The sequence below is a fragment of the Eublepharis macularius genome, chromosome 2 (genome assembly GCF_028583425.1).
Source record: "Eublepharis macularius isolate TG4126 chromosome 2, MPM_Emac_v1.0, whole genome shotgun sequence".
Lineage (NCBI taxonomy): Eukaryota > Metazoa > Chordata > Lepidosauria > Squamata > Eublepharidae > Eublepharis > Eublepharis macularius.
The window spans coordinates 144,317,979-144,390,067 of record NC_072791.1 but is presented as its reverse complement, the minus strand read 5'-3'; the positions used below and the strand labels follow the sequence as shown (position 1 = coordinate 144,390,067).

The following is a 72,089-nucleotide window of genomic DNA, read 5'->3' as shown; positions in this document are numbered from 1 at the left end:
TGTGTTGATTTCCTATGCAGGCAAAGTGATGCTCAAAATTCTACAGCAAAGACTCTTACCATTTATGGGACAAGAAATGCCAGATGTTCAAGCTGGATTCAGAAAAGGAAGAGGCACCTTGCAAATGTACGATGGCTAATGGAACATAACAGAATTTCAAAAGAAAATCAGGCTATGTTTTATAGATTACAGCAAAGCGTTTGACTTTATGGATCATGAAAAGCTATGGAGAGTCTTAAAAGAAATAGGGGTACCGCAACATCTGATTGTTTTGATGCACAACCTGTACTCTGGACAAGAGGATACTGTCAGGACAGAATATGGAGAAACAGAATGGTTTCCAGTTAGCAAAGGTGTCAGACTAGGATCATATTACCTCCCTATCTGGGCCGATTCCAGACGGCCCTCCCCATCCCGAAACGTCGCGCGTCGTCGCATGGAAAACGCGAAATATCATGTTTTCTCGCGCGAGTTTTGTGCAACGTCGCGCAAAACTCGCGCGAGAAAACGCGATATTTCGCATTTTCCGCGTGACGACGCGCGATGTTTCGGGATGGGGAGGGCCGTCTGGAATCGGCCCTGTTCATCCTCTATGCAGAATATATCGTAAAAAAGCTGAATTAAATCTAGAAGAAGGTGGAGTGAAAATTGGTGGAAGGAACATTAACAATCTGAGATATGCAGATGACACCATGCTACTGGCAAAAGTGAAGATTTGAAAAAGACTACTGATGAAGATTAAAGGAGAAAGCACCAAAGCAGGATTACAGCTGAACATCAAGAAGACAAAAGTAATGACTACTGAGGAATTACATAATTTTAAAGTTGACAACGAGGACATTGAAATTGTTCTAGATTTTCTATTCTTTGGCTCAATCATCAACCAAAAGGGAGACTGCAATAAAGAAATCAGAAGAAGATTAAGACTTGGAAGAGCAGCTGTGATGGAGCTAGAGAAGATACTTAAAGATAAAGATGTCTCTCTGGGAACCAAGGTCTAGATAATCTAAACTATGGTATTCCCCATAACTATATATAGATGTGAAAGTTGGACAGTGAAGAAAGCTGACAGGAAGAAAATTGATTCATTTGAAATGTGGCGCTGTAAGAGAGTTTTGTGTATACCATGGATGGCCAAAAAGACACATAAGTGAGTACTAGACCAAATCAAGCCTGAATTCTCCCTAGAAGCTAAAATGACAAAACTGAAGCTATCATACTTTGGCCACATCATGAGATTCCCTGGAAAAGTCAATAATGCTAGGAAAAGTGGAAGGCAGTAGGAAAAGAGGAAGACCTAAAATGTGATGGCTTGACTCAATAAAAGAAGTCACATCTAGAGATGGGCATGATCTCCATTACGATAAAAAAAAAACCACGATAATGGCAGTCTCCCAATCGTGACCTGGTGGATCGTTGTCTTCCATGGCAAACGATCCAGCAGTCGGGAGGGGGCTGGACTGGGGCGATTGTGATAGGACCGGGAGGCTAGACAATCAGGCGCCAACAATCTATTCCCCTGGCAACGGAGGCAGGGGAATGCCTGAGCTCTCTTTGAAACTTGATAATATTTCCCCTAGCGAGGAAAAGTGAGTGAAAAGGTGGCTTCCTGAGAAAAATATAAGCAAAGTGATTGGGAGAGGAATGGGTTAAGAGAGAGAGAAAACTTTGAGTGCAGCTATCAGCAGAAGCTGTTTTGCGCTTCATTCAGTGCGTTGAAAGAGTTAAGAAGAGATCTCTTCTCAGTGTTAACTCTCAAAAACCCCTTGCTTTGAGAGCAGCTATCAAGCTGTTTTGCTCTCCTCTCTTGACTGAGTTCATTCAGTGCGTTGAAAGAGTTAACTGAAAAGAGATATCTCTCTCCTCCTGGCTTCAAAGCCCAGTGACTGCTTTTTGCAAGAAGTTGGTATGTGATTTGATGTTTCATTTGTGTTTTTCCTATTTAAAAAACCATAGGATCCGCGAGGATCCTGGTTTTACTTCCTGTTTAAAATATGCTTTTGGAAGACTGGCTGCTTGCTTTTAAAATCAGGTGGGATGGAGGATTCTATCCCTGCTTTTTTTTAAAAGTGGGCTGAAACTTGTTGACGGAGTGTGTGTGTCTCTCTCTCTCTATTTGGAGAGGCAGGGACAGGTTAAAAACTTTTTCCCCCTCTGCTCTAAGTGCGTGTGTGCGTGCGTGCGTGTGTGTGTGAGAGAGAGAAAACGTCCCCTCCCTGAGGGGAGGCGGCTCGTCGCTGGGTTAAAAACTCCCCCCCCTCTACTCTAAGTGTGTGTGTGTGGGGTGTGTGTGTGTGTGTGGCTGTGAAAACATCCCCTCCCTGAGTGGAGGCAGCTCGTCGCCGGGTTAAAAACTATTTTCCCCATCTGCTCTAAGTGTGTTGGGGGGGGGGCACCGATCCCAGATCGGAAACGGGACTTGATCGGAGTGAATCAGTGATCTGGGGTCGTCACTAGGGATGTGCGTTTCGGCATTCAGAATGCCGAAAGAATGCCGAAACAAAAGTGTTTCGGCTTCTTTCGGGGAATGCCGAAACGTTTCGGGGAATGCCGAAACGTTTCGGGTAGCCGAAAGAAAAAAGCCGAAACGTTTCGGGATTCTTTCGGCTTTCTTTCAGCTTTTCTATGGGAAAATGCCTCCGTCTTCCAGGACGCCTGGAGGAGGCATTTTCCCACCGAATAAGCCCAAAATTGGTGGGGACCTTCCTCTAACCCTTCTCTAAGAACCACCCAAGTTTCAGACAGATTGGACTTTGGGGGGCCATAACAAAGCAGGTCCCCCCATCCTCCCATAAGAAAGCGAAGAAGCAGCATATTGTTAGCATGCTGCTGCTGATCTTTCTTCATTATTTCCTATGGGGAAAAAATGAAGAGGCAGGCTTCCTTTGCCAGGGGTGGCATTTTGCATGCAAAATGCCCCCCAGCCCTCAGGGGCCCTTCTCCCACCCCTCCTCCCACCCCCCACCAAGGCTCAGCCTGCTCCCACTTGGGGGGGCCATTTCATGGCCTCCCCAAGTAGGTGCTCTAATCTCTACCACTGACAGCTGGGGGAGGCTTGTGTTGCCAGGGGTGGCATTTTGCATGCAAAATGCCCCCCAACCCTCTGGGGCCCTTCTCCCACCCCTCCTCCCACCCCCCACCAAGGCTCAGCCTGCTCCCACTTGGGGGGGCATTTCATGGCCTCCCCAAGTAGGTGCTCTGCTCTCATCTCTACCACTGACAGCTGGGGGAGGCTTGTGTTGCCAGGGGTGGCATTTTGCATGCAAAATGCCCCCCAGCCCTCTGGGGCCCTTCTCCCACCCTTCCTCCCACCCCCCACCAAGGCTCAGACTGCTCCCACTTGGGGGGGCCATTTCATGGCATCCCCAAGTAGGTCCTCTCAGCCCCTAAAGTCCACCCCTTACAGCCCCACACAAACCCAATTCCCCCCCAGCTGCCACACACAGACCCAAATCCCCACATTAGCCCCTCACAGACCCAAATCCACCCCCACCTGCCCCACACCCATAACCCCAGGAACAGGCTGGCAAAGGCCAGCCCTCTCCCTTTGTTCCCTATGCTGGGAACTTCTAAACTCTCTTTCCCTAGGCAATTCTGCACAGCCCAGGGGTGCCACAATGGTGGGCACACTTCTGAGTGCCAGCTGGTCCCTGTGAAAGAGCACCTGAACCACAGACACCCTCCCTCAAATTCCCCCACCACCTACAGAGATGGCTGGCCAGCCAGCCCCATTGTTCCCTATGATGGGAACCAACTGCACAACAAAGAATAAAACAAGAACAACACAAAATAAAGTTTTAATTTTTTTTTCTCCCTTCCAAAGTACAAGTAGGCAAAGCATTATGACACATTACACCAGCAGTCCCCCACACAGAAAAATAACACAACTCACTTAACATCAGAGAATCACAAAGCATGATACCTGTCAAAAACACTTTATTTCTTGAACAGCTTTAGGTTACACAGCAGGGGGGAACACCAAAGGGCATGGCAGCACTATCTTACACAAAAATAACACAACTCACTTAACATCAGAGAATCACAAAGCATGATTCCTGTCAAAAACACTTTATTTCTTGAACAGCTTTAGGTTACACAGCAGGGGGGAACACCAAAGGGCATGGCAGCACTATCTTACACAAAAATAACACAACTCACTTAACATCAGAGAATCACAAAAGCACAATTCCTGTCAAAAACACTTTATTTCTTGAACAGCTTTAGGCTACACAGCAGGGGGGGGGGACACCAAAGGGCATGGAAGCAGTATCTTACACAAAAATAACACAACTCACTTCACATTAAAGAATCACCCCAAAAATAGCTGTCAAAAGCACTTTATTTCTGTAACTGTTTTAGGTTACACAGTAGGAAGGCACCGCAGAGCAGGAAAGCAGTGTACTACGCAAAAATAACACAACTCACTTCACATCAGAGAATCACACAAACACAATTGCTGTCAAAAACGGTGAAGTGGGTTGTATTATTTTTTGTAGTACATTGCTATCATGCCCTGTTGTGCCCTCCTACTGTGTAACCTAAAGCTGTTCAAGAAATAAAGTGTTTTTGCCAGGAATTGTGTTTTTGTGATTCTCTGATGTTAAGTGAGTTGTGTTATTTTTGTGTAAGATAGTGCTGCCATGCCCTTTGGTGTTCCCCCCTGCTGTGTAACCTAAAGCTGTTCAAGAAATAAAGTGTTTTTGACAGGAATTGTGTTTTGTGATTCTCTGATGTTAAGTGAGTTGTGTTATTTTTGTGTAAGATAGTGCTGCCATGCCCTTTGGTGTTCCCCCCTGCTGTGTAACCTAAAGCTGTTCAAGAAATAAAGTGTTTTTGACAGGAATCATGCTTTGTGATTCTCTGATGTTAAGTGAGTTGTGTTATTTTTGTGTAAGATAGTGCTGCCATGCCCTTTGGTGTTCCCCCCTGCTGTATAACCTAAAGCTGTTCAAGAAATAAAGTGTTTTTGACAGGAATCATGCTTTGTGATTCTCTGATGTTAAGTGAGTTTTGTTTTAATTTTTCTGTGTGGGGGACTGCTGGTGTAATGTGTCATAATGCTTTGCCTACTTGTACTTTGGAAGGGAGAAAATAATTTTTTTAAAACTTTATTTTGTGTTGTTCTTGTTTTATTCTTTGTTGTGCAGTTGGTTCCCATCATAGGGAACAATGGGGCTGGCTGGCCAGCCATCTCTGTAGGTGGTGGGGGAATTTGAGGGAGGGTGTCTGTGGTTCAGGTGCTCTTTCACAGGGACCAGCTGGCACTCAGAAGTGTGCCCACCATTGTGGCACCCCTGGGCTGTGCAGAATTGCCTAGGGAAAGAGAGTTTAGAAGTTCCCAGCATAGGGAACAAAGGGAGAGGGCTGGCCTTTGCCAGCCTGTTCCTGGGGTTATGGGTGTGGGGCAGGTGGGGGTGGATTTGGGTCTGTGAGGGGCTAATGTGGGGATTTGGGTCTGTGTGTGGCAGCTGGGGGGGAATTGGGTTTGTGTGGGGCTGTAAGGGGTGGACTTTAGGGGCTGAGAGGACCTACTTGGGGATGCCATGAAATGGCCCCCCCAAGTGGGAGCAGTCTGAGCCTTGGTGGGGGGTGGGAGGAAGGGTGGGAGAAGGGCCCCAGAGGGCTGGGGGGCATTTTGCATGCAAAATGCCACCCCTGGCAACACAAGCCTCCCCCAGCTGTCAGTGGTAGAGATGAGAGCAGAGCACCTACTTGGGGAGGCCATGAAATGCCCCCCCAAGTGGGAGCAGGCTGAGCCTTGGTGGGGGGTGGGAGGAGGGGGTGGGAGAAGGGCCCCAGAGGGTTGGGGGGCATTTTGCATGCAAAATGCCACCCCTGGCAACACAAGCCTCCCCCAGCTGTCAGTGGTAGAGATTAGAGCACCTACTTGGGGAGGCCATGAAATGGCCCCCCCAAGTGGGAGCAGGCTGAGCCTTGGTGGGGGGTGGGAGGAGGGGTGGGAGAAGGGCCCCTGAGGGCTGGGGGGCATTTTGCATGCAAAATGCCACCCCTGGCAAAGGAAGCCTGCCTCTTCATTTTTTCCCCATAGGAAATAATGAAGAAAGATCAGCAGCAGCATGCTAACAATATGCTGCTCCTTCGCTTTCTTATGGGAGGATGGGGGGACCTGCTTTGGGGGGCCATAACATGGCCCCCCAAAGTCCAGTCTGTCTGAAACTTGGGTGGTTGTTAGAGAAGGGTTAGAGGAAGGTCCCCACCAATTTTGGGCTTATTTGGTGGGAAAATGCCTCCTCCAGGCGTCCTGGAAGACGGAGGCATTTTCCCATAGAAAAAAGCCGAAAGAATGCCGAAATAATGCCGAAAGAATCCCGAAAGTCGAAAGCCGAAAGAGATTCTTGTTTCGGCTTTCGGCTTTAACGGTAGAGAATCTTCTTTCGGCTTTCTACTTTTGGCTATAGCCGAAAATTTTTGGCTTGCACACCCCTAGTCGTCACCAGAGCAGATCCATGAACAGCTTGATCGGTATTTTTTGGGGGATCGTGCCCATGTCTAGTCACGTCCTCCAATTTGCAGGATTTGAGCAAGTCTGTTAATGATAGGATGTTTTGGAGGTCTTTCATTGATAAGGTCATCATAGGTTGGAGGTGACTTGATGGCACATAGCACACACACATGAATCACACTGGCAGAGGCCCAATAAATAATTATATGAATTAAGTTGTAATCACTAGTTCTGAAACAGATATGATTTAAAGTAAAAAGTATTTGTGTAATTTTAGTGGATGCATGCATAATCTTGCATGGATGATCTTGTACATTGTTCCAAAACTTTGAGATAAGATTGCCTTATCAGGTAGAACACTTAGCTATTGTTAGGGGAAACTTTGAAAACTTTAAAAATGGGTGTCTGAACTGACTTAGAGATGAAGCTCCTTATCTTGTGATCCTGCTTTCTTTGGGGTAAGATAATATACTTGAGAATCAGACTGTCTCAAATAAATCAACTAAATCTGTGGGATGTATTGTCCCATCTCTGACCTCCTTGCATTTAGCTGAGCCTATACACATAGTTTACACATATACAACTTGAAAAATCCAGGATCCAGATTACTCCATTTACATTCCCGTTCTGAAAAGGAGATGCCAAAGATTTCAACACCTATCAGACTATTGCATTAATTTCCCATGCAAACAAAATGATGCTCAACATTTTACAGCCAAGACTCTTATCAAATATGGAACAAGAAATACCAGATGTTCAAGCTGGATTCAGAAAAGAAAGAGGCAGTAGAAATTATATTGCAAATCTGTGATGGTTAATGGAGCAAGTCAGAGAATTTCAGAAGAAAATCAGCCTTTTATAGATTACAGCAAAGCTTTTGACTGTGTTGATCATGAAAAACCATAGATGACATTAAAAGAAATTGATGTGCCATGATATCTGATTGTGATGGTGAGCTACCTGTACTCTGGACAAGGGGCTACTGTTAGGAATATGGGGAAACATAATGGTTTTCATTTGGCAAAGGTGTCAGGCAAGGATGCATATTATCTCCTTATCTCTTTCAGCCTATATGCAGAACATATCACAAGGAAAGATGGATTAGATTTAGATGAAGGCGGAGTGAAAATTGGTGGAAAGAAGGTTAACCATTTAAGATATGCAGATAACACCAAATTATTGACAGAAAACAATGAACACCTGAAATGACTACTGATGACCTGGTATGCGTGACCGAAACCTGAGTGAGGGAGGGTGACACAGTTGCCCTGGGAGAACTGACCCCCCCCCCAGGATATTCGGTCCTCCACCAGTCCCGAATAGAAGGTCAGGGGAGGAGTGGCAATCCTTGCCCAAGAGTCTTTCAGGCCACTCCCCACCCCTGAGATCTCTGGCATTGAATGTGTCGGCCTGGTGTGGGGTGCTGAGGAGAGTTTGGCTATCTGTCTGGTGTACCGACCGCCTAGTGCACCAGCAGATACCCTGTCACGCCTGCTAGAGGTGATAGTGGGGTGGGCCTTGAAGTACTCCAGACTGATGGTGCTGGGGGACTTCAACATCCATGTCGATGATGCCTCCTCTGTGCAGGCTGCGGACCTGGTGTCTTCCATGGCAGCACTGGGACTCTCCCAATTTGTGTCGACCCCCTACACATCAAACAGGCCACACGCTAGATTTGATCTTTGGGATGGGGTTAAATGTAGATCTGGAAGTGGTAGAACCGGTGCCATGGTCAGACCACTCGGTCCTGAAGGCTCAGCTAGGGATATCACCGCCACCACCCCTCGCAAGGGCGGTGAGCTGATTTATGCTTGCCCGCGGAGACTTATGGACCCGATTGAGTTCCAGAATGCTTTGTGAGATCCAATGCTCCACGGTGGTTCGTTAGATGAGCTGGTGGAGGACTGGTAGTGCCAGCTCTCTGAAGCCATTGATGAAATCGCCCCCCGTCGCCCATTTTGCCCCCGTGCAAGACAGGCTCCCTGGTATACAGAGGAGCTCCGACAGAAGAAGCGGGAGCTAAGACAGCTTGAGCGAGTGTGGCGACTATCTCAGGACGAAGAGGCAAGATCATCTTATAGGACGTTTATGAAAGCCTATGAAGTGGCAGTGAAGGCTGTGAAGAAAAAGTTTTATGCAGCCTCCATCACGTCAGCTAGCTCATGCCCAGCAAAATTGTTTAATGTGGTTCAGTCATTGGTCTCCTTGCCAGAGGGAGGCCGTCAAATTTTGAATTCGGGTATTAGCTGTGAGACTTTTGGGAGCTTTTTTGCTGATAAAATCTTGTCTCTCCGCTGCGACTTGCCAGCCACAGTTGATTCAGTGAATGAGCTAGAGACCCCTTGGCCGTCTTTGGGGCTGATATTTGATCATTTCAGCCCACTCTCTGGGGAGGAAATTGACAGGACCCTGCGATTAGTTAGGCCCACCACATGTCCCTTGGACCCATGCCCTTCATGGCTGGTAAAGGCCAGTGCCGAGGGGCTGCAGTCCTCGCTGGAGGCCATTGTTAACCTATCCTTAGGCTCTGGGGTTTTTCCTGGGCCATTAAAGGAAGCTGTGGTGACGCCTCTTTTAAAGAAACCATCGCTGGACCCCACTGACCTGGTCAATTACTGCCCAGTTTTGAACCTCCCATTTCTGGGAAAGGTGATTGAGCAGGCGGTGGTGGAACAGCTGTAGGGCTTCCTGAAGGAGGTCTCAGCCCTAGACCCCTTTCAGTCCCGGTTCCGTCCGGGACATGGGACGGAGACGTTGCTGGTTGCCCTCTCAGACAATCTTCGTAGACATCTGGATCGAGGCGGCTCAGCGCTGCTCATATTATTGGATCTGTTGGCAGCGTTTGATACAGTCGATTATGATCTTCTGACTCACCCCCTCAGCAATGTGGGGATACGAGGGACTGCCTTACAGTGGCTTGTCTCTTTTCTCCATGGTTGGGGACAGAGGGTGGCGCTTGGGGAAAAATTGTCATCATGCCACCCTTTGGTGTGCGGGGTCCCACAGGGAGCAATACTCTCCCCTTTTTATTGTTTAACATCTATATGAGCCCTCTTGCCCAGTTGGTGCCAAGTTTTGGACTTGGGAGTCATCAGTATGCAGATGACACCCAGTTGTATCTGATGATGGACGGACGGCCCGGCTCAGCCCCAGATGTCCTGGAACATGCCTTTGCAGCCGTGACTGGTTGGTTGAAGCAGAGTCGGCTGAAACTGAACCTGACGAAGACTGAGGTCCTGTACTTGAGCCACAGGGGATTAGGTTCAGGACTCCAGCTCCCGGCCCTCGATGGGGCACCATTAGTGCCAGTTCTGAGGGGTTTTTTTTCCAAAATTTTTATTAGGTGAGTATAGTTTACATTTATTGATTACATTCCCATCTTATCTAATTTTATCTAACCCCCACCCTTTCCCCCCTCCTTATTGACTTCCAACAGCTTTCCAACCCTAAACCCCTCTTATTACTTAACAAACTTTATCTTATATATTTTACCATAAAAATCTATATCTAACCATTCTTACTCTAAGCAAATTTAAAATTCCATTATGTATACTATATATACTATATTAAATTTTCTATATATATACTGTATTAAATTTACTAACAACTCACTCTTACTTTCCATTAATTAACTATATATTCTACATAACATATACTTAACTATAATTTTAGCTTAGTGTCAAATACTTAAAATTATTCTTAACGGTAAAGTCGCTTCTCTCTTCCACATAAAATGCTTCAATTTAGTAAGTCCCAAACTGCCACAATTCTCCTTTCACATCCCACTTTTTTTCCAAGAATTGTTTTAGTTTCCCCCAATCTGCAATAAATTGTCCTGGATCAAGATCTTTGAGTTTTCTTGTCAGTTTATCCATCTCTGCCATGTACAGCAATTTGTAAATCCAGTCTTCTACAGTTGGCACTTCTTGTACTTCCCATTTCTGCGAGTGCCAGTTCTGAGGGTTAAGAGCCTGGGGGTGATCTTGAATGCCTCCCTGAAAATGGAGGCACAGGTCACAGCAGTTGTCAGGTCCTCTTTTTTCCATCTGTGGCAGACCAGGCAACTTGTCCCTTTCCTGTCACCCCGTGACTTAACTACAGTAATCCAAGCAAAGGTCATCTCTAGGCTAGATTACTGTAACTCGCTCTACGTGGGGCTGCCCTTGAGCCTGACCCAGAGATTACAGCTGGTACAAAATGCAGCAGCACGTGTTATTATGAGAGTGCCAAATAGGGCACATATAACACCATTCTTACGCGAGTTGCATTGGTTGCCAGTGGAGTACCGGATCAGATTCAAGGCCCTGTGCAGACTGGGACCAGCGTATCTACAGGACCGTCTCTCCCCATATATTCCCCAGAGGACACTCCGATCAGGGGACAAACAGCTGTTGGTGGTCCCTGGCCCCAGGAGGCCCGCCTAGCCTCAACTATGTCAGACTGTGGCTAAATAAGGCACTCACTACAGGGTTCCCTTTAGAAGCAAACACAAGTCCATTGTTTGGAAAAGGAAACTTTACTGCAGAAAAGGTCCATTATAGTCCACTGTCCTGAATAGGAGAATCAGGATGGTACATGATCATTGTTACCAATGAAGAGCAAGCATAAAATACAGAGTAACAATACCCATCTGGATCAGCCTCCCCCCATAGTTCTCAAAACAACATCTCTCAGTCCTGGGAAGCTGCTCTCCTTCAAGGCCAATGCTTGGTGGAACAGTGTTAGACAAAACAGTTTCCTCCGGTGGGAATGCTGCCTGGGAACTGGTGCACCTGGGAAGGAAACACTCAAACACTAGAAGCATTAGAAAATGGAGTCAGTACAGTTTAGATATACACTGGACCTGACATTCTGCCCCCCTTAAAACAGATCCCCCCCCTGGCTTATATGGGTAGCGAGTATGAAAAGCTTTGGTTAATCTAGGAGCATGAACATGTGCAGAGTTCACCCATTCATCGTAACCAGAATCAAAGTCCTTCCATCTAATGAGGTAAAAAAGCTGATTTCGTTTGAGTTTAGAGTCCAAGATTTGTTGTACCTCATAGTGTATTTGGTCGTCAATCAAAGTTGGAATGGGTGGAGCTTTGACGTGCCATTTGTTGTCGATGGGAGCTCTCTTTAGAAGACTGACATGGAACGTATCATGCACATGGCGCAGGTTCTTGGGCAAAGTTACAGCAACAGTCACTTTATTTATTATCTTGCGCACAGGAAAAGGTCCTAGGAATTTCAGAGCGAGTTTGCGGCTTGTCTGAGCGAGTTTTAGATTTTTTGTGGAAATATACACATGATCTCCGGGTTGTAATTCCCATTCGGCCACACGATGGCGGTCTGCGTATTTTTTGTAATCCAGTTTGGCTTTTTCAAGGTGTTTCTTAATAAGAGTCCATTGCTGCGCCGCCTCCCCCCACCACGAAGATACATCTGGCAATTTAGAGGAATGGAGAGGGGGTGCATCCAACGGGAAGGGATTGAAGTGAGTTCCGTAGACAATTTTGAAGGGGGCCTCCCCCGTCGAAGCGTGTACACTGTTGTTGTATGAGAACTCGGCCAGAGGGAGAAGGTCCACCCAATTATCTTGTTGAAAATTGATGTAGCAACGAAGAAACTGTTCTAATATTTGGTTTGTTTTTTCGGATTGCCCGTCGGTTTGTGGGTGGTGGCTTGAACTGATGCCTTGTTCAATATTCAACATTTTCAAAAGCTCCCGCCAGAAGTTGGCAACGAACTGTCCGCCGCGATCCGAAATCACCTTGGACGGAAAAGAATGTAATTTTACGATGTGTTTTAGAAACAAATCTGCTAGTTTTCGAGCGGAGGGTATAGTAGTACAGGGGATAAAATGAGCTTGTTTGGAGAACAGATCTACCACAACTAAAATACAATTATGTCCTTTTGAGATAGGTAGATCAGTGATAAAGTCCATGGATATTACTTCCCAGGGTCTGTTTGGCGTTTCCAATGGTTGCAGGAGACCCGGAGGCTTCCCTTTCCTGGTTTTGGCGCTGAGGCAAACAGGACAGGAACTAACGTATTGGGAAATGTCTTTGCGCATGCCCGGCCACCAGAATTGTCTTTGGATTAGGTGCAAAGTTTTCAGATACCCATAGTGTCCAGCAGTGGGAGCATCGTGACAGCGCTGCAAAACTTCCAGTCTGAGGCTGTCTGGGACATAAAACTTGCTCCCGGCTAACCAATCCCCTTGTGGGGATTGGGTTAGTTTGCTTCGCGGAGCCCTATCCCCCTCCTTCTCCACTTCAGTTTTAAGTTTCGATTTCCACTCTTGGTTGGCCGGGAGGGGCTGCTTGGCACGGCTGCGAGTAGTCACCACGCCCCCAAGTTGCGTAGGCGAGAAGACAGTGTCGACAGTCTCCTCCCGTTTGCTCTTATGTTGGGGCATGCGCGATAGGGCGTCTGCCAAAAAGTTAGTTTTGCCCGGGAGATAATTTAGAGTGAAGTTGAATTTGGAAAAGAATTCCGCCCATCGCAATTGCTTGGCATTCAGTCTGCGTGGGCTTCGGAGGGCCTCCAGATTTTTATGATCCGTCCAGACCTCGAAAGGGTATCGCGCCCCCTCCAGCCAATGTCTCCAGTTAGTAAGGGCCGCTTTTACTGCAAAGGCCTCCTTCTCCCACACATTCCAATTCCTTTCCGCCTCCGAAAATTTTCTAGACAAGAAAGCACAAGGCCGCAGCCTACCATCCTCCCCCTTCTGCAGTAAAACCCCCCCTATCGCCGTATCGCTGGCGTCGACCTGTACTATGAAAGGGGATTGTTCGTTGGGGTGGGAGAGGATGGGTTCTGTTACAAATTGCTTTTTTAGACAATCGAAGGCCGTTTGGCAATCGGGGGTCCATTGCAGTTTGGCAGAGGGTTTTTTAGCTTGGTCCCCTTTATCTTTGGTTTTCAGCAAGTCTGTTAAAGGGAGCGTGATTTGGGCGAAATTTGCTATGAAGTCTCTATAGAAGTTGGCAAAACCCAGGAAGGATTGTAGTTCTTTACGGGTGGTGGGTGTCTGCCAGTCCTGGATCGCCTGTATTTTGGCTGGATCCATTTTCAGACCTTCTTGGGAGATACAATACCCGAGGTAAGTGAGTTCGGTTTTATGGAATTCACATTTGGACAGTTTGATGGGTAGCTTATTCTTCATTAGGGTGGCTAAGACTTTTCGTACCGTTTGAATATGTTCTTCCTCGGTGTCCGAGTAAATTAACACATCATCAAGGTACACCACCACCCCTTTGTACAGAAATTCGTGTAGAACTTCGTTTATCATGGACATGAATACAGACGGGGCTCCCGTCAAACCAAAAGGCATAACTAAGTATTCATATTGTCCGAGGGGCGTATTGAAAGCGGTTTTCCACTCATCCCCTGCCTTGATACGAACGTGGAAGTAAGCATCTTTTAGATCTAATTTTGTAAAGATCTTACCTTGGGCCACGACGTTGAGAAGGTCTCGGATGAGCGGTATAGGATAGGCGTTGTTGGTGGACACTGCATTCAAGCCTCGGAAATCTGTGCATAGTCGAAGTCCCCCGTCCTTCTTTTTCACGAAGAGGACTGGAGCGGCGTGGGGGCTAGCGGCTGGGCGGATGAACCCTCGTTGGAGGTTGGTGTCAATGAATTTCCGGAGCTCTTCGCGTTCATGGAGACTCATGGGATAAAGTCGTCCTTTGGGCAGTGAGGCTCCGGGTAAAATTTCTACCGCACAGTCCGTTCGTCGGTGCGGGGGTAGAGTATCTGCTTCCTCTTCAGAGAAAGCATTTAGAAAAGGCCAGTATGGTTCGGGTATTTGGTTGACTTCTTCTTGGGTGAGAAGGGCCTTTTCTTTATGAGTTGGATCTTCGCCCCAGTTTTGATTCCAACGGTGATTTTTGCAGTTGGTATGACTGAAGGTAATACATCCTTGTGCCCAGTCTATGTAGGGATTGTGATCACATAGCCATTTGCTGCCTAGAATTAACGGGTACTTGGCAGTAGAGCTGATGACAAAGGACCTCTTTTCCCAATGTTGTCCCATGCCTGTGATCACTGGGATGGTTTCAGTTGTTACAGGATTCATGTTGGTACCATCCATTTGTTCAAAGATTACTGGATTTTGTAGATCCCGAGTTGGTAGAACTAGTCCATTGACTAGAGCAGGGGCGATGATGTCTCTTGAGCAGCCCGAGTCAATGAGAGCTTGCACCCGAATGTGCATCTTCCTCTCTGGGTTGATTAGAGTCACTGGCATGAATAAGATGGACCCAGGCGGCCGGTTCCGTGCAGGGACGGGCTTAGGGTGGATCTGTCGTTTGGGTCCTTTCACGACAGATCCATTTCGTTTCCCGACTGGGGACTTTCTGGATTGGCTTCTGCGGTTGGGGAAGCGGGATCGTATTCCATGACTTCTTCCGCTTCCAGCCCTCTCTCCGAGGCTGGCCTTTGGGAAGCGCCGCGGCCTCTATTTGCTCGTGGTGCTGGAGTCGGGCGTTGGAGCGTAGGAAACGGAGCAAGGGTTGGACGCCGTAATTGGAGCGGAGGTCTTTGCACAGGCCGGTAAGGGCATTGTGCTGCAAAGTGACCAGCCTGTCCGCATTGCAAACACAGCCCTTGTTGCCATCTAGCATCTCTCGCTCCACGGGTGGCGTAGCTAGCTCCCCGTGTTCCCCTCTGTAAGGTCAATGGTCTTCTTTGTCCCGTTTGTTGTTGTTGTTCAACCAAACGGACTTCCAAAATGCGATTCTCTACTTCGCAAACAAGTTGGATCCACCCTAACAACGTGGGGGGATTGTCTTGCATGAGAGCTCTGTCCAAAAGTCTCGGGTTAAGGCCTTGTTTGAACAGAATAATCTTGGTGGACTCCTCACACCTAGGGCACTTGGCTGCTAATTGCCGGAATTTTGTGACATAGTCTCTTGCTGACATGCTGCCTTGTTTGATGGCTTGCAATTCTGTTCGGGCCCGGGTTTCTTCTAAGGGGTCTTCATATTGCGCTCGGATAGCATCCACTAACCCCTGGAGAGTATCGAGTTCTGGGGCCCCGACATTGTATAGTCCTACATACCAGTCTGCTGCTTTGCCCTGTAAACGAGATCCAAGATGTTCGATTTGACTGGCCTCACTGCCGAAGAGGTGCCCCCACCGGTTGAAAAACTGTACCACTTGGACTAAGAAAAATCCCAATTTGGATGGATCCCCATCGAAGGTGGTTTCCAGCTTCACCCAGCCCATCGGGAGTTCTTGTCTCGGAGCAGGCGCTGGGTAAAAGTCCATCGGCAGTCTTAGTTGCGCCTGAGGCACAGGAGGAGGTAACTGGAGTCTCGGTCGGGGCAACGGTGCCGGCTGTACGGGTGGCGGTTGAACCGGCGGTGCCGGCTGGGGTTGGGCTGGCTGTGCGGGCGGAGGTTGCCGTGGTTGCGGTGTCGGGGTTGGTCTTGGTTGGGCCGGAGGCTGCAGTGGCAGGCGAGCAGGAGGCGGCAGTCTCGGTCTGGCCGGTAACACGGGAGGCGTTGGTGGTAGCTGTCGAGGTGGAGGAGGTTGGTGTGGTTGAGTGGAGATCGGCCGCTGAGGAGGGGGTTGGAGGTGTCGTAGTGGTGCAGGCCGTCCCAGTTGGTTCGGGGGTGGTAAAACGGGCTGGTCCTGGGGCTGCTGCAACGGTATGAGCTGCGGTCGAGGTGAGAGGAGCCGCAGCGGCGAGGGTTGAACAGGTGGAAGGCCGCGCGGGCTTGCCCCTCCGGGTGTTGTTAATCTGGGAAGCAGCGGCTGGCCTCTTGGCGCTGTTAGACCGTCCCCCGTAGGTTGCCCGACGGGGACAATGTCTCGCGGTTGACGAGGGGCTCCCTCCTCGGATGGAGCCGCGTGTGCTCCCGCTTGGTCCGGCCGGACCGTTATAGGAGAAGTAAGAGGGGGTCTCACCGGTGTATCACTTGGCTTTTCTTCCCCTTCCGTAGGCCTCTCAACGGGAGTCTCGTCTGGCGGCGCATCCCCTGCCTGGGTAGGAGGTTCGGTGGGGGTCTCTCCGGGTGGCTCAACCGGGTCATCCCTTCTCGGTGGAATTTCCTGCTGTGCGGGAAGTTCCTTGGGTTGCTCTCCCGCTTCGCCCGGATAGGTGTCCCCTTCGCCGGTAGGCGACGGCCGCTGCTGGACATCCTCCACCGGATAGGAGATAACACTTTGAAGGGTAGCTATCTGTATCGCCATCTCTTCAGGGGACAGTCTTTCCCCTGCTCCCATTGCCGAAATTAAATGGATGGCATGAGCCAAACTTTCTTCCATATCCATCAGTTTAGCTTCTAACTGTTGCATTCGACTTGCCCCCGGTTGCTCGCTTATGGAAGCTTCATTCGTTACACTCACCGGGGACAAGGGGCCCCAAGGAGGAGGGTCCCCTTGGACGACTCTCGATCTCGCGGCTAGAATTCCCTTGGCCATACCCGTCACGGCCGAGATGCTGGTATCCACCGCATAGGTGCGACCTTGTATCTGCTCCCAACTTTGTTCAGGGACCTCCGTTGGCTCTTTCCACGGAACAAGTTCGGAGTAATCCCAACTCAGGGCGCCGCGGCGAGACGTATCCCCCTCCGTCTGCTCGGACGTCCTGTTCCAGTATCGCCATGGTTGGCTGCTGTCTAGCTCCGGGACGGTTCCTAGGCTTCGGCGCCCTTCCATCGAAACTCGTGGATGGAGTCCACCTGCCCGACGCTCTCTGGTTTCTCGGGGTCTGGCTCCCCACTCCGACGGGGTGGGTACCGAAATCAAAGGGAGAGCGGTCGCTTTCGGCCTTGCCCCGAGGTCGGCTTCGGTCTCGTCCCGAGTACTGAGTTCGATGAGAGGCGGGGTGGAAGTGGAGGCTCCGGTTCCGTTCCCGGCTGCTCCCAGCTCCTGGGAGTCTTGGGCTTGCACGGGTTGCACAGGTTGATTGTCGGGAGACGCATACGGATCAAACAAAGGATCCCTGTCCGGGACAGCATTGGATTCCGCTGGGCCCGACTCAGACATGATTGGTAACAAAATGTCAGACTGTGGCTAAATAAGGCACTCACTACAGGGTTCCCGTTAGAAGCAAACACAAGTCCATTGTTTGGAAAAGGAAACTTTACTGCAGAAAAGGTCCATTATAGTCCACTGTCCTGAATAGGAGAATCAGGATGGTACATGATCATTGTTACCAATGAAGAGCAAGCATAAAATACAGAGTAACAATACCCATCTGGATCAGCCTCCCCCCATAGTTCTCAAAACAACATCTCTCAGTCCTGGGAAGCTGCTCTCCTTCAAGGCCAATGCTTGGTGGAACGGTGTTAGACAAAACAGTTTCCTCCGGTGGGAATGCTGCCTGGGAACTGGTGCACCTGGGAAGGAAACACTCAAACACTAGAAGCATTAGAAAATGGAGTCAGTACAGTTTAGATATACACTGGACCTGACAAACTAGAGCCAGGGCCTTTTCGGTCCTGGCTCCCACCTGGTAGAATGCTCTGTCTGCTGAAATCAGGGCCTGGCAGGACCTACTATCTTTTTGCCGGGTCTGTAAGACAGAGTTGTTCTGCCAGGCATATGGTTGAGGCTGGACCTCCGCCGGCCTGGAAAAAAGGGGTGTATAAAACCCTCCCTGTGAAGGCTGTCCACCATCCTGTTTTAAATGTGTTGTTTTTAATTAACATGAATTATTAATTGTATTTTAATTGTATTTTTAATATGTTGTTATCCGCCCTGAGCCCACTTGTGGGGAGGGTGGAATACAAATTTGAAATAAATAAATAAATAAATAAATAAATAAATAAATAAATAAATAAATAAATAAATAAATAAATAAATAAATAAATAAATAAATAAAGGAGAAAGTGACAAAGCAGGATTACAGCTGAACATCAAGAAGACAAAAGTAACAAGTACCAAGGAAACATGCAATTTTAAGGTTGACAATGAAGAAACTGAAGTTGTTAAAAGATTTTTCTGTTCCTTGGCTCAATCATCTCCCAATAGGGAGACTGCAACCAAGAAATCAGAAGAAGATTGAGACTCAGAAGAGCAGCCAGAAGGGGACTAGAAAAGATTCTTAAAGATAAGGATGTGTTGCTGGGGATCAAGATCAAGATAATCCACACTATGGTATTCCCATTCCTATGTATGGATGTGAGAGTTAGACACTGAAGAAAGCTGACAGGAAGTTGATTCATTTGAAATGTGGTGCTGGAGGACAGTGGCCAAAAGGACAAATAAGTAGCTCCTAGATCAAATCAAGCCTGAATTCTCCCTAGAAGCTACAATGATTAGATTGAGGCTATCATCAGGCTATCATGACTCCAGACTCACTAGAAAAGACAGTAATGCTAGGAAAAGTTAAAGGTAGTAGGAAAAGAGGAAGACCCAAAATGAGATGGCTTGACTCAATAAAGACAGCCATATACTCCAGTTTGCAAGGAGGTTGTTAATGCATAGAGTCACCATGATTCAGAAATGACTTAACAGCATATAACAGAGAAAGAGAGATTGCATGGGCCCAGCCTGAGTGCATGCCCTGCAGTTCACATGTATATATGCTCTTCACAGTTCATTCATCTGAATGCATGGAGGTCTGGGGCTCAGCCAACAGGCAGTCCCATTTCTCCCTTCATTGAATTGGTTGATTGCGCTTTCTGAGTAGGGTTAGAGATTAACCAAAATCCAACATGGATTTAATCATGCCTATAATCTATTATATTCTTTACTGAAATGATATTAGATAGAAAACAGCATGGAAAAGTGATTTATACAGATTATCTTTAGATCTGTGAAATCAATCTACTGCAAAGATATTAATCATTATTTTGTAGTCATGTTAAAGGAATGTTTTTTTTATTTCTATTACCTAATTCTTTCAGAAGTATTTAACTCTGAGCTACTGAAGACAAAAAATATCTTATTTGGCACTGTAAATAAAAGAACAGCTTACATCAATTTCTGCTAGCACTGTTTCAAAAGTAATCTGCATTTGGGGCTCTCAATTTATATCTTAGAACTGGCCTGAAATGAGAGTTCTAGGTCTCCCATGACAGAAAGTGAAATTGGTCTCAGTCATGAAGATGGAGGGGGGTGGAGAAAGTCCAGCAAAATGGAGACTTGGCGGCAACACCCTCCCCTCCGACTGCAGTCCTGCTCAGAACCATGACTCCTCCGTGTACCTAGTTTTAGAGAAAACAGCCTGAGCTCCACGCATGAAACTTCCAGTGTCACATCTAGTTTGACTCTTAATCTCAAAAAAGAGAATAATTGTGCTTAGAGACAATGCATTACTTTGACACATTGTTTCTAAGTCTAATTCCCTACCTGCAATAATTGCTTGGATGTGAATGAAAGGCTTGAATCAATAATTGGAGGGAGGGAAGGGAGTATAGGGCCTTCTGTAGTGCCACCTTGCACATGGGCAAAATCAACAGCTGCCTGTACACGTGCATTCTCTGCGGTGGCCCCCACTTTATGGAATGGCCTACCTGAAGAGGTTAGGAAAGCTCCCACTCTCCTGGCTTTCCCCAAACTATACAAAACTGAATTATTCAAGAGGGCGTTTTGCTTAGATAGGAGGACTGTATAATAAGGAAGCAGCTTCAAAGTGTTACATTGGCAAATGGATAGGGAGTGACTATAGGCTTTACTACCATTGCTGTAAGTATAATCCTACAGGGTAGTTCTTACGTTATTAAATATAGCAGTTGTAGAATTACTTATGCTCGGTCTCAGCATTTCTTGAACTCTGTATTGGATTTTGGCTGGTTTAAATCTTTGCAAATTTCTATGTATATATCCTATTACATGTTTATTGAAATGTCTCTGGAATTGACTGCACTGACCCACGCTGTATAATCCCTCTTGAATCTCAGTGAGAAAGGTGGACTGTAAATAAGGTAAATAAATAAATAAATACAAGGTGGACTATAAAGAAGGTAAATAAATAAATAAACACAAGAAGAAAGTATAAAAGGGATTCTGTACATCCTAATAAGCATGATACCTAGCCAGGGCTGCCAAGGACAGGGACTTGGGGACAAAATTCCAGGGTCTGTGAAGCTGGAATCATCCTGCATTCAGCCAATGCATTTCACTTTTAGCAGTTTTTACATTTATAGTGCAATCCTAACCCCCCAGGCAGCGCCGTCGCTCATGCGCTGGTGTAAATTGGGGCGGCGCTGGATGGCACCCTATGGACTTTTGCAGAATAGTCCTGCTGGCACCCGAGCATGGCAAGGTGAGATGCAGCAGCCCCTGGGAGGGCCCTCTGACAACCCCGCTCACACCAGACAATGGCCACACCCGTCCCCTGGCATTCAGGTGAGGGGCAACCAGCAGCGCAGCCAATGGGGAGGGCCAGGCTGGTGGCTGCAGCTTGGTGCACCTGCACATACCCGCTGCCGCTGCCACCACCAAAAGAAAAAGGTTCCTCCTCCCTGAAAAGTAGGGCCAGACAGTAGGGAGCTGATCTCTGTTGCCTGGAGATCAGTTGTAATTCTGGGAGATCTCCAGCTACCACCTGGAGACTGGCAACCCTAATTAGTCCCCAGGTTCTGGAGAAGCGGGGTGGGGGAGGTGGGGCCGGCAATGAGTGACAGGAAAGCCTATTGGGAACCACGTGGGAGGCCGGGAGGCCGTTTGGAAATGAGGGGAATGAAAAGCACGCTCAGACTTGCTGCCACGCAACTTGAACACATCACTGCATCTCTACAAAGCGAGAGCGGGAGCCGGACCTTGACAGCCATGTCCCAGTACTGGGGAGATGCCCCCCCCCCCGAGTGAACTGACAGACCCTCCCCGTGCCAAGCCCATCCCTGCTTCCACAAACACATCCCCCACCCCCTGACAGCAGCTTTCCACCTGCAGCAACCATCTTCCTGGCTTATCAGATGCCAGCAGCTCAGCCTATCAGAGAATGAAAGTCCTCAGTGCCTCCCCCCTCCCCACAGACATGCATGGGCCACAGTTCAATTCCCTCCCCTCTGCCTCACGTTACATTGGGGGGAGGAAGGGAGCAGGGAGGCTGAACGGGGTCTGCTTGATACATTTGTGGGGATGTGTGAGTGGAAATGTGTGACAGTGTTGAGGGAGGGGCTAATGACAATGTCAGTCAGGCATGCAAACACAGAAGTTTGTTGTTTTTCAACTTGTTTTATTAAACTGGAAAAGGTGCCATTGTTTCTAGGCTGGAAAGGGAGCCAAGGCATTTCGCGCAGCCCTCCTTCTAGCTCCCAGGGGTGAGGCTGAGATGCGGACTGCTGTGAGATACTGCTTCCTGGGCTGGATCCGAACATCACTCGCAGACAGGGCCAGATCTAAAGGGGGGGCAGGGGGGTAGTCTGCCCCCGGCGCCGCCAGGGAGGGGGCGCCGGAAGCAGCTCCCAGAGCGTGCAGGCAGCAGCATGGGCAGCCGCGCTGCCTTTTGCTTGCCCCGCGGGACAGGGGGCGGCTGGCTTGCTGCGCACCCCCTGTCCTGCAGGGCAGGAAAAGGGCAGCACGGCCGCCCACGCCATTCACTTGCCCTGCAGGAGAGGGGGCAGCCGGCTGCCCCCTGTCCCGTGGGGCAGGTGCATGGCGCGGGCAGCCTCACAGGCTCCCGCACTGCCTTTTGCTTGCCCCGCGGGACAGGGGGTGGCTGGCTTGCAGTGCACCCCCTGTCCTGCAGGGCAGGCAAAGGGCAGCGCGGCCGCCCACGCCACTCGCTTGCCCCGCAGGAGAGGGGGCAGCCAGCCACCCCGTTCCATGGGGCAGGTGCATGGCGCTGGCAGCCTCGCAGCCCCCTGCACTGCCTTTTGCTTGCTCCGCAGGACAGAGGGTGCATGGCAAGCCGGTCGCCCCCTGTTCCACGGGGCAGGCGAAAGACAGCGTGGGGGGCTGCAAAGCCAACCACACCATTCGCTTCTGAAGTGAATGGCGCAGGCAGATTCTCAGCCCCCCGCGCTGCCTCCGGCGCACAGCATGATGATGTCATCAAAATGACATCATCACGCCGCGTCAGAAGCGTGCGCGTGCTGTGCACGCGCGCGAGGGCCAGCAAGCGTTGCCCCTGGCACTGGGAGCGCTAGATCCGGCCCTGCTCGCAGAGGATTACCGGGGCGGGGGGAGAAGCAGACATGCTCAGGATGTGCCTGCAAGAGAAAGACACACACGTGGGCTTTGCCTCGGTTGACGATCGAGGCAAAGCCCACACTCCAACATCTGAGAAGATGTACATAATAGAGAGCAGCAGCGACAGCAGCAATGACCAGCTGATGCAAGACCATCTGGCAAGGATGCGCTCTCCCTTGGGGTGCTTTTACCTTTAAGGGAGAAAACGAGCAGGTAGTTACAAACACCTGGTCAAGAGTAGTTTTCTGGGCAACTGCCTCTGGGGCAGGCAGGGGCTGCCGCCACTGTCCTCTCCCCCACCACAGCTAGCAGTCAGGCAAGTTCAGGTGATGGGGCAGCCAGCACAAATCAGCCAGCCGGCTTAGCCACCACCCCAGCTCCTTCTTACCAGTAAGTGCTACCTCGCCCCTTACTGAGATGGAACTTCAGAGTCAGATAACCTGCAAGGAAACATGAGTGGCTATTGTTAGTTAGCCAGACATTCTGGACTTTGCCCTTCTTCCCTTCAGCAAGTGCACAGTTCTCCCACTTTCCTCGCAAAGTCCCCAAAGTGCACTCAGTGCCTGCCACTGTGAGTACCCTCTCTCCCGCTTCATGTTCAAAGTGTCCATGGCACACAGCAAATGGCAGAGCTTTCAGCCATGTGCTCACTTACCTGAGGGCGCGGGCAATGCGGCCAGATGTTTTGTAGGGTGCGTCTGCATGTGATTGGGTCCAAGGAGGGCTCGTCCACGCTAGAAGCGCACGTAGACTGGCCCCTATGATAGTTCCCATCCTATTCTCCTTCAGGCCATGGGGGTGGGGCTGGGAGCTTGGAGAGGGGGCCGAGTTTTCCCCGTTCAATGGGCGCCTATTGTGTGCAGATTCCCCCAGGTGAAAGAACCAATTGTGTGCAGAATCCCCCAGGTGAAAGAACCCGGAGACTGGTGAGTCTCAAACTGTCCGGGGGGTCACCAACCTCCTTCCTGCCATTTCAAGTGCTGATTACAGCCACTCAAACCCCTAGCAGGCCTCCTGGGAGGATAGCTTACCCCGTCTGTTTGAGACTCACTAGTCTCCGAGTTCTTTCACCTGGGGGATTCTGCACACAATTGGTCAGACACTCAAAGACACAAGACTTATATACAAATGATGTTTATTAACTTAGAAGAGTGCATGCAGGCAGGGGCGGCACAAGGGTTTACCTCGCTCGCGGCCGGCCGGCCGGGTGCCCCCACGCATGCACGAGCGCGCGCGCGTGTGCACCAGCCTGTGTGATGACATCACGTGTGACGTTATCACGGGAGTGCAAGCACCGCCGGCCCAATTGCTGCGGTGGGTGGCCTCCGAGCTCTCCTGCTCGGTTGCCTGCGCCGCCACAGATGCCTGCTTGCGGTGGCTGCGCCTGGCCGGGGGCTTGTGCTGGCGGCGGCAGTGGTGCGGGGTGGGAGGGATAGGAGGCTGGTGCTTTGTGGCGTGCGCTCCCGCCCGCCGCGCCTCCTCCAGTGCTCCCTCCGGCACCCCGCGCCTGCGGCCACCGCCTACCTGGCCTCAATAGGCCTGCCGGCCCTGTATGCAGGTAGCAGGAACCACTCTATTAAGGCTCGAGCAAATGGCATTAAAACAAGAAATAACTTGCCTATTCTTTACTGTTGCTAACTGACTTAAGACATAAGCTTGCCAACTTGCATTTTTCTGAAAAAGTTTGAGGCTCATACTCACAAACATAGTCCATAAACCATGCCAGGCAGATCTGGTCATCTCAGGCCTGGCATGGAGCAAAGTCTCTCACATGCTAACGAAAAAAGATAGCATTTGAAGATTTCAACTTGTACCAACATTAAAGAGAATGTATACAAAATGATGTATAGGTGGTATTTAATGCCTAAGAAGATTGCGCATGGAAATGCAAATATGTCAGATAAATGCTGGAAATGTAAAAAGCATGAAGGATCATTTTATCATATGTGGTGGACTTGTGAGGTAGCTAAACAATACTGGGGAGATATAATAGAAATAATTAATGAGGTTTTGCAAACCCAAATAAGAACCCAGAGTTGTTGCTACTGAACTTGGGAATGGAAGAAGTTCCAAGACAGTACAGAACATTGCTATTTTACATGACTACAGCAGCAAGACTTTTGTATGCGCAGAAATGGAAAGTGCAAGAAATACCAACTATAGAAGATTGGATTTACAAATTGCTGTACATGGCTGAGATGGACAAAATGACAAGAAAACTTAAAGATCTTGATCCAGGAGAATATATTGCAGACTGGGAGAAATTGAAACAATATTTAGAAAAAAAATGGGATGTGAAAGGAGGATTGTGACAGTTTGAGAATTATTAATATGTGACTTTATAAAGGGGAGAGAGAAGTAACTTTACCATTAATGGGGAAACTTGGCTATTAATTAATCTAAGCTAATATTAGTAATAAGGAGATTGTATTAAAAAATAGATAGTTTAAACAGTGAAATGTAGATTGATATATTAGAAAATTGGAGATATAGAAGAATTTGAACATGCTTAGAATAAGTGATATAACATATACAGGATTTAGAAAAATTATGGTTAAGAGTAATTTGAGTAATAAGAGGGGTTTGGGGTTGGAAAGCTGTTGCAAGTCAGTAAGGAGCGGGGGGAAGGGGGGCTGATATAATTTAGATAAGACGGGGAATTTGTGTATTGAATAACATTGTATGTACTCACCAATAAAAAAAAATTTTTTTTTAAAGGAAAAAGATAGCATGGAATGATCCAACGAAGTCTCAGTGCGAGTGTGTAGAGTGATTCTGAGAGCAGAGAGGAGCCATCTTTTCTATGATTGTTAGCCACTCAAAGGTACACTTGCAATCAGCATTACTAGCCTGAGAACTGAGAAGGAGTACATGCAGAGCCAAGACTCCCTTGTCTCTCAAGGACGCCTTCCCTAGGCAACAGCTCACAGGTGCAATTAATTAACTGAGCTGCACATTCCACTCCCAGGGTGTCAGGCCAGAACTGGGCCTGTGGAAACTTAGAAGCCTGAACCAATGTAGGCAATGGACTTAACGTAGCTCTGCTAGACAGGGCTATGCCCTTTTTTTGGTGGTGTAGCTCTTTTGTGCCACTGTGGGCATTCCTACTTCTGAAAGGGCTTAGAGAGCGAACTAACTCCAGCCCCGCCCCCTGCCCCCTCCTGCGCTGACGCGGGGCCCTACACCGCTTCTCCACCTCCACCCGGCCGCCTCTCGTTCCTGGTGGCGGCCCGGCAGTGGTGGTACGTCTCGTGCCACCACCGAAGGAAGGGCATTTATGCCCATGTAGGAGCCAGTTCCACCGGCGCGAGCCTTAGTTTGGTTCCTACTCACTCCCCCCCCCCAAAGGATTGCACTGCCCATGAAGTTCTGCAGGGTAGCCTCTACAGGCAGAGCACGACAAAAAAACAGAACCTCTGACTTTCTGATATGGTTTGCCATCCTTTTTTAGCACCAACTATTTTTTAGCAAGCTCTTCATGGCTGCAATTTTTTTTTAACTACAAGGCTGAGGCAAACATTTGCCTACTGTGAGATGTTAGTAAGCTTATCAACCAACCCGGTATGCCTCCATTTCTTCCTCCTCCCGCTTTCTAATTCTTGTGTTTGCCCCCGTTCCAGCCTCCTTCCTTCTCATCCCTATCATGGCTGGGGAATTAAAACATACTTGATCTCCTAAGGATTTGTACCTTCAACCTGACCAGAAATATGGATTGGGACACTGAAAATTATTTCCAGGATAATTTTGATTGTCCAGTCTGTGGCTGCCCCTGCTCTCCGGGATTTCCTTTTTCCTCTTTAAGGAGGCAGCAGCAAGATTTCCCTCTCTCCATTAAGCATCCTTCTGTTGTGTATTTGCTCTCCCCTCCCCCGCTCCCTGCCCACCAAGTTAGAAATATTTTAAAAATATTTTTCAGTTTATTACTTCTTGAGAGAGACTCTCACTTAATTCAGTGGTGCTTATTCCCAAGTAATGTGTGTCTCACCTACAGGTCCTAGCTAGGCCTCTTGGCTGGGGAGTCAGGTTTTGCCTTGTTTGGCACTGTATCTCATTGCAATGTGCACTGTGTAAATAATAAGTAAAATCTGTTCTTTTGTAATCCTGTCCTTTTTTCCTTTCATGTTTCCCAGTGAATGATTACTATTCTCTTTACAGTCAGAGAGCTATGTGATCTGTTTTGTTATGATATTTGCTTTGGATCAGGGTCATGGGAGAGCATGCAGAATTTTTGTCTGGGGCCCATGGTGGCTCTCAGCAACCCTGCACTTAGCATGAGCTGGAAGATGAGGTTGTGTGCTCCAAGGTTCAGCAGCTTTAATGATACAGAAGCTAATGAGAAAACAAATACCCAGTTGTGAATACATATTGATTCTCTGGCCTCCAACAAGCACACCTGTGGTAACTGAGTATTAATAAAGTAGTTTAGGGATAGACTTGATAGCAGCAAAAATAACAAAGACCTGATGCAAATGTTGCAGTAAGGAGGAGTGGTTTGTTATTTATTAGATCTTCCGCCCTGTACTGAGGAGAGGGACAGTTGAGGAGTTCAACAAGCTGACAACCAATGTCTTATGTTTCATCTCAGGCAACAAGACACCATGGTCTTAACCACACTGTGGTAACTGATACTCATGCACTGCTTATCCCAGAAGCCTCCTAATTTATGTCATTCAAAAGAATACAAAAAAGTGTCGCTAAAGCTAAAGGAGACCAAAGTCCATATAGCTCAGCATCTTTGGCCATTTGTCAGTCAAGGTAATCTGCTGTCATTGTGGGTGGGTATCCTATTACATATTTTAGGTATCACCAGAGGGCGTTTGGGCAGACAGGACTGGGGATGGTGCAACCTGTTCATATTAATAAGACACTTTCACTGGTGAAAGATGATCACTAGAGGAGAAATGCTCACTCAGGTGCTGCTTAATGATCTGCAAATGAGGGGTGTAATGTTGCCTCAGAGAATGACCCGAGAGACTAGCAAATTGCTGTACAAAAAGAGCTGAAAGATGAATATGAGCAAACAGGTCTTCATACCTTACCCAGATATTATTAGGGATGGTTTTGCTTTCTCAGGCTGAATCTTCCTCCTCTTTCTGTGGTTTCAATAGACAACTCACACCTGCCAGCCTTTTTGTTAAGTAGTGGGAAAGCTACTGGTTAAAAAAGGGCAATTGAAGGCTGAACATTTCAAACCACCAATATAATAAAACCCCAGTGCATTTTCTTCTAGTCAAAACAGCTAAGTGAAGGAGCTCTGCAATGGAAAAGCAAAGGGGGGCTTTAATTTTGGCACCACCAGCTGTGGAGTTCCATGTTAATTTCCCCCCTTGACACCTTCAGAGAATAAGAAGCTTGGGGGTGGGGAGACTTGCAGACAAAAAGTAGTGGGTAAAGGAAAAACTAAACACTAACTCCCCTTCCTCAGCGACTTCTCCACTGTAGGTCACCCTTCCCACAGCTGCTTTGTCTAGAAAAAGCCATCAAGATTTTATTACATGCATTTACATGCCTGCCCAGAGATTATTCTGTGGGGAGGGCAGACTAAAAGTCTAATAATAAATAAAAACAAAAATAAATAAAAGTGTATTTGCCACACCAACTCCATGACTACATTACCATGACTACATTTACATTACCAAATTATCCAGATATATTTAGGAATATCTGGGAATCATAATTTAAAGGTTGCAGCAGCTTGTCCCCCGACTACCTGCTTCACAGCTTCCCAGGCAACAGGAGTGGGGAGAGAGGCAGCATTTGTGTGTGTCTGTTATTTGCCTACCATATGCCACTGCTGGTCTGGCTGCTGCCTTGATATTATTGGCTTGTAACAGTGTTTCAGTTTGGTTCTGGTGGGATTCTCCAGTTTGAAGTTGATTTTGTTAGGCTTTGTTGGTTCTGTTTGAATTGAGGGGCTTTTGAACATTAGTAGCTATTGTTGTTTGGCAAAGGCTTCCTGTGCCTAGAGAAAGCCTTGTATATTTTCCCCATAGGAAACAATGGAAAGAGGACGGGGGGCAACTTGTTCAGGGGCCTGTAGAATTGAATCTTTACATCTAATTTGCTTAAAACTAAGGGGAGGGTGCTTTAATGGACAGGCAGGACTAGATTCCCTACAATTTTGGTGCAGTTTTCTTGAAAAATGGCCTCTCCAGCCCCCCAAGAAAGATTTCATTATAGGGAGTAATACAGCTAAATATATTCAGAATTCCAAATAAAACCTGGATCTGAATACTATATTGGTATTTTTGGATACAGATATTAGGAAAACCAAATATATATAGTATTCCAAATACCCAAATCTGAATAATACTGAAAAAATTTTAGTGCACACCTCTCTCCGTGACAGTGGTCAGGATTTGTAATAGATTTTCTGCATCTATCTGGCTCTAAAGGCTCCCAGGTTATGAAGCACGTGAAATCATTGGTGTAAACTACGGGGGGGCTGAGGGGCTCGAGCCCCCCCCTGGATTTGGCCGGGGGGCTGAGCCCCCCCCGGGCAGCCAGTAAACTACATGGGGGCTAAGGGGCTCAAGCCCCCTCAGATCTCACATGAGGGTCTCAGTTACAATAGTCGATGAAGCACAGGATTGTTCCCCCCCCTTCCTGTTATATCATATTGTAATTTCTATGATTCTTTGGGGCTCTGTTCCTGTTTTTTGCTTGTATGTATTAGTGTGTTTATTAAGAATTTATAATTTTTTTTTTATAAAATTTTTTATTTTTCATAACTACAAAACACTACACAGCACTACACAAGACTATCACAAGGAAAGGGGAGAGGGAAGGGACAAAGGGGGATGGAAAAAGAAGAGGGGGGGGAATGAACTACAAACACTAAACACTACACTTCAATGTTTTCCCTTCATACTGTCATAATACAAAAATAGCTCCATAGGATAATGATGGAGTGGTTAATCATACAGAGAATAGGCATTTCAAATTCTGATTAAACTTTCCTCCCCCTTCTAGGTCCCGGACGCAATTCTCTCTGTGCAACCGCTGTTGCGGTGCTCTCCTCCTCCTCCCCCCCCTCCGGCTTCTCCTTTTCTTCGTTCTCGGTGCAGCAGAGTTCCGGGTTTTTATTCTCAAAATCCTTTAGTTGATCTTCTGATAGTATCTTATAGGCCTGATCTTTATATCTAAACCATATTCCTTCCGGGAATAACCATTTGTACTTTATTCCATGGTCCCTCAGAAGAGCTGCAAACTTTTTATACTTAAAACGCCTTTTCCGGACTAGAAATGGAACGTCCTTCAAAATCTTGACTTTCAAACCCAAAAAGTCCAAATCCGCATTATATGAGTTATATAGGATGGTGTCCCGAATCTTTTTAAATGAAAAGTCAATAATGATCTCACGAGGCAACTGTCTCTTTGTTGCATATTTTGAAGAAGCCCGACGGACCTCCAAAATGGCGCTTTTAACCTCTTCTTTAGTCATCCTCGCGGGTATCGCCAATAGTTCCGAGACCACCTCCCACAGATCCTCATTTTCCTCCTCTTTCACGTTTTGGAGACGCAAAATTGTCTGCGTTCGTTCCATCTGTAGCCCGATCGGCTGGTTCTCAACCAACTTCAGCTCCTTTTTTGTAGCCTTCACAAGTGACGCACTTTCCAGAGCAGACTTCTCTGCCCCCCCCCCGCTGCTTCCTTGATGGTTTTTACTTCGCTTTCAATTAAGCCCACCCTTTGATCAGTTTCGTTCAGCTTGTCAACAAAGGGTTTTATGGCTTCCACCACCGCCCTGCGCACCAACTCTTCGAGCCCATGAACCATGAACTGGTTCGTAACTTGTCCGGTTCTGTGGTTTGTGAAACCCACGAATCACGAACCTCCTGGTTTGTTGGGGTTTTTTTGTTCCATGTCCATGTCTACACATGAGGATTTCCTCCTCAGAACAGATCTGTAGGTAGGAAACTCTCTTCACTTTCCTATCAAAGTATGGAGTTTCTATAATAAAGAACTCTTTCTTTTTTAAAACTAAATTTTTCCTAAAACTGCTTCCCTTTTAAAACTTATACACTCACACCAGCCAGCATGCTCGAGCCACCCATCATCACATTTTCTCTGCAGTCAATGCTACTCTGTTAAGGACCAGTTCCTATTCCTTTTAACAGGGAAAAAAGTGAGTATCTATTTTACTTTCCAGTAACCTTATCATTACATTGTATATTGGAAATGAATCACTGGGAAAGGGCAGGCCTTATGTTTCCTTGTTGAAATAGCTTTGTTTGTTTGTGGCTTTTTTTTTTTTTGCTGGGTGTGGGAGAACAGTTTTTTTTATGGTAATGTATGTGGGGGACTGCTTCAGCCACTCCTAAACTCCTCTTTCAATTTCCATTCCATGTGGTATCTATTGCAAAAAAGGACAATTCCTAAAAATGAGTGCTGTCTCTCTGAAGCAATTAGAAGCCCTATCTGCATGAACAAGATTGGAAGAGGGGGGGTGCAGATCAGAGGCCTTTTAAAAATTTCCTTTTGCCCTGTGTCCAGGCTGTGATTTGGTTAATAATGTCTTTTAAGGTGGACTTTAAGCAGTGTGCTAAGAAAGCAAGGTATATAAAATCCTAGGTAGTATAACTGCAAGTTTTCGTTGGGGTCATGACTAGCACTGTTCTGAATTGCCTCAAAATGTGCTTGTACTCACTTATAGGATATGCGTTTGAAGTGAGAAGATGGGAGTTTGCTACTACTTTGCACTCTGTACACTGCTCAGAAATCGAGTGCACGGCAACTGTTTTGTATTCTGCCCTGGTTCAGACTTCAACCATGCATTTACCAAAAGAAGGCATCTGCAATGCCATAATTTAGTAAATTTCAGTACTAAGTCACCCTTATGAATAAAGTGTAGGTTAGCTGGAGTTGGCACACCACCCAGTTTGCCTTAGCAAATCTTTACATTCCTGATTTCTGGTCAGTTGGCACACCACAACAGGAATCAGGGAGTAGTTGTAACATGTTTTATCTTGTTCTCTCATCCTTCACAGAGCACAATACTCCCATACACTCAAAGCAGCATTCTCACACGCCTTACGGCTCACTCTGTGCTTTTCACTGTGCTACACAAGACAAAGGCCGATCACAGCATACTTGCCCATCTGCCTGAGACTGGCTTAGAACATGCTACTATTGTTGTAACTATTACTATAGACATATTTGGGCATTGCTCTTTTCTGGGTTCCTGAAAACTTTGTCAATAAAACTCTCGCCTCCATCTTTGGAGGGACAGACTTTGCATCCAGATCCTGTCTCGTGTCGTTACTACATCTGGCGCCCGAACAGCCAGGGACCCTCCCCCATCTACCAGCGCCTGGAACAGGCCCCTTTGAGTGTACTCCGTTGTTTCTGCAACCCCTTATCAACTGGTGAGTATGGGAAGTTCGTTAATGCTGCCTCAGCGAAGGCATGAGAGCGAATTATGTTTTTTAGTCAAAAAGTCTGGAGGATCTAGCACATTTGCAGAGATTGCATGTCTCTTGCGCCACTTAGCCATTCATTGTCCGGCTTATACGGAGGCTGGATCTTTGAAGCTCAAAAATTGGAAAAAGGTGGGCAAATTTTTATATACAGAACCTAGGGCACCTGTTCAATTGCTGTACACTTGGCGTCAATGTCACCATGCAGTGGAGCGCTTTGGTCTGCTTTCATCTAAGCCTCCGAGATCTCTTCTTACTTTTCCTCCTCAATATCCTCCTTGCCATATCCTGCCTCCTTCGGCATCTGCTCCTTCAGCACCTGCTGCCGAGGTTCCTAAACCTGAAACGCCAATCAGGGAATCCCCGGAGAAACCACCTCAGATTCAGCCAACAAACACCCTGTTAGATTCCCCTTCTCCAAAGGCTTAAGAATGTAAGCTAGTCCCTCCTTCAGCTCAATTAACTAACACCCTGTTAGATTCCCCCCCCCCTCTAAAGGCTTTGGAATGTAAGCTAGTGCCTTCTTCAGCGTCCTCTCCCACCACTGCTCAATTGTCTAAGGAATGTCCACCAGAGAATGCTGAGGTGCAGTTGCTTCCTTCAGCACCACTCAGCTCTTCCTCCCCTCCACAACCTTCTCCACCCCACAGTCAAGATTTTAATCCTCCACCTTCCACTGGAGGAGTCTCAGCAGGTCTTGTGAGGGAGGTACTGAAACACCTCCAGGCTGCTCTAGCCGAGGCTCCCACTGAAAGCATTCCAGAATCGACGAAAATGCTGTCAGTGAGCTCAGTGCATTTCATAGGGAATGTGGATGCTGCAGAATTAACTGAAATGGCTAAATCTGAGGATGTGGCAGAATTAACTGAGATGCTTGCTATCTGCCCAGTTCCTTTAACCAATCAGGTTAATGATCAAAGCCATCAGACTGTGGAATACAAGCCTCTCTCTTATACTGTTCTTACTGAGTTGAGAAAAACCACAGAGTCCTATCCAGATTTTATCAAGTGTCAAGTTAATAAAACTGACTCTCAAGAAAAGTTGCTCCTTAACTTGGCTAAAGAGAATGCTACTTCTGAGTACCGAAGGGTTATTGCAGGTCTGGGAAAAACCCCGGAGTTGGCAGACATGGTTAGAGCTTGCCAAGAGATAGGAAATCCCTCTCATCAAGACTTTTCGCTTGCTGCCGCTCTCCCTCAGGGAGAATACCAGGATCCTGGGGGAGGAGGTGTAAAACCAAGACCTGCCAGCCCGACTGGAAATGGAAACCCCCACACACTTGTAGCTTTACAACAGCTTCTGGGTACCCTAAATTGGGTCCATCCCTCTTTTGCTCTTCCTACCAGTCTCCTAAGCCTCCTGTTCTCTTCACTGACCACTGCAAAACATCCAAGTGATGTTATTCAAGTCTTACAATCAGTTAATAGCATTCTGGCTCAGCAGTGTGTCAATCAAATTCCTTCCATGAATTCAGGATTTTCCTTGTGCGTTTTTCCTACCACTCAGACTCCTACAGGAGTTTTAGCAATTTCTCAAGAGTCTCACCCTTTTCTGGTTAAGAGAGAGGATATCCTGGTGGCGGCACCACAGATTGCCACCAGGGTCTCTCCAATCTTATGGCCTCATGACTCCTGAAACTCCGCTCACCCTTGTTGCTTTGCAGCAGCTCCTAGGCAACCTCAATTGAGTGCAACCTTATTTTTCTTTATCTACCAGTCTGTTAAGTCCATTGTTTTCCTCGCTTACTACCACGAAACATCCCAGCAATCTTATCACTGCTCCCCTGTCAACCCAGGCAGCTTTACAACAAGTAAACGAGATTTTAGCTCAGCAGTGTGTAAACAGAATCCCTGTGGGGCTTGATAGCCTTCGCCTTTTCATCCTCCCCACACTCCCACTGGAGTTCTGGGAATACTATGGGAATGTCTTTCTTGTAAAATGATTGTATCTCTCATGGCTCACAAAAATGTTCACGCCACAGCTGATCTCTGTGCTATGGCACAAGAGCGTGCTATTGAGCACACTGGATGTTTTGCTGTTCATAGCTCTGCTTTTTCCTAAAAAATGATTTCAATCACCTCCTGTGTAATACTCTGTGCAGTTCCAGACTGCTCTTGCAAACTTTGTGGGAGATGTCTTTTTTCGGTTGCCTAAAGATAATTGTTTCTCTCCTCTACAATCAGTGCCTGTTTCCTTTAATCGCTGCACGAAGCAGCCACAGTTTTTTCTAATAGTAGCCGCTCCAGAAGAGTTATGTTCTTCAGAGCGAAGGTCACTGAATTACTAAATATTCTCTTCAAGCTCATCTCTAACTCACACTATGTTTATAAACTAATCAGCTGTCTTCCTGGTGCTTATTTAGCACTCTCTATCAATTCTAAATCTTATAGCTCTGTTTCTACACTCCTTCTTTCACTGTTATAAATGACATTCTATCTTAAAATCTTCTGCCTTGTAGGATCAACAGAAATCCTGGTCTCAAGTACACAAAGCCTAAAAATTTTCTGAAAGCTTTCAGTCATCTGTCTCAAAAAACTTCTTTGGTTTGATTGGCTGTCTGTTTCTTAATTATTCACATTATTTCTAGTCTGTCTTTCTCACTGAAACTCCAAGTGAATTACAGCATGGGTCTGTAAGTTCTCCTTAAAATCTTAAATATCTAAAGCAGTTCCACTGCCCTTCTCCGTCTCTCTTAAAGTCTCAAAGGGTTACTGCTTTAAAGCATAAGAGTTATGCATGCATCTTCCAACCAAATACTAACCAAAGCTAACCCTGCCTAGTTTTAAAAATTTGCAAATATTTACTTTCAGTCAAAAGAAATAAAAGTTCAACTGTTTGTGTTACTTATTTGCATGTAACCGCTTAAGTTTTCTAGTGAGGATTCCCACCATGGAAAGGGGAGTCTCTATTCTTCATGAAATAGACTTAGAATTCTCTATTAGACCACTCCTCAGAGGGGAAAAACTGCATTTCATGTTCTTTCCCATCTCCTGGGATATAACACTGACAGTTACTTTGGGATATAACAAAACAAAATTAAATGTTTATTTTTCAAACAGCATATTGGTTTCATAATAGTTCTTAGTTCTTAAAGTTACTTCATCCAAACTCATTCACACAAATCTCTTATAAGGCTTTACACACAGCTATCCTCTCTGACTCTTATTCACAGATAATATTTCTCTCATCACCACTTCAACATATTCAGGCAGCGCACAGCTAGCCTGCCTTCTTCTCACCCCCCCCCCCCCGTCCTCCACACTTCCACAAACAAAGCTAAGTTAGTAGACATGCCTGAGGGGGGAGCTGCTTGACTCTCAGCTTGCCAGGCACTGTTTCCAAGCGGCTCAGACATTGTTCTTACTCAAAAAATCCCTTACACTTCTACAGGTCAGGCGATTGTAAAACATGCCAATCGCTCTATTAAAACCCTCCTCTCTAAACAAATAAACAAAGGGGGAGGAGGGTCCCAACTCCCATGACCATGCAGCAAATTCCCATGACCATGCCATGACCATGCAGCAAATTCATAAATGTTTGTGCAAATTCATAAATGTTTGTTCACGTATAATCAGCTTAATTTTTCGCAGCCACAAGCTGCTGCCTCCCCAAATACCTCTGCCTTTGATAGACATTTCTGGCAGAAACCACAGTTACCTACTCCGCAGGTGTACTATCGGAGCCTGCCAGATAAGTCCTGGCAGGGGCCGGTCCCCCTTTTACTGTTGGGGAAAGGGTATGTTTCTGTTTTGTCATCCACAGGTCCTTTGTGGGTCCCTACCAGGTGTATCCAGCCAGCTCATGGCATCCAAGTGGCAACCAACCCGAAATGGAAAAAAGTCAGCCTGAAGCAAACCTCAGACTGCCAATTCACTTCTCATTCCTTGTGTGCTGTCCTCGCAACTTAATGTATCACCTTTTGCCTTGAGGCGTCTACTGATTAATTTCTTCTCTGTTGAAAAGTGCTATGCTAGATTCCAGCTGTGACTCTACAGTGAATCTCCTAAGTGATGAGAGGCCTTGGCTCTTGCAGTCTATGTTGGTGTTCCAGTGCTCACCATTGTGAACCATCAAACTCTTAGCAAAATAGCTTGCAGCCTGACTAAGACAATGAATGCAACTTCTATTGTAATTGTTGCCCTGAATGCTGAGCTCATAGAGCTCAGATGTGCTGCTTTGGACAATCGTGCTGTCATCTTTGCGGTTATTACTGCCAATTCTACACTCATTTTGTGTGTGCTTCTCTGTTTTCTGCCAACAACTGTACACGCTGAAGCCCAGCCTCTGCAGGACTATCTTCAGTACAACTTGTGGAAATGGCTTGCTGCACAAGTGAACAGTTCCAACTTTTGCCTGCAGCAAACAAATGACATGAACTTATTACTAGCTTCTTGCCTTATTCCTGTATGTACCCCTCTTGCCTTGCTTTTGAATAACACATCTTTAAGCATGTTTTTGAAAATTAGTAACATGAAATATACTCAAATGTATGATTGGGGTCCAACTGTGCCCCAACTTCCATTGTTTGCAATGTCTCTTTACACTCCTTATGTAGCTTCCAATTCATCACAAAATCAAACTGTCTGTGCTCAAATAGTGAACTGCACCAAGCACAAATCCAAACCTCATTGCCTTTCTGTAGGACCAAATATTATTAATTGTTCAAAAACTGAAAATGTTTATTTTGCATTTGCATATACTCAGTTACTCCAGGTTGGTTCTTTACCTGTGGTTCAAGAACTTTTAATTACATACCTGCTAAGTTGTCTGACTCTGTTAGCTATTGCTTTACCTTCCAAAGCCCTGCTTGCTGCTTCTCGTGAATATCACTCAGTTACTCTTGATGCTACATGCTCTGAAGAAACCGCTCTTGTTAATAAAGCTGAAACTGTTGCTTTAGGGGCCTCTCTCATAGGGGTTCCAGCTATACTTAATGCTAACAATTTAAGGCATTTGGCTTGCAACTTAGAAAAAACTATTAATGCCACCTCTATAGCTTTAGCAGCACTAAATTCTGAGCAACAAGAACTTTGCAATGCTGTTTTAGACAATAGAGCTGCTATTATCTGTGAATCTGTAAAGAATATGTGTTGTTTTAATTTGTCTGATAATTCTAAAACTGTAAGCAAGCAACTGCAACTTTCTCACTTACTATCTTCCATAAAAGATGTTTTACCCTCCTGGTGGAAAGCTCTATGGAGCTGGCTGCCAGGTGGCCTCTTAGGTACCATTGTACAATATGGTGCATATGCTCTGATAGTGCTTATCGTAAGCTGTTGTTGTCTTCAATGCATTCCTTCACTTACTGCTTTAGTAATTCCAAAACCACATCCTGCTGCATATTCAGTTGCCACTTCATTGTCTAGTTTCCCAGCCTCTTGGCTTATATATGATAATGAGGATGAGGAAGATGACTGCTCTTGGAATGATGCAGAGAATGGCCCTTTGTTGCCACTTTAATTAAATAAATAAAAAAGAGTGACTGTAGGTTAGCTGGAGTTGGCACACCACCCAGTTTGCCTTAGCAACTCTTTACATTCCTGATTTCTGGTCAGTTGGCACACCACAACAGGAATCAGGGAGTAGTTGTAACATGTTTTATCTTGTTCTCTCATCCTTCACAGAGCACAATACTCCCATACACTCAAAGCAGCATTCTCACACGCCTTACGGCTCACTCTGTGCTTTTCACTGTGCTACACAGATAAGACAAAGGCCGATCACAGCATACTTGCCCATCTGCCTGAGACTGGCTTAGAACATGCTACTATTGTTGTAACTATTACTATAGACATATTTGGGCATTGCTCTTTTCCGGGTTCCTGAGAACTTTGTCAATAAAACTCTCGCCTCCATCTTTGGAGGGACAGACTTTGCATCCAGATCCTGTCTTGTGTCATTACTACAATAAGGCAGAATCAAGATTCCTGTAAATGAACGTCCAGGAAAACTTTAAAAATGTTCCCTTACAGGCTTTTCTGTGTTGCCTTTCGTAGTGTCAAATTTGTGACCATTAGTTTGTCCTATACACATGGTATGTATAATTATAGATCATAAAGTGACTATCCTAAAAGTGAATTTCAAAAACAGGACACAGCAAGAGATCGCTGAGATAGCACTATAACCACTGACCAACTCCCACATTTTCCTAGGTTTGGCCCAGCTCAGGGGCATTGTTAGGGGGGTCCCCATGGGTGCCTGGGTCCCCCTAAATTTGTGTGGAGCCCCTCCCTAAATCTCCCATGGCCCTGCCTCCATAGATGGTGGCAATGGGCGCCCCTCCCTGTGATGTCATTGGCTCCTCCCTGTGATGTCACTGGCATAGCAATACCTCTGGCCCGGCCCCAGCCCCCCCTGGGAAATTGGAAAGTCTACGCCCCTGCGTGAAATCAAGTGGAGCATGAGATAAACATGTACATTTCCACATTATATACACACTGCATACAAAATGAAAAGTCAGCAAGCAGTATTCACATAATCCGCATAATCGGCGTAAGATTGCCAACTGTTCTTTTAACAGAGGCTTAACGTGATGTTATTTACTTCCTGGTATGAAAAGCTTCCCCTGCCCTGTTCCACACCTTAAGCCTCTATTAAAAGGGCAGGACTTTTCTGTGCAGGCCAGCTGGCTACACTAACTGTGCATCTTCCAAGTTTCTAGATATGTGGCTGTAAAGAAAGGCTTATATAATAGAGAGGTAACCTTTAGTCTAGTTGCCCAATGTATAATGCAGCTGCATGTGCAGCTTAAGAGTAGTTTGATCACATCATCAAAGTCAAACATTGGGAGAATTCCTTCTTCAAAACTTTGCTGGTGGATTGCCCCCAAGGCAGATCACAAAGGTTGCTGATATTTGACCAGGCAGGCTATATACCCTGTTGCTGTTCTTTTTTTCAGACACAAACACTGCCCAAGAGACTTTAAGACCTCTAGTTGAGAGAATGCAGAAGCTTCATAACTGCATCCTTTGCAGGTCTTTTAAAAGTTAAAAAATGCAGAGGAGGGCATTGAATGAGTGTGCTTAACCCATATCATATTTCCATCTTAAAATGTTCCTGAATGCTATTTGCCTTCCTGCAAGGTCACTGCAGAGAAAGGTTTCAATACAGAGGCACAGGGGAAAGGATTAAACAAACAGTGAGAGCTCTCCTGGCTTGATTTAACCCTTCTCCCCCCACCCCGCATCCCCCACCACCACATACACACACTTGTTTTAAGCTTTTTTTAAAAGCTGGCAATCTGATCACAGATCTCCAGCTGTGTCTTCTACTTAGATCCTAAAACCATTTGGACTGGAAGAGAAACTAGGCATGCCCTTCGAGAAAACAAATGAAAAGATAGAGAGGAGGCATATAATGTTTGCTGAAACTACTCTTTGTTATTCAACATTTAGATTGTGATTTAACTGCAGTTTGGTTATTCCCCATTGAAAATGCACACATAACAAAATAGTCCACTGTTTTATCCACAGGGGAGGCAACCACTCATCTCTCTCCAGATCTCCCACACTCCTTTAATATACTGAGGCTAAAGGCCAGGGGAGGAATCTCAGGCCAGACCCCTCCAGACACCAAACCATTCTCACTCTCATTTGGAAATTCTAACCCCAAGCTATCTGGTTGCAACAGATGCAATACAGAAAGGCTTATCCAAAGGATAGGAACCATCTTACATCACATGCTTCTCTCTGTAAAAGTGCCGGATAGCAAAAGGTTGGACTTGGACTTAAATCACACAAGGAATGAATTGAGGCTCAAAGAAAATGGTGTTTCACAGCTCAGGGACTTCATTTTAAACTGTGCAGGAGCTGTTCCCCTCTTACCATACACCTAATTTGGCAGTTGTGCTATATATTACCATCAAATGACACAAGGCTCTGAAGGCAATTCACTGAACAGCTTGCTTCCTTTCAAAGCGCGAGTTGTAGGCACATTGCATGAGAGGACCAGAGTGCAACAGAATGGCATTCTTTGGATGGCTGCACCACTGCCCTTCGTGGGCTGGAACAGTAACTCTTTCGAGGAGGTCCAAGGGATCCTTCACCTCTTTTGGGCCATGGGTCTTCAAATATTATGCGGGCCTCCCGAAGGAGAACTGAGCAGTTATTGGAATTAGATGACACAAATGCCATATATTATGAGTTTTCACCCTGCCTCTAAGCTTGGCTCCCTTCAACCATGGCTATGCAAAAAACGGTACAGACTTCCATTTGTTGATCTGAAAGGCACTGCAGAAGTCTTGAAAACAATCCAATTTTTTTTGTTTCCATGCAGTCCCTCCTTTGGGAAATGCAAAGCAAGTTGGCTGTAAGGCCTCACTTTGGTCTGCCTTAGAGAAAAGCTGAAGAGAACAATCCAGTGGACATTTTTATGCTCTGCCTCAAGAAAGGTTGCACAATCAACTTATGCAAGAGGAGGAACTTACCATGAAGGGGCATTAGTTTTTCCAAAGCTGAACTCCTCAAGACCATGTCTCATTTTTACCATATATAGTAGTTTGTGCAATGAGGCCATGAAGGAATTACCGGGACAAATCATGGCTTTTATCTATCAAAATCATGGTGAGACCTCAGTGTCCACCGCACACGCACACACCTTAATAATAATAACTGTGTGCTTATATACTGCCCTACTGGACAGACTAGTGCCCACTTAAAGCAGTGAACAAAGTCAGTGTTATTATCCCCACAATACAGCTGGGGAGCTAGGGATGAGAAGAATGGCTCACCTAAGGCCACCTGCAGAGCTCATGGCAGTAGTGGGGGGGGGGGGGTCAAACTAGCAGGTTGCTGATTTGCAACGCAACCACTTAACCACTATGCTACAGGAGCTCTCCTTTACTTAGAAGCTGGCTACTGCTGTGGGAATCGCTGGTCTGAAGTGATGCAAAATGTGCCTTTACATCACATAGGAGCATCCTTTTCACAGCAGACATCCCTGAGTATGGATCGAGTATCCTCTTTGCAGAGTGCGTAAACATTGGCTGTGCAGTAGATAAAGAGCCCTTCATAACCAATCAAGGTGGAATATAGAGCCAAAACACACGTTAAGAAATACCAAGGTTCAGCACGTGTTCTCTTACCTCAAGGTTTGCTGGGATCTGTAGGCGTCCTGGAAGCTTAAAGTTTAGCATTTACAGAGCAGCTGTATTCCTCACCTGGAATAGTGTTGTTTCTATGAGCCAAAACACACGTTAAGAAATACCTAGGTTCAGCATGTGTTCTCTTACCTCAAGGTTTGCCGGGATCTGTAGGCGTCCTGGAAGCTTAAAGTTTAGCATTTACAGAGCAGCAGGGAGGGAAATACAGGCGCCTGTATTTCCCTTCCCCTTCCTGCTGCTCTGTAAATGCTAAACTTGTTCTCTTACCTCAAAGTTTGCTTGGATCTGTAGGCATCCTGGAAGCTTAAAGTTTAGCATTTACAGAGCAGCAGGAAGGGGAAGGGAAATACAGGCGCCTGTATTTCCCTCCCTGCTGCTCTGTAAATGCTAAACTTTAAGCTTCCAGGACGCCTACAGATCCCGGCAAACCTTGAGGTAAGAGAACACGTGCTGAACCTAGGTATTTCTTAACGTGTGTTTTGGCTCATAGAAACAACACTATTCCAGGTGATTAAAACAGTCAACTTGGTCCTTCTCCTCAATTGTTGAAGGCATATTAGCAGTTAAAGTAAAGGAGCATTAGGGTGTTACCAGCATCAATTTCACCTTCTGTATGGGATTAGTAACCAGTCCATTGACATCCTCTGTTTTTTAATCAAAATTTGTCCTATGGAGAGGTAGGTGCCCAGATAGCTTGGTCTTTGTGACAAAAGTACAGCCAAGGATTGTACAGACTCCCCTGATGTATTTCCACCACTGAGGGAGTCTGGCTACCATCCAGTTTCTTGGGCACTTGTTCCAGTATCAGATTTGGCTGCTCTGTCCCCACGTGAAACTGGGCATTTATGGTCTCCTTTGGTCCCTCCTGTGCCTTCTTTCCCATCTTCAAGCTGTTGCAACTCTCAGACTCTGTATTTTGTCTCCTGTCCCACCCAGCCCCTCTTGTTCTTTGCCTTGCTGCTCAGACTTTCAGTTCTTCCTTGGTTCCATTAACTCTGGGAGGGTGCAAGACAGGTTAGATAGCAAGGCCAAAAGACTCCTTCATAAGATTTCCTCTCTACATATAAAGCATGTAAAATAGCAGTAAATAGATGGGAGTTGTTTTCTGGTCCTACAGATGTCCCTGGGGCATTCCTCAGTACCTCATGAAGTCCAGAGAAGAGAAATGAGAGATGTATGAGAAAAGAGCAAGGGATAAAACATCTTTCTTAACATCATATCCCGCAGCAGAATTCAGCACAACCAGCTGCCTACCCCCAACTAAGCCATGCCCCTGCTCTTTTCAAGATGCCAATTGCTCGAGGTGGCAACAGTGGGTGACTCCTCTTCAATAAGATGTTGCTTCCTTCCTACTTATGCATATATGCATCCAGCCAGAGCTCCCCGGAATCCTTCAGCGAGCTGGAAAGAGAAACAGATCACACTAATTCAGAAAACAAGTGGAAATAAACCACAACAGGCAATTAGATATTGGGCAAGGTACTCTGTTCAGAATAGGAAGGGGGGAGAGATCTTAAGAATCACAAGGAGAGAGGCAGTGGGCCAACAAACTCTGACCTTCTCACATTGATTGATACCTACTGTACAATGTCTGCAAAGGCTGTGAGCAGAGGCTTGGATTGGTACTCGATGCCATATTTTGTGCACATGGACTTCACCAAGGGAGTCACTTTCCAGAAGTTGTGTCGAGGCATGGTGGGGAAGAGGCTGCAGAAAAAGCCCACAGCTTAGGATCCTGTGCTTGCCACCCAACACTCCCCTCCCTTGAAGGTCATGCTTATAAGTAGACATGGGCACAGACCGGGAAAAAGCTGGTCTGCCACGTTTCACAGACCAGTCACAGACCCACCCCAGTTCACGGATCGGTTTGTTGGTCCATGGTCCACCATTTCCAGGGGCCCTAGCACCACCCCCTTCACACTCAGAGATGTTAAACTCACCGTGTGTCTTCAGCAGGCTCTCCTCCAGCCAACCTCCAAGTTTGGCCAAGATTGCATTTCAGATGTCCTACTTACAGACCCCCAAAGCGGCTTCCCTCAGGAAACTTCCATTACATAGAATAGGAGCCACAAACGCCAACTGATTTGCATTGGCTTGCAGCAATTGGCAGAGCCCTAGGCTAGCCCAACACCCCACAACCAAATAAGAATTGAAAGAGGAAAAATATGAGACAGAAGAATGAGCCCTCAGGGAGACCAATAAGCTTGCACCCAGAGCCTGACTGCAGCTCTGAGGCTGAACAGCCCTAGGCTAGCCCACTGCCCCACAAGCAAATAAGAACTGAATGGGGGGAAAGGAGAAACAAGAGTGAGCCCTCAGCCGAGGAAACCCAATAAGCTCGCTTCCACCCAGAGCCTTGCTGCAACACAAGCCCCAAGCCTCCCTCTGGTACAATCCCAAAAAGATCTCTCACAACCAGCAGTTCCTCTGAGCTGGTAACCAGCTGGAAAGTGAAACCATGGCTCCATTATATAAACGTTCACATAGAGAGTAATGGGGGCTCTCTGCCTATCAAGGTTTTCAGGATAAGACTGGTGTGTTTCAAGGGCAGCAGACGGTCTGCAGGCAGCTCCTACATTGCCTAGGGAATTGATTGCTTGGTGCCGGGATGTCTGGTTTCACAGACCAATGGACCAGCCAAAGTTCGTCACGCCCATGAAAAACACACATCCCACAACCCGCTGGCTCGCAAATGCCGAACCAGCCTGGTCTGTGTAAAATGTTGGTCCGTTTTTCTGTCCATGCCCACCTCTACTTATAAGCCTTGCCTACTGCTCATGGCTCAAGCATCATTTGAGGAGGGGGAACAAAGGATACACTTTACAAGCTCTAGGAAGGCCCAGTTCAAGCTGCAAGCCCATTACCATGATGTGGTCTATTTGTGTAATTTCAGAACTCAAGCCTAACTTGCTTTCATGACATGTGCTGGTGTATGTATGGGATGAGAGTGTGTGGATGGAGGAGTCCAGGTTATACATTTGTACAGGCCTGGAGGAATGACAAATAGGCCCTGCTCCGTGCCTAAACAGATATTAGCAAAGGGCTTCCAAATAGGCCTGGAATTACAGCATGAGCATTTTCCTCCTTGCCTGATGGACAGCTTAAGCCAAAGAGCCCATACTGGAACTCCTCCCTGGTTCAACCCTGTTTCTCCAAGCTGCACTGACAGCTGTAATGACTGCTTTGCCGCAAGAGATCTTCCTGTCCTTCAAACAGGATGTACTCACTGGTGCTCAATTTGGAAATTGAGGTGTCCGCTGAACCAGTCATTGAACCAGGATTGGTGTACATTGCACGTTGCCTGAAGCTGGAGGGGGAAGAGAGAGAGAGATAAGCACCAGTTTTCTATCCAGCTGGCCATTCCTGCTACCAATGGCACACCCTTCCCCACCCCCTCCTCCTCCTCCATGCAGTGATTCATGACTGCAAAGAGAAAAATAAAGATAAGGAACTGGTATAGGAGCCCCTCATGAAGAGGGAGCTTCTAGCATGATCATAATCTCCAGACTAGTTGCTCGACTTCATTGGGTTCCAAGGAAATGTCTTCATTATACCACTCAGAAGAATAAACACAGATTTTTTTTTCTTTTAAAGAGGAGATATTCATACTAGAGTCTTCTCTGTTGCTTATTCAGCAGTTTAACGAGAAGTACAAAAACTGCAAAAAGAAGCATCTTTGGCACAAGACAAGAACTTTTCACCAAGCATTCCTGTGTTTCCAACTCTCAGTTTGTTCTTGCTTTTTACTCCCTATATTCTCCCCATCCATCAGGTCCTGTTTACTTTCCTCACTTGATACACTCTATGACACTCACCCACTCTGACCACCCTATATTATTCTCCAGCCTCTGCTTCACACATCTCTTCCACTGCGCTCACTCAACCGCTCTTTTTCTGAGTTCTTATCTTCATAATAATAATTACTGGAAATGATGCAGGTCTCACCTGAGCTGAGAACCATTCCGCATTCTTGTCATAGTCAATGTTCATTGGGATGTGGTTCATTTGTGTTACCCAGACAAACCAGTGACTCTCTATAATCCTGTGCAAAACAAAGAGACAGAGGATCTGGAGGAGTCAGCCATGTTAGTCTGTAGTAGCAAAATAGTAAAGAGTCCAGTAGCATCTTTAAGACAAACCAGCTTTATTGTAGCATAAGCTATAAACAAAGAGAAGCAGTATTCACGTTCTCTATCACCGAAAATAACTGGTACTTGAATAAGCCAATTTCCAAGTAACTCAAACATTGGAAGGTCAGCAGAGAGCTAGAATTAGGACTGAAAAATCATATCAGGCAAAAGAAAACAAATCAAATGTTAAAAAGTGTAGAGAGTGGGAAGGAGATCAAAAGGCTCACTCAACCAGCAAGAAAGGGTTTTAAGACAGCATACTACAAATCATTTTGGAAATGAAATATTCCAAAATATCCTTTATGAGCATGGCACAGTCACAGCACTAAAAAGTGGGCATCCCATCCATTATGTGAAGCAATGCAAATGAAGTGGTAGGAGATTGGTTGCTTGTGGGACAGAGTCATGGAGTAGTGGGTATTCTGGATTAGAATTTCACTTGCAAAATGCCTGTCATAAAGGGCAGAGAAACTGGATATGGAGTGAGGGCCCATATATTGTTGAGACCTGAGAGACAAGACAGCGCACCTGTTCATGCAAAAAGACATCGCACACACACCCAAAAGGTCCCTCTCAACGAAGGCTGGATCACCCATTGAAATAAAAAAAGTTTTTAATCATTGCAAATTGGCATGAAATGGAAATCAAGAAAAAGTAGGAGTCCAAATGTGACTTACCTGAGCAGGAAGAAGAGAGCAAAAAGACTCTTGAGTTCCAGTAAAAATGAGTAAGTTAGAAAGAACCGGATATAAAAAGTCACCATCCACGCCAGATCCTGCCAACAAAGGAAAGGAGAAATGTTCTAAAGAAGAGATATTATAATACCACACTTCCCCACCCATTTGCTCAGCCCTGGAGCCTGCCTGATATCTGTGCTCTCCCTTTTCCAGGGCTTTCTCCCCAAGATTCCTTGCTAAAGTGTCCGTATGTGAAGTACTGAGGGCAGACCACTCCCGATTTCAAAAGTAGTAGGCACCAAAAGATTTCACTTTTGAGAGGAAAAATGGAGAAAAGTAGATAGATAGAAAGAATGGCAGCAATAAAGCAGCAGCATTCATTGTATTCTTACAAAATATACAAAATATCCTCCTCCTGCCCATCCCACCACCCAACTGGTACAACCAAGGACATGCATTGCATCCAACCAAGGATACAATGAACTTGGAATCTGCCTCTGACACACACACCCCCCGCCCCCTTCCTGGGGATACAAGAGGCCCCACATGCCTGCAGAGAGTGATGCCTACTCACCGCCCATTGTTTGCGCTGGACCACAAAGTAGAAGACATACCACTGTAGGTAGAACGGCACCAGAGCCGGTGGTCCAACTGGGGCAAATTAAAAAATGAATTCAGCAACATGTTCATATCAGACATCAACACTGGACAAATGGGTAGTTGGTAGACTTCCTGGTTTCTCACCTAAGTAGTGCCATCATCTCTCGCTTCCCCCTTTCCTTGGTCTGGCTGTGCAAGGTTCTTATTCTCTAGGTACCAGTTCTTCTTCCTTTCTGATTTAGCATTAAAGCCCCTGACCATTATAACAAAAGGTCCCTGTGTGGACAAGCCTCCTCATTCAACTCTGCTTTGTTACTCATCTTGGCATCACAGACACTAAAAAGAGACTCTCATTCAACATTGCATTGGCCAGTATGCTGCACTGGCCAGTATGCTACAATCTGCTGTAAGGCTGAACAGTGAAAAATGGTTCCAGGGTTACAAGCACTGGAGGCTAAAAAGGCTTGTTAAATAAACAGCCACTCACCTGGCTATCTGCGGTACAAAAGAATCACCTATGGGTGACCAGGCATGAATGCTTCTTTTTTATATTGTAAGCATCATTGTTGTGGGTGAGCAATCTCATAGAAAACATTTGTAAGCTAGTAAGCGACACCAGCCCTATCATGTGGCAGAAAGGAACTTATACTCACGGATGAAGAAATATTTGTGCTGGTGGTTGTAAGGCATGAACTTCTTTTTCTTTATACCAAGCTGTAAGGGGGAAAGGAGGAAACAGCAAGACAGCAGAGTTAGTACCACTCAAACAGCTCTTCACAGTCATAGATACCTTAAGCCAAAATCTATCTGCTAGTCTAACTGTTTGAGAAGAATTGTTGGCCTCATGGCCCAACCATGAGAATAGTGAAAATTTTACCCAACCTAGGGCTCTGACTTTAAAGCCCTGTACAGCTTAATGACTGCCTTCTCCCATATGAACCTGCTTGCTGACTCCAGTCATCTTCGAAAGTCCTGCTTCGGGGGCCCCCACCACCTGAGGCTAGATGGGTGGCAACCCAAGAAAGGGCCTTCCTGGTCATGGTGCCAAAACTTGAGAACTCCCTCCCCACAGAGATCTGCCTATATCCCCTTTTCATTGTCTTCTGCCAGCAGGAGAAGACTTTTTTGTTTTGTTTGGCATACCCCCAGTAAACTTTCATTGAGTGTGTGTCAATATGTGTGTCATATGTCAATATGTTTTATTTTATGTATATATGTATATTTAATGTTATTTTAATGTTTCGATTATCTTTTGCTGCCTTGAGGATGCTATTTTGGATGGAAAGGCAGCATATAAATATCTCAAATGAATAATTTTTTTTTATTTGCTTCATTTATACTCCACACTCTCAATCACTCACTCTTTAAGAAGATTACAATTTCCCACCACTACCACCATATTCCCATGTAATAAAAATATTTGGATCCTGATTCTCCTGGCTTCCAGATGGTATGATCTTTTAGATATCTGTGGTGTGCCAACATCCCAACAGAAGTGATTAATAAATAGGCTTCCCAGGCTCCCAGCAGTTTGTCCCGTTGCCCATCGATCACTGGCGATAGGTGGGAGATTGAAAGCTACTAGGAGATCATCTGCCACAGGCAGGCAACTTGGGCAATAGCATGGTTGGTGCACACCTGGCAGGGCATAACGACATCACATTTCACAAGGGAGTGCTCCTGAGGTTTAAAGGGCCTGATTTAGGCTTCAAATGTGAAGCACGTAAGCACTACCCATGCATAGTGTGATGATGTCACTTCCATAAATGATGTTATTGTGCCAAGCTGGAAGTGTGCGCTTTGCACACACACAAAGGTGAGTACCAGATCCCCCCTCCCCTTGCTGGGAGGGTAAGGGTACCTGGCAACCCTATTAATAAAACAGTTCTCAGTTTGTTTTAAATGACAAGTGACTGCAAATGAGAGAACATGTGTCCATAACACTTCTTGCTTTTGCCTTTGTGATTTTCCTTGTGTTCCACCAAAAGGAACTATTGCCCTGTGAATGTTAATGTACCAGAACCCAACAAGGCCTCTTTAAAATGCCAATATTGCAGCGCTCTAATGGTTGTAACCCAGCAGAGGGCAGTAGAGCCACATAACATGTACAGGGTTATTCAGGAAAACTGCTCAGGTTATGGCTTCACAACACACTCATATCTGAAATTAAGAAGCACAAGAATGCCAAAAATGCCAATATACAAATGTGCTTGGCCGATTAATAAGATATTGGCACTAGGCTGAACACATAGATCCAGAACACTGATGATCAAAACACATTTATTTATTCACATATTTATAACTTCTTTTTCTCCCCACTGAGGACCCAAAACAGCTTACAAAATTTTCTTCTCCTCCACTTTATCCTCACAACAACTCTGTGAGGTAGATTAGTTTGAAAGTGAATGACTCCAATCACCCAGTGAGCTTCTATGAGGATTCGAATCTGGGTCTCCCAGATCCTAGTTCAAAGCTCTATCCCTACACCATGCTGGCTCTGATACATGAGAGAGATGCACCAGCCTTGTTGCTTTATGCATTAGTTTACACCCCCAAGCAACCACCAGTTGTGGTCCATGCTACACAGAGTCCACAAGTGCCAGATCAAAGCAAAACTACAATGGTAAGTTTTCTCAGAGGCAAGTGGAGTTTTTTGCCTCTATTGCAAAAGAGAAAATTTTGCCACAGCTCCAAGTTGAAAACACCCAGACAGCAGACCTGGGGCCAAACCAGAAGCAGTATTAGGGGAACCAGGACTTGAGCTCCCAATACAGCTACAGCTAACCAATTTCACAAGGACCCAATTTCAATCACTACTACCTCCCCTTTTTGTATGCTGTTGGGCAGGAGTGCAGGACTGCCCGTCTTGGAATGGTTTTATTAATTGCTGTTTTTATGCTGTGGTTATTGTTTTTATGTTGTATTTTAATCAATGTTGTACCTCGCCCTGAGCCCGCTTGCGGGGAGGGTGGTTAAAAATATAATAAATAAAAATAAATAAATAAAATCCAAATGGCACCATGAGAGGAGGAAGGTTTTAAATAGCCCTCTACCTGTGCCATTTTCCTGATTGCAAATGCCCCTAGGGAGCCACTACTTGCCTAATTAAGGAAACATCTAGATACTGATAAGGGTACCTGTATGTGTGCCCCAATGGGACAAATCAGAGTTACCGGGTTCTCTGGGGTATGGCAAGGTTGCAAGTACTTACTGCACACTCCCGTGTCACTGGATGATGACATAATTTCCAGCCAATGACATAATATCAGCCCAAAACTTAGTGTTTGGGGGCGATTTTTAGAGAATCAGCCCCCAATGCAACCCATTGCTGCTGCTTCGTGCCAGAAATTACATCACTGGCCAGTTACACAGTTGCTCACACTGGTTTCCTGTGCCTCCCCCCTGCCCTTGCTGGCCAGGTGAACAGCGGCTAAAAATCCCCTGCCCCCACTGGGGGCAATGGCAATCCTGGTGCAAACACTGGTCCCCTGGAAACAAGCAAGATCAAGCAAATAGCCTGGAGGAAGGCTTAACCCGCCGCTGCCACTTGCAGCATGGTCCCAATTAGAATCAGGGCCTGTGCACCTGATAAGTGAATTAAGAAAAATTCTGGGCGCTCTGGGCACAGAACTCTCAGCATCACACCTGGTCAGGCCCTCATATTGGAAGTTTTCTCCCAAACACCCTAATTTGGTCTGTACGTTTTTTTGGAAAAGCATCCAAACCTCAATCTTCTGCCTGAAATCTTAGGTGAAACAATCCAGCAACATATTATTATGCAAGTCTGCTGATCATCAGGTTTTAAGCATGATGCTGTGGCCAGCACTTCTCTCAGCCCCCCATCATACATCAAGAGGCAGACTGGCTAGGCCATGTACTGCCTGCTCCCCATTGGCCATAGTTCTTTCATACAAGCTAAACCCCACAGCTGGTTGGCCTACCCTTTCAGCAACCTTACCAACAGACCTACACACATCAGTCAAACATGACAGCCTCAACCTGGTCTTCAGGCCCTTCTCCATTTGTTCTTTTTTGTAATCTGTGTCCATTTCCAATCAAATGCATCTGAAGCTGTTCTTGTTCCCTCAGTCACTCACAGCGCTATGCTCCCTCTGATTGGACCCTGAGATCCCTCCTCATCAGCCATTCCTATTCTTATCATCAGTTTCCTATTTTCTCCCTCCGCCTGTGTAAGCTCTTGCTCCCTCAGCATCACAGATAGGAATACTAATACCCTCCTCAGAAGGATGCTCAGAGTGAAACATGAGGTAAGAATTGACAAAGTGTATTTGTACACTGAAGGCAGTCTAAAAATAATGCCAAAGTGATGCAGGTAGGCCAAAGGTAATATGGCAGTAGGTTACCAGCTCCAACTTGGGAAATTCCTGGAGATCTGGAGGGTGAAACCTGGAGAAACCTGGAGAAAGGGGGGGTTGGGGAGAGAAAGGACCTTGGCATGGCATAATCCTCAAAAGCAGCCATTTTCTCCAGGTGAACTGATCTCTGTGGCCTGGAGACCAATTGTAATTCCAGGAAATCTCCAGCCACTACCTGGAGGCTATATGGCAGTGAGGAATTAATTCAGATCAGCCCAGCCTGACAAAATTCACACAGTTCAGAACAAAACACTTTGAACACATGTAAGAGCAAAACCCCTGTGATTTTATACACAGGCAAGAAAACAGGAAACAAATCTTGTTACATATTGTTTGTTGTTATTTTATAGCAAATTGGAGACTGATTAGGAAAAAAGGCCATGGCTAGCAACTGACATGGTTTCCCCACCAAGTTTCTTTCTTTGACAAGCAAACTGGTTTTATAGATGAAAGGAATGCCTCAGATAAAGCCAGCCTTTTGAAACCCTTCCAAGCGCCATTCTCCCTCCCAAGGTAATCAAAGGAATGCAAGGAACGAATGTGCCCCAGTCTACATGCTTCCTTTCATGTCTAACCAATCAACCCACTGAAAGAACTCAATGTTGTCGTTGTTTTAAGTATCTTGGATTTTTGTCAGGTGGAAGGTGAAAGGAAAGAATAATAATAAGTAATTTAAGACCAAACACCAGAGGCTAATGCTACAGTCCTATGACCTGGATGTTGACAGCCTTTCCTTCCATTATAGCTATACATTAAAACTTTTTTTAAAACCTTACAAAACAATGCAAGCAACTATTTATATTCACTTTTCATCTCAAAACAGCCTTCCTACACAGACCATGAAACAATAAAAAATGGCGATGTGCTTTGGGTTCAGTTTTGAATAGCCAACAGCTTAGTTGCTATTCTGCTGGGGGAGGGGGGTTCATTATTTAGGCCAATACAAACCATTATAATAGCTGTTCTGATAATGTTATTTCAAAAGATAAACCAAAAAATGAATCCATTCTTATAAAACAAAATTGTGTGGAAATTTCTAAGTATAATAGACAGCAAAATGCCACCAAACGTCAAACCACAGTAATATAACTGTGCATATTCTTTGCAAATTCTTGCAAATTCTGTTGCAAGAATTCATATTACTTTTAAGTAAACACACTTTGGATCAGGCTACAAATCTGTTAAGTCCTGCAAAATCACCTGTCTGCCAAAACAATATAATGCCAGGACAAGCATATAACTTTTATAACAGAAACGTATCTCCTCTTTGGCTGTGGAACACCTATAAATATCTTGCAGTCTTTCTATGCGTCCCTCTCCCTATTCCCAGTTTAAGCAAGAGATCCAAATCACTATCTTTTCCCCAGTCCAGTGTAATACTTGTCCAAAATTTTACAAGACTCACCTACTGTGTATACTTTTATTGTCCTATATGAATTTGACAACCGGAAATGGTTTAATGGTTGTATCTAGTTTTAAATTTTAACGCTTTGACCATGTTACATCAATTTTATTCAAGCTTGTGTTTCTGTTTTGTTTGTTGTCTGTGACTTGTAATGGCCTATGGCTGAATACAATAAACCTTTCTTACCTATCTACAAGACTCACCTCCACAGAGAGTTTCTTTCCCAATGCAAAAAACAAAGGATGCATATTGAGGTCCGGATCCTTGCGGAAGCAATTAGGCTTGGCGTGGTGCTGGAAATGCCAATGATTCCACCAGCTGGCTGGCGCTCCCTGCAGAAAGTAACAGGTGAGAAGATCTAATCTGAGATCCTGGCCTATACAGAGGACAGAGGGATGTCTCATTTCAAGGGGCCCAACTGCTTATTAACTCTAGTGAAATGCTGAAGAGCAATTCTTCCACTAATACTCACTTTCAGATGTCCAATCACAAATTTGTGAACCCAGTGGTTCCATTTGGACTTGCCAAAGACTGAAAGATGTCCCAAATCATGCTGCAGCCAACCAGCTTGTGCCTGAAAAACAATATTAATTATTGCATTACTACTACTACTACTACCACCACCACCACCACCACCACCACCACCACCAATACAAAGTCACCAATGTTGTGCCACAAAGGACAGGTCTGAGCCCCAAGGAATACAAAATCTAATTCCTGGCAATGGGAGAGGCCAGGGAAATGGGATGAACAGAAGCAGGTACAGTTACCAATATGCAGATGTCAATATGAGAAATGCGAGGTTAATCCAAAGGCTACAAGATTTGAAGGGAGAGAAAAGATGGCCTCACAGAGATACACTGAGATGGAGCTCGTAGCATGAGAGGCAGTGAGGAAGAGTGGGTGGAATTGTTTTAGATATCAGGAAACCTTGGGGCGGCTGGAGGTAGCATATTTGGAGGAGCAAAGGCTACAAGCAGCAATGTAGCAGAAAAGAGAGAGTTGGAGCAAGGCCTCATAGAGGCCTATAATACCTATCTCTGCTAGTGTGACCTCTGAACCTGAGAAAGAGCATTCCTACTTTAAAAACATGGATCCAGCACTCCAACAACCATACCATGTATGTTACGTGATATCCAGTAGATTACCTGGACAGTGCCAAGCAGCAAACCAGAGAAGAGAAAAGGCACCAAGGATGACCCAAAGTACCACAGGGTGAGCCAAGCGACCACATCCAGCAGCAAGATGTGAATGAGATACAGGAAGAAAAAGAGGCGATTGGGGTTCAGAAGTCCCATCTTCTCAACTGTAGCACGGAGCTGACGGAAATCCTCTACCAGCAGTTTCTGTGGGGAACACAACATGATAGCTTCCTCTGCTTCGAAGGAAACCTTACAGAAACTGCACAGTTAATTCAGCTTCCCTCCCACTACCACTCTTGAGCTTTTAATTAAAATCATGGTTGCCCAAATGGGGCCATCCTATGATACAAAGTGACACCAAATGGAACTTATCATCAGAATGTTGTTATACTTTCCAGTCAGTAAAAACACATGGTTTCACCAAAAAGATCTTTAAAATGTAACTGCAGAGTTAGATATGTGTATGTTTTCATGTATATGTTAGTATTTATTTATGGGAACACTCTAGAACATTTGGAAAAATGTTGGGGCTCAGGTAGACGTGGAAGTCAGATGAGGCAGGGCCATTCTACCAAAGATGGAAGCTTTGCAATGGAAAAGAGGGTGAACATCTGTATAGCTCTGGCCTCCATGCAAATCACCACAATGGGACCAGCCAGTGACAAAACAATGTGGTGTTTGAATGACAACTCCAAATGACACATGAACACTGGCAGTGGCCAGGTCCTTAATCAGAATGAAGGGAGCCAAAGATAAACATGAGCTAGTGTGGTGATGTCATTTCTGCAAGTGACATCATCACGCAGGGTCAAAGGGTGCTCTGGGTCAAAGGGGGCCCTTGTTGCCGCTGCTGCCGGCTCTTACTGTGAACACGGCTGCTGACGCCACCACCACTCGCTCACTCGCATTTGGTGCACAGGGGCTGCGGCAGCGAGAGGCAGCGGCAGCAATGAGCCGGCAGCAGTGGTGGCAGTGAGAGCAAGCGGCTGCACTTGCAGTGAGAGCCTGCTCTTGCTGCTGCCACCGCTGCCGCCCATTCTCACGGGGCAGGAGCATGGCCCCTCCCCACTCCCCAGGGAGTGCATCCCCCCACCAGCCAACTAAGTGGGCGTGGGGAAAGGGTGGGATCTGGTGATCCCTCACCCCCAGCGGGGTAATGGCAACCCTAATGCTATATGAATGGCAAAGATCCTTCCTCTTGTACACCTCTCATGGAAAACTCACATTTTTGTTGGGTTCAAAGCTGGACTGATCCTCTGCAAGTTCCCCAATTAGCAAGGGTTTCATAAACTTTCTTACTAGAGTCTTGTCTAGATGGAAAGCTGTGAACGGATCCTGAGGGGAAAAAAAGAGAAATATCATGTAGAGAGGGATGGTGCCCTCTATTGGTCAAAGGCAGAGATGCAGGCAGTGCAGCTCAGCACTCCAACACGCATCTTCCATTTCTTGGAATATTCAGACATTTAATCTAAGAATCCCTTATCATTTGCTCCACATCATGCCCTGGCTTCCTCCTCCTTTTACTTCATATTCCAAATATCTCCAGTGAAACTTGCAAAGTTTCCTGAAACACTACACATTGTAGCACATGTATATACAGATGTGGATTTGGGGGGGGCGGTTACTGGTCTCCTGCCAGAAAATTGGCTTCTTGCTTGCATTTTAATGTGAAACTCTTCTGGTTACAAGACTTAAAGGACTCTGGACAGGCAGCATTATTAAAACCTTAGCTACAATTATTCCTTCCAACCACTAGGAGCTGCTATGGGGCTGTGTTTCTACTTGGGTCTGCCAACCGTTCCCTGCCATTTATTTCCTGATGGTTTCCTACAGGTTGAGACAGTTAGAATAATAATAACAATGGCAGCAACTGTGCTTATATATCGTTCTGGACATATTAGTGTCCCATCAAAGCGGTGAACAGTGCTATTATTATCCTCACAATACAGCTGGGGAGCTGGGGCTGAGAGGAGTGGCTTACACAAGGCCACCTGCTGGGCTCATGGCAGTAGTGGGAGTTGAACCAGCAGAGTGCTGATTCTCATCCCAACAACTGTGATGCTACAGCAGCTATAAGAGGGGGAACATGTTCTGTGTTATTTTTTAAAAAAAATTAAAGAAATTTTACATTCCACAGATGTTCTTGGCTGCTTCTGAAAGTCCTTCCTTCCTGATTCAAGTATCTTAAGGGAAAACCAGCCCATCACACACCCACATTTCTTTCCATATGAAGCTTACTTTGTATGTACTGGAGTAACAGTAAAGGAGTCTTGCGTCCTGTATTCTGGCTTTGCTAATAAAAGGTGTTTCTTAGGCCACACATCTACCAAATTTTAGTTCGCTGACATGTTGAAGTACCATAACCATTCCCCACCCACCCCCCCACACACACTTTTTTTTAAAAGACAGCAGTAAAAATAGCTCATTTTCACGTTCTAGTAACCCTGGTCCTTTAGGTTATACATGTACCAAATATCCACACTCTAGGCCATACAGAAGTAGCAACAGCCCCATGAATGAATCAGTCCCAAGCATCTTTTTATATATTGGCACTGGCCACATCACGGACAGGCAATTCCTCTGCTGAATTTAATGCCGTGCTTCATTTTTCTTTATATTCAATTACCTCTCTCTGTTCCTCTTACTGTATCAGCGGAACATATGCAAAGATCACCATAGGAATAAAGTTAAGAAACACAATGAGGAACAAGTGTGGTCTTGAAACACCTGGTAACCTACTCACAAGTATGCCTATTTGCAATTAGGCATTCCAGCATGTCACTTCAGTGGCAGGCTGCAGCGCCCATTCTTGACTACTTAAGGGCTTCAAATAGCAAGTTTGAAGAGGACTATGTCCCTCATAGCAACTGTCAATACTTAGTACCCAAAATTTTGATTCTTTAATGAGGCATTGACTTTTTCGGTACAACACCTGGAAATCACCACGGGACCAGGCTGCACCAGCTCCTTCCAGCAAGTTGCAACAATAGATGAAACAGCTCTAGCTGGGGCTGCCTTAGCCAGTGCCCACGAAACTAACTCATGGGGGCTTTAAGCAGCAAACTTGAAAGGAAACCACACCATTAGGGCTGTTCTTGCCTTTCTGGCTGGACTTCAGCTTTTTAAATTTATATATACACACAAAATGAGACAGTGATCATGGCTCAAAACTAAATGAACACGTGAATTTACTTATTTATTTATTCCAGCAAGGTATATTATTCCTCCATATGGGATAAACACAGCCCTGATTAAACAGCATCTCCAGCAGAAGTTAACAAGAAGCATAGTTATTTATTGATCTGCTGCATTTTTTATTCTACCTGTTCTCCAAGATCAAGGAGCCATGTATTGCTCTCTTCTCTTCAGATTTATTCTCACAACAACCACCCTGAAGGTTAGGCAGAGAAAGACTGGATCAAGGTCACCCAGTGAGGTTCATTGCAGAGTGTGGATTTGACCTGGATTTTACTATTCCCAGCCCAGCCACACCACACTGGCTCTGAGTAGGGTGGATATGATGCAGACGGGTTAATTCTCATGAACAACAGATGAGGAAATAAAACAGAATTCTGGGCTATGCCATTCCAGACTGCACAGAACAGAATACTCATCACACACACACACACAAAATCACATAGCGATTAGGGAGAAGGCTAGACTAGACCATTCTTCTATGGCATGCTTGTTTTCTATGTGCAGGGAATGTTTGTATTCAGAAGCATCCAACCATTTGAATTCTACCTGCAGTCTGAAATAGTAAAGTTATGATTGCGAGTTGCGACTGCTGTGTGCTTTTGCTATTAGGCCTAATGCCAAAACTACACGTGCATTTTCAGACACTTTGATGGCTACTCAAGGATCTTCCGCTTCAGTTGCTGAGTATTACCACTGTTTGCATCATGCTGTTGCTGTTTTGAACGTCACCAGGCCCCCTCTAGCTAGTGCAGCAGAAGATGCTCGCCCGCATTTTCCCTCCCCCGATGCTGGCCTACACTTCCCCGCAACTACATTTGGATGCTGTCCCATCATGATGTGACTGATGATGTTTGAACACCATGTAACCTCCCCCAGCATTCACAAAAGCTGCCTGCCCACCTCATTTCTTTCACTGTCACCTGTCAATTACTGCAATGACCCCTTTACAATTATTCATTTTTATTTATGTTATTTATAGTCCACCTTTCTCACTAAGACTCAAGGCAGATTATGTATTTCTGATCCCCAAGCTTTGTGGATTTCACACTGCTTCATAAGTATTATGATGTGAACCAACCTTGGCGCACAGACATGCTCTTTTGAAGGGAGAAAGTGAACAGTGAAATTGAAAAGAATTTTTTTTTTATCTTGCCAGTTTTATATGAGACTGGGGAAGGGGAGATTCTAGAGATGCCCCCTGACATGGAAAAAGGAGGAGTCAGGTAAGGGAAAGGCTCTGTGTTAGTTAAACATCACCGAAGTGTACAAGAAAGAACATGATTTCCAAATGATGGAATGGCTTTTTTACATGGAAATGAAGACCTAAAAAGCACTTCACGCAAAATAATTCAATTCACAAGTGACATAAAACGGAGATCAACGTGATATTGATCCACTTTTCTGCGAGGCCATCAATCAATTTAAAAAATCTGGCACAAACAAATTTAAAACTGCACCTCTACCTACACATGCACACCAACAGAGGGGGGTCTCTCAGCAGTGCCCCTCTCCACACCTCACTGATTTCTCACTCCTTTTCCACTCCTGCTTCAGAAGACTCTAGACAGAAACAGATTTCCTCTTGCCCTTCTGGTTTTTTTAATCGTCATTTCCAGTTCGCTGCTAAATATAGCACATGCTGCCCTGCACTTCTAAGTTTTCAGGAGATGCCAGTTCTTTAACTGGTCACCAGTCAGGAGGATGTTTGAAAATGCAGCTGCTATAGCTGCTTCCAGCTCAGCTCAACGTTCCTCCTCAAAAAGCAAGGGGGATTTGCATTCTCTAGGCTCACGTTTATCTGTAAAAGAATGTGGGGGAGGGGTATTTTCCTGTCAGCTTTCTTATTGGAAGGGGGGAAGGGGGTGGTTCCCAGGCAAAGCAGTAGATGGTGGTACCACAAGTTTCAACCAATCGCTACAATGATGGTTGTAAAACCTGGCAGAAATGTCTAACCAGGAAAGGAGAAAGGAGGGGAGAACTGAGCAGGAGTTTGCAATGCCCTGACTTGGAATCACAATGGTTAGCAAGGCAGCAAGATATAAATGGGGAAGTACTATTTTTTCCCTTATATTTAACAGCTTGGTCCTTTCTAGGAGTTTTTAGATTTGCTGGGTAAAAGATTTTTTTAAAAAAAATTGGAATTGCTCCAGTTTTTCCCTTAGAAGAACAGTCTGCTCAGCTTTAAACAGCTTCATTTCAGAGTTTACAAATATGCTTTCAGCATGCCATTTAGAGTGCTGCTAAATCCAGGCAAAAATATACAGCTCTGTGAGCAACCTATTAAGAGCCAGTTTACACAACCACTACCTGCTTGTATGCATATGTGTGTCTGGACCATACTGCTTATATTATGATCAGCCATCTCAGCCATTCTTCTACCATCTACCAGTTTCAGTCCTCCAAAGAAAAAAAGGGAAATAACAGCAGGCAACCTTGCAATGTGGTTGTGAGGATATATGAGAAAAAAATGGGTTAGCACAGTCTTGCCTAACTAAATGTTATGCACAAAAGTCTGTGACAAAATCACAACTGCCGTTCTTTAAGAGGAAACTGCTTCAGAAGGGGGGATTTGGAATGGAGGGAAGAAGTAGTGGAGAGATGAGAAGGTCTTAACCTTTTTTCCACCTGCTGTTCTCTGGAAGGATGACCCGGGAAACTACAGGCTGGTCAGTTTGACTTCTGTTGCTGGGAAGATATTAGAAAAGATTTTAAAGGGATCAATCTGTAAGCATCTGAAGGACCACTCAGTGATCCGGGGAAGTCAGCGTGGTTTTGTCCCTAACAGATCTTGCCAGACCAACCTGGTTTCCTTCTTTGATCGAGTGACCAGCTTACTGGATCGGGGGAACTCTGTTGACGTGATTTATCTGGATTTCAGTAAAGCTTTTGATAACGTCTCCCATGACATTCTGATGGGCAAACTGGAAGACTGTGGACTGGACTATAGGACAGTTCGGTGGATAGGGAACTGGTTAGAGGACCGCACCCAAGGAGTGGTGGTCAACGGCATTTCATCAGATTGGAGGGAGGTGTCCAGTGGGGTGCCGCAGGGCTCGGTTTTGGGCCCGGTACTTTTCAATATTTTTATCAATGATCTAGATGAAGGAGTGGAAGGGCTGCTCATTAAATTTGCTGATGATACCAAATTGGGAGGAGTAGCAAACACCCAAGAAGATAGAATTAAAATTCAACAAGACTTGAATACTCTGGAGAAGTGGGCAGCTGTGAATAGGAAGCAATTCAACAAAGACAAGTGCATAGTATTACATCTGGGCCACAAAAATGGGAAGCACAAATACTGGATGGGGGATACACTTCTGGGCAGTAGTATATGTGAAAGGGATCTTGGGGTAAGAGTGGACTGTAAACTAAATATGAGCAGTCAGTGTGATGCGGTGGCAAAAAAGGCCAATTCAATCCTGGGTTGTATCAAAGGGGCCATAGCGTCGAAATCGCAGGAGGTCATAGCCCCTCTCTATACTGCCTTGGTCAGGCCACACCTGGAGTATTGTGTGCAGTTCTGGAGGCCTCATTTCAAAAAGGATGTGGACAAAATCAAGAGGGTGCAGAGGAGAGCGACAAGGATGATCAAGGGTCTGGAGACTGAGCCCTACGAGGAAAGACTGAGGGCCTTGGGAATGTTTAGTTTGGAGAAGAGGAGATTGAGGGGGGGGACATGATTGCTTTCTTTAAGTATTTGAAAGGCTGTCATTTGGAGGAGGGCAGGGAGCTGTTTCAGTTGGCAGCAGAGGGTAGGACCCAAAACAATGGGCTTAAATTACATGCACAAAGGTACCGGCTGGATATTAGGAAGAACTTTTTCACGGTCAGAGTAGTTCAGAAGGGTAATCAGCTGCCTAGGGAGGTGGGGAGCTCCCCTTTACTGACAGTTTTCAAGAAGAGGCTGGATGAATATTTGTCAGAGAGGCTTTAGGCTGATCCTGCACTGGGCAGGGGATTGGACTAGATGGTCTGTATGGCCCCTTCCAACTCTATGATTCTCTGATAGGCTCTAGATTGCTGCCCCCCCCCCCCGGTTATAGCATTCCAAACACAGATTTTTACAGGCAGACATGTATTTGGGCCTCTGTGATAGAAAAGCAGCTCGGGAAGCCCATTTGAAACAGAGAAACGTTGCCATTCCAAGTCCCCCCTCTCTTTACAAATAGTCACTGGATTTTTGTTACATGCATTTTTGTATAACATTTTGTTAGGCTCTTCATTTATTTCCCTGAAAATAGTATTCACTAGAAACAGATTTGCCCTGCCATCGATACGATGGCTCTTACTTTCTTAAGCAGCAATCTGTAGGTTGGATCCTGCGAACTATCTGCTGATGGATGCCAATTTTTCCCCTAGGAGCCACCAATGACCTCTGCCCAAGGCAGGGAACCCTCACAGACACAAGTCACATAGGCCATTGAGCTATGAGGGTGATCACTCCTCCTCCCATGGGCCAGTTGGTAAGATCCAACTCTATAAAAATAGTAAGCAACTCTTGGTGAAAGTAGCTTCTATTTCTAACTCTACAATGTTTGTCTTTAAGAGACCTGCATCACAATCATGCACAAGTCCAACTTAAATAACCAGGCAATGAAACAGAAGGGAAATTCAGGTATTCCATATTCCTTGAGTCATTTTATCTGAACTAGTCCTTTGTTTTTGTTCTTCTTGGACTGTGATCAGTATCCAATTCGAGTTAGTTAGGGAGGGACTGCGGCTCAGTCGAATAGCACATGCTGAAGGACACAGGTTCAGTCCTAGCATCTCCAGTTAAAGGAACTTGGGTAGCAGGAAGAACCTTTCTTTGCCTAGGATCTTGGAAAGCCACTATCAGAAAACAGCCCTGAGCTATTCAGACCAATGGAGAGCCTTGGTATAAGGTAGCTTCATATATACAATTGTAAAATCCCTAATAATTCCAACAAATCAGATTTTTTTTAAAAAATGCATTATTATCCCCAGAAGGTGAAAAGGTAAAGAGATAAATTGTTCATGCAAAGGTTAAATCAATATTTAGACATCATCTTTCATCTCTTTAGAGGAAGTTGCTAGATCTTAACAGACACAATACAATCATCACACACAACTGCTGTGAATATTATTCCTTTGTACTCAGTATCGAAGCATTCTGGTTAAAACACCACAGTTGTGGCATTCACAATGATATCAAGACTAAGCATAAGATAATGAGGGTTGACTATTCTGAGTCAACAGGGTCTTAAATGGCATGTACAACTTTTTAAAAAGTCATTTAATGGCCCCTTGAATGCCTTCTGCCCTACAACCCCTTGTAACTGTTTAACCAGTTGCAGCCACAAGCTTATGTGTATTTGCACAAACATGGTACTTGAAAGAATGCATAAAGAAGATGCTGAATGTGCACTCCTGACCTAAGTGGCCACACTGAGTACAATTAGTAGTAGTGGCAGCACTGATATTATATATTCTTTATTTTTAATGATGGCTCACAATATTATTATTATGACATCTGTAAAGTTAAGAATTTGTATGCATCACACATCATGATGATGGGAAACAAAATTTTGCCTTGCATGTAGATGAGCATGTGCTTCATATTTTTCCAGGTAGCAACCTGAATTTTGAAGGTATATCTATTCTTAAAGTGTCATTAGTGAGGGCCAGCTTATACACTCAGCAAAATCAAGCAATAAAGCCTGTTTCTGGTATGTACCATCTGAAGGGATTATGTATTTGAATGCTTTTCCATGGGGGGAAAGCAAAGCAGCAGGCAGGAAACCAGCACAGAAGATTAGCATGTCTGAAAGAAAAGTGCAGCCTAGCCTTCTCCACAGTATGTTCATTTTCTATGTGCAAGAGAGATTTTTTCCATGAGAGATCAATGAAATACCCCCTGGCCCACTACCCACAGTACAAAGTGATACCCACAAGGAAAAGCTTTACCACTTGATCCTGCTGACTGTAGAAACTGCCTCTTCCAAAGGTCATTGTTAGCACTTTGAGTAACTGCACTGAACTCTTTTAAGTGGAAGTTGCTGTACCGTCAAAGAAGGAATAAGAATAACCCAAAACCCAGGAACAGAAAACCAGAGTAATAGTTAGAATGCTGAGCTCCAAACCCCCACTCAGCCCCAGAGTTCAGTTCCTCACTGTCTCCATATCACCTGCACATAATGATGAAGGGTGGGGACAGAGACCCCTATGTATGCCACACTGAACCCCTCAGAAACCCATGGAGGAATACCGTGCAAACAGAGACTGCAAGCATTCACAGTTAACTGGGCTGCCTGAAGAGTTGTCCATAATTTATTTTAATGCTATACAAAATGTAATATAAAAAAACATTATGGACAGCTCTTCGTCTAACTATCAGTGCTTATGTAATTCACATTCATGAGTGATGCACTTAAAAGAAATGACAGGAAGCTGTAGATCTATGATCAACTAGAATAGGGATGAAAGATGCACTGATGTTTGAATGGACACTATTCTTCCTACCCTTTGAAGAAATGGTGCTTGAAAAGACAATTGAGTTTCACCCTGGCAGGGAAATTTTCATCTCTGTTTGGAATTTTAGTAACAAAAAATTAAACTGGTTTTGAAGTCACGCTACCTTCTCTGGAAAATGAGGGACTGGTAATTAAGTGAAGAGAAGCTAGGAATATGTAACAGAGGATTCCCTAAATACTCACCAGACTATATTTCCCAAGAATATTTGGGGAAACCATGAAAGATACATAAAACCAATTTTTTGTAATGTAAAGGTTCCTATTTTTCCCCCATCTCCATCTGCCTTTTCTTTTTTGCTGCAGATCAGGGGCAGAGATAGGATCCAGGGGTCGAAGCCCTGGACATCGCCACTATTTTATTGCGATTTAAGAATGTCACTTTTGTCATTCTCCCCCCGCCCTCCCCATAGCTGTTTCAGCACTTGACAAGGGGTGAGGTGACGAGAGTGCCTCAGCTAACCATGCGGTGGGGCTCTCACAGCATTTTTAAATCACTGTAAAATGGCAGGAGCATCCACGGGTCAGACCCTGGTTTGCCCTTTGGTTACTCTCAAACACAGTGGCTGGCCTTCTTTGGGAGAGCAGAACATAGCATCCTTTTCACAGCAGCCAAGACTTATGAGTGCACTGGATGCATGCTCACCAATGGAGGATCCTCCTTGATCCATGGTGGCTGCACCCCCAGTTGCCTCATTATTGTAGCCTGATGGTGGAAGAACTGTTGCCATTGTATTGTAATGGTGTTTCCCTACATGTGATTTTAGGAAGCCTCTCTGATGTTCTAGAATTAATGCCCAAGAGCACAGAGCTTTGCACATAGAACACACTACATGCACGTGGTCTCTTCACACTCTTCATATAACACATGGTTGTTCTACACGGAGGGACCTAAAAAACAGAATAATTGGGGGTGGGGTGGGGTTCAAAATGTTTGAACTGCACACACAGCAGTAAGTCCACCTTGTGTACCTGCATTCTCATTCAAGGCCCCCAAATAGCCCATTCCTCATCATGTATGTAAGAACATGCTTATCAAACCAATCCATTGAATCCAGACTTCAGCATCTGTTCCAACACCCTGTTTCCAACAGTGGCCGGCCAGCTGCTTCCAGGAGGCAGAGTATCATCCTTGTCGCTGCATGCCACCAAAGCTACGGAGGGCTCATCCTAACAAGGCTCCAAAGACCCAGGGACAGGCTGAAGCCACCTGAGTCACTGTAACCTTCCAAAATTAGAATAGATAATAGAAGTCAATTATTGTACAATTGTTTTATACAACAAAATGAGTAAAGTTTACCAATATGATACAATGTGCTCCTTCCTTTTTCATTTTGTTTTCCCCATATATTTTGCAACTCTACCTTTGGATCCTTTGTTCTCACTTTTCCCTAATGAGAAAAGCACATTCAGGATAATTGTGGGCACAGCCTTCTGCTCAGGGGCCAGAAAAAGCTTCCTGGATTTGCTGTATAACTCAGACAGAATTTTCACACAGAGCCCTTCCAGACTCTGGCTTGAATTCTCCATTTTACCAGGGGAGTCAATCAATTCCATCCAGCTCCAGTAAGTTGAAAAGGTCAGCGGTGCAATAATTCTCATTATGCATGTGCTTTGCACTAATTAAAATCCTCTAGAGCTGCAACAGAGCCATTAAAAAAATTCTGAGAAATCTATACTCTGTTCTTGTACATTTCTCATTTAGGCTAGTATTCAGCCAACAATCAGTTTATCATATTTTTACCCTTTCCTCCAAGAACCTCTGGGCCAGGGTTGCTGAGAGCTACCATGGACCCCAGACAAAGATTGCCCCTGCCCTCCTACATCATCCAGAACCAACCACAATATCATATTAAAACCAATCATGTGACTGTATGTCAGTAGTGGGTTATGTTTGATGTGGTGGTTAGGAGCGCAGGACTCTAATCTGGAGAACTGGGTTTGATTCCCCACTCCTCCACTTGAAGCCAGCTGGGTGACCTTGGATCAGTCACAGCGTCTAGGAGCTCTCTCAGCCCCACCCGCCTCACAGAGTGTTTTGTTGTGGGGATAATAATAACATACTTTGTAAACCGCTCTGAGTGGGTATTAAGTCATACTGAAGGGCAGTATATAAATCAAATGTTGTTGTTATGTGCACCATTCTTTCTCCCATTCCTCACACTTATAACTCCATCCTTCCTCTAAAGAGCTCAGGGCAGTGCACATTCCCCCCACCCCCCTTTTTTCCTCCATCCTTCACTCCTCTTCAATAAGTGGCCTATTGAATGTGCAACTGCTCACCATTAGTGTTTTGCCCAGAAACCTGGGTGTTCAGTGGGATCAGGGCCTATGCAATTTGGGCAGACATGGTTCTCTCCTCCTTTATTTTATCCTCAGGACAACCTTGCAAGGCTAGGGTAGTTAGGCTGAGAGAGAGAGAAACTGGCCCAAGGTCATCCAGTGATCTTGATGGCTGAGTGCAAATTTGAACCTGAATCTCCCCAGTCCTAGTTCAACACACTAACCATGACACTAAGCAACACTACACTACCCAACGACAAAGGCAGCTCTGACTCTTGAAAGCTCCTCCCCTGGAAATCTGGCTGGTCTTTAAGGTGCCACTGGGCCCAAAACTTGCTCCACTGCCCCTAGTGCTCAGGATGAGCCCCTTCCTTGGAAGACTACATTTCTCCTTGATTCAGAATCCCATCCTTTCTTCTTCCGCATTTCCTCTTCTCTGACACAGAAAGGCCAGCCTGCTCAGATACATACCCACACTCTTCCTTGCTATTCTGCCTCACAACTTCTTTCAAAAATAATGGGTGGGACCCTACAGTATGGCTTAGGAAGACTGAAATCCACAGGCAGTTGCTGGGCTGGAGAGTCCTTATGCACTAAAGAAAGAGCCCGCTGCCGCTTCTGTGAATGGTCCCTGAGCTTCCTTGATTACATTTGGCTGTTACTTAATTACTTTTCGCTCAGTACTTCCTGCGCTCACAGTCTCTTGACCTTGCTGTCTGTATTGTGTTTGCATATATAAATACCGGCCTAGTGGGGACTTCTTACAATGCATATGAAATGAATAACTGGGCTCTAGTCCAGGGAGGTTTATGAGGGAATAAAATCTGGTTAGACTTCGTGGTGTCACAAGATTCATGTTCAAGGAAATACTGCAAGTCCCGTTAGACTTAATTGCGAATCAGCGTCTTTGCGGAATGGGTGCAAGCATGATTAATCCCACTCTGATCATTATTCCCCACCAGAAGCTGCCCTCTTATGTTATGCCTCCCTCACGCCACTCGCAAGCAGTCCAACCACGCTCCTGCCAAAGACCTGGGCACCGTTCCCCGAGAAGCTCAGCCGCACCACGTGCGAGATGCAGCCCCCTGCCCTTCCCTTCCCCCTCTCTTTAGCCTCCATGCGAAAGCTCCTTCAGCCTCTCACCGTGGCATCCTGCCCTGCATAGTGGCTGATCACGCGAGAGCCCCCCGGGTGCCTCTTGTGGAACCGGCTGATGTCGTAGACCCTCCTGTCAATCACCAGCCAGCGATCCGACTCCCTGCCCGAACGCAGCTTGATCTCGTCCCAGGTGAAGCGCCGCTGCACTGGAGACTCCGTCTCCGCCATTGCCGTCTGTCACAAGGCGGCGAAGGAGTCGGAACCACCGGCCACCACTGCCCGTTCGGTGAAGCGCACCGGCGGCAGAACAATCAGCCTGTGCCGCGCCCCTCGTCGGCGTCTCATTGGTCAGCTCCTGCTGCGGGCCACGCCCTTCCGAAAACCGATTGGATGATCGGTTTCCAGGCTCTTCGGAAGGACGAGACCACTGGTTTGTACAGCATCGTCCGCGCGCTGGAGCCCCTCTTTCGCGGGGGCTGGAACCCATAGCCGAGAGAGCAGAGGCGTTTGCCGCCGCGTTTATTCCGGCCATCTCACTGGGTTGCTAATCCTGACGGCCTCTTGCAAGCAGACCCCTTTCCCAGTATTATTCATTAACTGCCACTGAATTGCAACGCCGTTATCCAGCAGTTTCTCGGATTCTGCTGTACAAATCTTTAGAGTGAGCACGGGCATTCCTTATCCTTTGTTCCGTTCCAGCTGGGCGCTTATCATCAGAGGCAATAAGTTACGTACTGCTGGTTTGTTCTCCATATCTGTCAAACTAGTATGACTCCACAGGTACTGAAAGGCAAGAGTAATACATTTTTCTGAATCTAAAAGTTGTTCCCGTATTGGAAGCTTTCAAGCCTTACGAGATTCTTCTTCAGGCTTCTGGGCAGACGTAAATGTGGTAGACACGTCTGCTTCGCACATTGGATGACACACCAGTCGGCACTCAAGGCACATCACAGTTGACTCCCACAAGTGCCAATAATTTTATCCTTGGATTTGCCCAGTCTGATCCTTGATGGTTCTCATCACAGATGTAGGTATTATCAAGGACTGTGTGTAAATTAAGAATCACACTGTAAGCCATCACACACACACAAATCTTTTTTTGAAAAAATACTATTAAAATACAAAATTACAGGTATAAGAATCACAAAATATCAGTTACAAGAGACCTACTCTTAAAATATACTGCAAAGAACACTTCAAAAAGATGTAAAATTAAACATTTTTATCTATATTCTGACACAAGAGTCATAAACATCAAATGATTTCTGTACTATTTGATAAGATTTTTATTTTATGAGCAAAATCCATAATTCTGGTAGTCTCTGCAATGTCTCATGATTCAGCAAACCAGTCTGAAAACAGAGGAGGTTCTGAAAATTGACAAGGTATTGCTATTAAGATTTTAGCAGGTATAAATAAATTCCAGTTGCATTTGTTTATTTATTCAAACAATTCTTTCCTGCCTTTCAGAATCAAACACTCACCAAACAGTTAACATTAAAACATAGCATCAATGATCACAGAAAGTCTTTAAAATAGAATCCCTAAATAATCCATAACTAAAACCCAGCAGTCATGGGAATAAGATTCAACAGAGGAGATTCAATTCTGGAAAACCAGCAGCCCCTCCAACCACTCTACGGGATAACCAAAGTCAACTAACATTTATAGGTCGAAAAAATACAGAACCCAAACTAAGCAAAACAGTAAGATTCGGTTCAGTAGTACCTTAAAGACCCATAACATTTTAGATCAGTAAGACCAACAAACCCTGCAACTAACTTAATATTAACATGCTCACCCAGTAAGTAACTAAAGCCCTTCAGAAAATAAGTGTTTTTACCATTCTTCTAGAGAGTAGGAGGAATGGAGCAGGATGGAATTCACAAAATCTCATTACCAACAAGATGGTCCTGTGACACACCGGCATTGATCAAGTTTCCAGTAGTGACACAAAAAGCTTGTGTTGGAAGATGAAATGGGCAAACCTTCAAATATTTGGTTCCAAGACATTTAGGGCTTTGACGGGCATGATTCAAACCAAGTATTTTTAATATAATACTTCCATACAGGAACAAACGTAACACACACATATAGATGGTTGTGACTTGCGGTGGATTCTCACATTAGTTTTTCATTCCATTTATGCCATACATGTATTGGACTTCATGATCAACAATATGCATTATACAGTGGGGAAATGTGGGATCATTATATGCTATAATTTTCACATGGGTTTCATGTTAATTCCTACATGGAAATATGTTCTGAGCAGCAACTGTGTAACATGAACCTTTTATCTGGGCACACAAGTACTCTTAGTAAAAAGTATAGATATTGATCTGTGTGTGATAGTTTTGTTATTGTAATGCTCATCTTATATACTAATAGCCAAATGGCCCTGATCTGGGAATATTTAACTCTAGAGACTGGAGCCATGAAGGAACAAGACAGATCTTCGTATACACCTGAAAATGCTCTAGGTTTGCATAAAAATCTGAAATCTAAAAAAAAAAAATGGGAAGATTATAAAAAACCCAAAATGATTAAAGGAGTGCTCTAGCTTTAACCAGATGCCTGTAGTGACTGTTGTTAGGCAACCATTAGCCAGTATAACAGGCTTGGTTTCCCTCAGGAAAAGGCAGGGGAAAGGGACATGGTCCTTTTCTCAGGATGTTTTGGCCTTTGAGGGAGGACTCATTCAGGCCAAGCCCAGAAGCAACCACTAGGCAACTTGATACCACATGACTAGTATGATTCACCCAGGCCTGGTTGCTTGCTACTGTTTAGCAGCAGTCCCCCCTCCCCACCACAAAAGCTAATGTAATGTAGTGGTTTGAGTTTCAGAGTAGGATGTGGGAGACCCAGGTTTGAATCATCACTCTGCTGTGGGAATTCACTGGGTGACTTTGATCCAGTCACACACTCTTAGTCTTACTTACCCCTCAGGTTGTTGTGAGGATAATATGGAGGCAAGGAGAATGAAGTAAGCTGCTATGGGTCCCCATTGTGGAAAAAGGCAGTATATAAGAAGTAAATTAACTAACATAGATGAAGATGGGGGGGGGGGATAAAAGGCAAGTTGTTTAGTGGATTTGAAGGAGAGAAGGATGCAAGGAAAGGTGAGCTTATGGAGGCTGCCAAGAAGAGGGAAAGAGGAAATAGTGTGAAGAAGGGAATATAGGGAACAATGAAATACCCCTGAAAGTCTTTGGAGGTTCCCCAACATTCAGCTGGGCCTGGCTCAGCCAGTACCACGCAACTCTCTGGTCTAGAGGCTGCCCAGAGGAGGGGAACATAGGTGGGTGGGAAGGAGAGAAGGAAGCAGGAAAAGAGGGGAAAGCTATGGGGGGCAGGGAAGGGATAGAGGGCATGGTGGGAGGAGGAAAAATCACACACACACACACAAGTCTTTGCAGGTTTCCCACTCATTTACTTATAATACACACAATTTCTTCTTCCCAAATCTAATTTCTTTATTTATCTTTTCATAATGTCAGGGATTTTCATCTAGTACAAATGCTGTTCTGTTGTGGATAGTTCAAAGAGTTAGTTATTTTATTTATATTTATTTATTTATTAAATTATATCCTGCCTTTCCTCCTGACATCTTACGGATCATAATTAAAAAATCACAATTTAAAACTGACAAAATAATAAAACCCTAAATTACCCTCCTCCCTCCATTTCCAAAAAGTTGTTGTCACTTTTGAAGCCACAGCATCTCAGAGATTATCTTCTTCCTAATAAACTTGCTTTAGACCATTATTAGCAATCTTTCTTTGTACATCCTCCCAGTCTTTATGGTAGCTGGCGTCTAGACAGAAGACCTACTCAGAAGCCATGCTGCATCTTCAGGCTGCCTTCCCAAGGGAAATGCATGCTGCACTATCGCTTTTGGCCTCTGGGTCCTTGCTGGGGAGAAAGGCAAAGTATAAATTAAGTAAATAAATAAACTCGTGGTTGCTGAAGATGGACTTAAATGTATAAGCTTTTAAGCTCTTCCATTGAACTATGAAGCTGCCTGTCTTAATCAATGCTTTAATGTATTTGAATGTTTGAATGAGTTTTAATGTGCTGGAATCTGCTGGCGTTTAAGCTTTTAAGACTGATTATGTTCTGCACTTCGTACTATAAAGTGCCTTGGGGGTCTGATAAGATGGGAGGCTGGGCAGAAGCTGTTTCAGACAAACAAGGATAAATAAATTACTGTTTCATGGCTTCCCTACTCTTTGGAATCTCCAGGAGTAACTTTTTACAGGTTCACTTTCCATGTGAGCAGAGCATTCTGAAAATTTCTTTTGTTTTTGTAAAAATTTCAGTTTATTCATTATTATTTATTTAATTACATATTTATACCTCTTTTTTCTCCATAATGGGAACCTGAAGCAGCTTACAACATTATTTCCTCTCCTTTGTTTTATCTTTACAATAACAACCCAGTTAGGTAAGTTAGGCCGATCAAAAGTGACTGGCCCATCCAGCAATCTTCCATGATAGACTGTGGATTTGAACTTAGCTCTCCCAGATCCTTGTCTGACACTGTAAACATTACATCATATAAGCTGAGGAAGCAAGTGAGCTCCTAGGGACTGTGCAAGTTTTTCAGGCAGTGCCAGTTCTCCCAAAGCAGCCATGTATACTTGGAGTTACCCCTCCTCAAGGCTGACTCTTGAAGTTGCAGAAGAATCAGACTTTTTTCTGTTTCTGGCAGCATTTTAATGACCAAACTCTTTCTCCCCTACAATAAAACAGTGGCGACTTTTCAGTAGCTAGTGGCCTCCAGCTATCAAAGGCCATCAGTGCCTAGTTGCGTATCAATGAACTGAATTTCCTTCCGCATGGGTATAATAATATGAATCATTCCTAGAGGAAAAACTTGTATTTGATTGATTGTCCAGCATCCTGTTCGGATTGGGACATTGGCAGCAAGATAAGGGGAAAGCACAGTAAGAACTGGGAAGCTGGAGCCCAGTTCTGAGTTAGTTGGCAGGCAGCAATCCATAGTGGAAAAATCAAAAAGAGTCCAGTAGCACCTTTAAGACTAACCAATTTTATTTTAGCATAAGCTTTCGAGAATCAAGTTCTCTTCGTCAGATGCCTGATACAGAGACTGTATCAGGCATCTGACGAAGAGAACTTGATTCTCGAAAGCTTATGCTAAAATAAAATTGGTTAGTCTTAAAGGTGCTACTGGACTCTTTTTGATTTTGCTACCACAGACTAACACGGCTAACTTCTCTGCATCTATGATAGTGGAAAAAGTACTTGAACTGGTGGTTCAGGGCTAGAATGAGCAGGAGTAAGACTGACTTTGTCACTAGGCAACCTAAAACAGTTTATTTTACTTCTAGTAAAAAGTATCCAAAGGGTTTAAGAATAAAAATGTAGGCCTCAACCCAGATACTCAGGACTTTCACAAAGAATTGCAATTTGAAAACCGAAACCACTTTTTTCAAAACTTAGGGGCCTACAGGGAGGCTCTGTAGTTCATTCAGCCAAGAGCATGAAATGATTTATGAGCCAACTTCAGACCTGGTGTGATTTCTCACACTGAACAAGGTCTCCAAAGGCCTCACACAGGCAACAATGAGGCCATTGTAACCAAAGCTCAGTGAGGGAAAACAGCT

The 72,089-nt window shown here is 45.4% G+C and overlaps 1 protein-coding gene across 1 annotated transcript; it reads right to left on the bottom strand.

Annotated features, from left to right (window-relative positions):
• Positions 1-41,547: 41,547 nt before the first annotated feature.
• On the bottom strand, positions 41,548-66,739 carry LOC129324107 (acyl-CoA (8-3)-desaturase-like). Its single transcript, XM_054971109.1, has 12 exons — positions 66,505-66,739; positions 54,617-54,727; positions 53,399-53,596; positions 52,723-52,824; positions 52,454-52,582; positions 47,123-47,183; positions 46,444-46,520; positions 45,870-45,967; positions 45,008-45,104; positions 44,290-44,369; positions 42,644-42,769; positions 41,548-42,463 (listed from the first exon to the last, which is right to left on the bottom strand). Exons 1-12 carry the CDS (start codon positions 66,685-66,687, stop codon positions 42,412-42,414), a joined length of 1,314 nt encoding a protein of 437 aa, XP_054827084.1. The 5' UTR covers positions 66,688-66,739; the 3' UTR covers positions 41,548-42,411.
• Positions 66,740-72,089: the final 5,350 nt, after the last annotated feature.

Excerpts from the sequence above, each read along its gene's own strand:
- LOC129324107 (XM_054971109.1), bottom strand. The coding sequence starts at position 66,687 with ATGGCGGAGACGGAGTCTCCAGTGCAGCGGCGCTTCACCTGGGACGAG. Across the intron at positions 47,184-52,453 it reads GAAAGAAACTCTCTGTGGAG|CTTGGTATAAAGAAAAAGAA; the intron begins GTGAGTCTTGTA and ends TCCCCCTTACAG. Across the intron at positions 45,968-46,443 it reads TCCAGCGCAAACAATGGGCG|GATCTGGCGTGGATGGTGAC; the intron begins GTGAGTAGGCAT and ends CTTTGTTGGCAG.